The sequence below is a fragment of the Aquila chrysaetos genome, chromosome 3, assembly GCF_900496995.4.
Source record: "Aquila chrysaetos chrysaetos chromosome 3, bAquChr1.4, whole genome shotgun sequence".
Taxonomy (NCBI): domain Eukaryota; kingdom Metazoa; phylum Chordata; class Aves; order Accipitriformes; family Accipitridae; genus Aquila; species Aquila chrysaetos.
Window position 1 is genome coordinate 74626542 of NC_044006.1, and position 72089 is coordinate 74698630.

General features: G+C 40.9%; 1 protein-coding gene and 1 long non-coding RNA gene across 2 annotated transcripts; one reads left to right on the forward strand and one right to left on the reverse strand.

Annotated features, from left to right (window-relative positions):
• Positions 1-20216: 20216 nt before the first annotated feature.
• On the reverse strand, positions 20217-23898 carry LOC115339713. Its single transcript, XR_003922810.1, has 4 exons — positions 23653-23898; positions 23410-23535; positions 22253-22312; positions 20217-20366 (listed from the first exon to the last, which is right to left on the reverse strand). It is a non-coding gene; the product is annotated as an uncharacterized LOC115339713 (long non-coding RNA).
• Positions 23899-23994: 96 nt separating this feature from the next.
• AQP1 (aquaporin 1 (Colton blood group)) lies at positions 23995-44354 on the forward strand. Its single transcript, XM_030010081.2, has 4 exons — positions 23995-24523; positions 40297-40461; positions 40875-40955; positions 42473-44354. The coding sequence occupies exons 1-4, from the start codon at positions 24134-24136 to the stop codon at positions 42650-42652; spliced, it is 816 nt and encodes a 271-aa protein (XP_029865941.1). The 5' UTR covers positions 23995-24133; the 3' UTR covers positions 42653-44354.
• Positions 44355-72089: the final 27735 nt, after the last annotated feature.

Below are 72089 nucleotides of genomic sequence, written 5' to 3' on the forward strand. Positions count from 1 at the left end.
CATGGGCTGAGTTCATGTTTGCAGATTAGAGAGGGGCATACAGAGAAAGTTTTAAAATAATGTGAATGATTCAAGTAAGTTCCTTGTTGTGGTTTTTTAACACATCATTAAGTGGTATGATACCCCAAAACCCTGCATACCCTACAGCTTGGATAAACAATTGACCCTTATAAATCCCTTATTAAAATTCATTAATTTCTCCAGCTTGTTTCTAGTAAGTCACCACAGCTCCATGGCTACAGTAATAACCAGGTCTGGGAAGACCTAAATTCAGTTTCTTGTTCTGCCATATTCTTTCCATCAGACTCTGACTATTCATCTTCAGTTCTCTTCGTTCTTTGTCAGTGCAAATGTTTTGGATGCTTTGCTTTTCCCTAGCTGTCTCGGCTTTATCAAGATTGAATCTCACTGTGTTATTGTCCTGTCTGGTTTGTTGTCCCTGTTTAGAGTAGGCCCTTCTTGAATTTACTTTTTTGTGTTCGTAGCCTTTCCCAGATTAGTCTCCCCCATACCTACAACTGCATTTAAAGGCTCCCATTTGGTTTTGCCTCTCTGACTTTCCGGACTGAACTTTTTGCTCAGCAAACATTGACGGTTCTGGCCAACAAGTGCTCCCCTAGAGAGGAGAAAACTTGTCTTTATTTGTAGCGTGGTTTTGGTACAGGAAAAAAACCCACTCCCTTGTTCCCGATCTGATTCATCCAGTGGTTTCAAAGAAAATAACAGCAGATGGTTTGAAAGGAATGGTGGCAATTTCTGCCTGGTGTGCTTGAGAAATTTTGCAGTACCTTTCCTTTACTTTTGATGAAAACTCTGAAGGTTTCTGTGTGGGGAGAGATTGGCAGGTTGTTTTTGTTGTTATGCTGAGATAGCAATGTGTGGGTGGGAAAAGGTTTTATTTGATACAGTGCTGGGAGATGGGGGGACTTAATCTTGACTCCAATATCCTGCTTCTCTGCTCAGTGGAAAACGCTCCAAGTGAACAGCTAAAAGTCTCTGAGAGCAGCAAATTGCTTGACAGTCTTGGTTAGCATCCAAGGACAATGCCCTTTGCACATGGGCTAGCTGAGATGTTGTGAACGCCGTTCACATCCAAGCAGAGGAAGCACATGGAATGAAAATGTATCTCCCTGTTTTTCTCTAATATTTGTGCTCCGGGGTTGAGATGGCTTAGGAGATTAGGGACAGGATATGGAAGACTTCAGCAGAGGAGAGCTTTCGAAATCAGACTGTAGTTCTCAGCAAGTGAAGAGGCTGTTTTATGTTTGATAAAATTATGTAGTTATCTCAGTCTAATTTATGGGGATGCATAGCTAAGACTATTCCTTCATGGCCCAATTTATTGCATTTCAGCAATATCAGAGCTCTTTTTTCAATCAGCTCATAAGTTTGAAATAGTGGAGTCAAAACTGGAAGCAGGTTATAATTTATCGCATTAGAAAATCACACCACTCATCTCTGTACTAGACACTACTGGCCAGTGCCAAGGACGGTGGCTTTTAAGTCCAATTCAATACAGCTGTTCCTCTTAGGGTCTTTGTTTGGTGTGCCTGAGGGATTTCAAGCTGCATTAGACTTCATTGGCTTTCATGGCCAGAAAAGACCAAAAAAGGATCTTAGACTAGATCCTTTATTCCTATCTCCTGTACTGTACAAACCCTTTGCTGTCATCATGGGAATTTTTCTAGTGTTTGCTGATTATATTTCTACTGTTTACTAGTAGGCTACTACTAGTATACTGCTAATATGGTACTACTGCTATATTAATCCAGTATTTGAGAAAAGTAAAAAGTAGAGAAATTTTGTCTGCGTTTTACAGTGTGGGGAGACTGGTGTTTGTCACTTTTAAACACTGAACACAATAGGGAGATAAAGAATCTGGAAATAATATCTCATGCCCACCCCACCCCCTCTCTACCCATCTCCCTCTAATGCTCCACACTGACGTAGTTAATAAACCTAAGTAAGTGATGAATCAGCCAGGCATCAAGCCACTTGATCTTACTACCTTGTATTCTTGTTACATAAAAATAAACTAAAAAATTCAGAAGCCCTGTGGCCAAGCCAGCTAACGGAAATGGAAAAACACGGCAGCCTACTAGGAAAGATGAGACATTATTATAGTGTAGTATAGCGTAGCTTCTTCCTTAGAGTAGTTAGGAGCAAGCCTTCGGGGCAGGAACCATATAATCTACCCTCAACTGCAGAAGTAACAAGAATCCTCCAAATCAAATGTCTGAAGAGGTTCATCCGTCCTTTCTTTTGCTGCTGATGTCATCTTTGTTTTCTCGCTGTGGCACAAATGCTAGAATGGGGAATATTTCATGTCATCTCAATGCCTGCGCAGATGAACTAAAAGCAGTCCTGCTGAAAGTCCCCAGAGGAGTTCCAGCTACAGATCAGAGCCCGTCATCTCCTATAACAGTACCTTGTGGATCCAGGTGACTGAAATTGCCTGTGTTTGTACTACAAAACCGAATGGGTCCAGGACCTGGGGTACGTCTCCAGCAGACAACCGTTTATATCATTATGTTGCTACCAACATCTCTAGCATGGTGTGGCTGGCTCCCGAGACATTCCGCTGGGAGAGGTAGGCTAACAACTCTTCAGAAATACCTGAACCCACCCAACTTCTTGGCTGAAACACTGAAGCAGAGAACCTCATTGTTGCAGTCCCTGTCCATAGTTGTAAGAATGGGATGCTGGAGTTCACTGGTTTCTCACCTGTGTTGGTGGCAGGCATCTAGCTAAATATCTAATGATATCTTGGTCTTGGTTTCCCCACTGAATGTATAGAGAAGTTGAGCCTACATGGTTGTGTTCACGTATTATTCTCTTGAACAGCACATGCAGTTCAAGTGCTGTAGGCACTTGTATAGGCACTTGATTTGAGTGTGGCCCTTTAGTCTCAAAGTTGCTTTTGAATATGGAGTAGAATGCAGAAAAGTATGGAGCAGAAAGTTAAAAATAAACTTTCTGTCATCATGTGGAGTCATGCTCAGCTGAACACTCACTATTACTGATGTATAGTACAGCCCCAGTAATACAAGTTTCCCAGCAGCACCGATTGAAAATAACAGAAAATAACAATAGATTATCTATCATGTTTTTCTTTTCATGTTGACAATTAGTGTATTAAAAGCTGATCTGTATGATTATTAGCATGCGTCAGTGCACGCCATCTGTCCCTTGGCACTGATAACTCAACTAAGAGCGATATCTGCATCATCTACCTTCATGTCCTTTTGTTTTTTTTAAATTACTTTGAGTGATTATTTTTTTAAGAACAATTTTCAGGCTTTAATTCTCTATACTGAATAAATGTATTTATAAATCCTAGAAAACAGCATTTGAATTCTTATTCATTTGAGCACATCTGTCTTGTGCATTTGTTACTTAGCATGCTCAAAATGTAAACACAATTTCTGAATGCTTTTACAGAAAAAAGTGGGTGTGCAGAGCAGCGAACACGGAGGCCCTGGCTATTGGATCAGCAGGAAACGCTCTGAGAGCTCTGCGACCCCTACGTCCTTTACGTCCCCAGACTTGCTTTTACAAGAAATCCTTGACACCAGACAAAGACTGGTGCACTCCAACATCCCATCCAGATGAGAGTTAGGAATGTGGCTCTGCCTGCCCCCCCCCCGCTGCCCTTCTTTTCCTTGGCTACACAAATTCCCAGTGGTTTGTCAAGCCATTTGTATTTTATTTTAAAGCACAAGGCTCAATCAGTCAGTGACCACTGGAAGTCTTCCAAATACCAGTTAAACCCCAGCCTGAAATATGCTATTTTTTCTTTCTTTGAAACCTTCAAAACAATGCAAGAAATCTGCTTTCACTCTATATCCTCAACAAGGCCATGCATCACTGATTAATTTCTGTTTCTCATTTTCTAGGACTCTTTTTTGCCTCTTTTCTCATATTCTATTTCCATGCATTGTCATCACAGAAATTGCTATTGAGACTATTTTGCTGTAACTTAACTTTTTATGAGTACTTCGTGAGAAGTGCAGCAAAATCAAAGAATGTTTTTCAACCTGTGTCGGTCGTTATAGTAATAATTTAAAAAAAATATGGTGTGGCCCCTGAAAATCAAAGGTTGTCTTCCTACGCCTGTTTTCTTGTGACCCTACACAAGAGCAGTTCAGCTCTGCTAGAAGACATAAAGCGGAGGGTGGGCTTGCCACATAGCAAGGAAAGCCTTAGTATACTATTTGCATGGTGTGGTGTTGCCCTAAAGAAAGCTTGTACGTTATTTAATCTCTCTGAATATAGGCTTTGCTGTAGACCATGGCCTGCTGCGGTCAGTGGCAGACTAATTAACCGTGAATCTGCAATTTGTAGCGTATGGGAGAATTGCACTGGGAAGGAGCATCTTTGAATAGTACTTGTAGGTTTGAATCAAAGGCCCAGGGCCAACATATTCACACTGCAGGCAGGGTGAAGCTGACAATCACTTGGAAAAGAACCAGGCCGTGGAGTAACTTGCTGTATAATAGCCCATTCATTAATGCTCTGGTTTTTAGGGAATTGATTACAGCATCAGAAATACATTGCAAGAAGGGGAGCCTTACAACTCCAGCTGCTTTCTCCAACAACAATGCTTTTTCTCTGTTATTCTTTCACAGTACACCACCATAGATAGCTTCATTGTTTTCTTCTCTTGGATCATTTCCATTTATTGTACTGGGAAAATCTGTGCTGGCAAATAATATCACCTAGGGCTCCCAACTTACTATTCTTACATTCTATATGTTCTCAGTTTCAACAAAGTTACTGCTTATTTACATTTGGGTAAACAGGTTCAAAATTGGACCCAGGGCAGTTAGCTTCACAGTTTCAGGTGGTAAAGGAAAACTGCAGCTGGAAACTGTAAGTTCACCGAGTTTATATCTAGCCGATTATTTTATTCTAATTTTAACCTGCGGTAAGAAAAAAAAAAAAAAAATAGACTGGATATTTTGAGTTCACTTTGTTTTTGTTCTTACGAATAACTGGCATATTACTTTGCCAAATGGCACTGCAAATCCATGATGGAAAACGTTATGCAGAACCTCTCATTTCTCTTCAGAATAGATACAGCTCTTTGTGGAAGAGAACATTTGATTCAAAACTGATGCAACACAGAACTTAGGCACTTAGACTTATCACATTTGTCAAACAATGAAAGATGCTAAGTGTGCAGGAAATAGCAACATCATAATCCTAAAATACAGACAGAAAATCCACAGAAAGATTTTTTTTAATACTTAATACTTACATATGACATATTGTGGCTGGAAAAACTGTTGTGAACTACATTATTCTAAATGTAAAACATCTAGATGGGGACGCACTGGAATGAATTCAGAGAAACAGCAAAGGCTATGAAAAGGCTAAGATTTATGAAAAAAAAAAGTTTTATAAATAACCTAATCCAACAATGGTTGACAGGCTTAAGAGCAATTTTAAAGTAATGAGAAGGATAAGCGCAACAGAGAAAAAGGGACTCGGTGCTATTAATGCAGTGAAATATAACCAGGAGGATGGAACAAAATGGAAGAAAAAGAGTAATTTAAATGTAATGCAATAAACAGCTTTATAACAGTGACATCTGTCAGGTCCTGGAACAGTTTTCCAAGGGTAGTAAATAACTTTTCACAATTAAGAGATCTAAGTTCAGGTTGGATAGAGGAGTATAAAAATACTGTAGCAAGCAAGCGTACAGTTGATACATAAACATTACAATTAAAAGAGGCTCATAATGGTCTGAAGTGAATGCATTTACTTTCTCAATGTTTGCATCCTGGTATTATTTTTGAGAAGTTTCTTGGAACAAAAAATAAACTGACCCTTTCAATATGACTCTTTCAGTTTCATATATAATTGGAATTGTCCGTAATATTTGGCTGTTGTACAAAACCTAATATATACTGATTACACTTTTCTTGGAAGGTCTCCAAACCTTCTGTTTCCAGAAAAAAAAAAAAAAAAAAAAAAAAGCTCTCCAAAAGAATATGTGACAAATATTTGGTATTTTTCTTCTACATGTGTTTTTTCCAGCTGTTACTTGAAACTGTGTCTTCTCAAGAAATATCATGGGACGCTGGAATGCAGAGAGCATGCTATCAAGCAGGTTGTCTAGGAAAATGGACTGGGTTTCACCTCAGAGATTAGATGTTTACATCTAGATGTCTACATGGAACTGTGTCCCATTGCAATCTGTGGATTTCCAATCAATATAATTAGTGGAATCTAGAGAATAATTCAACTGGTCAAATGGATGCATTTTCTACAACATAAGCTTCAGAAGTCCTTAGGCTCCACTGGTTTTGCTCATTGATTCAGTTGCCTAAAGACAGGGTCTAGTGCCATTTGGGATGAAGCTACATGGAAATGGCTGCCATTACTGAGGGTCTACAAATTTATGGACTAGCAACTGGTTAGCAGATGGGAAAAGGAATCTCAAATGCCCTTGACACAAAAATATGCCACTTTGATGCCTATATTAAGGTAACTGAATTAAATCCCAGATCTCAACTAAATATAAGGGGATCATAGGCACCTAGTTTACAAGTAGATAGGAACACTGAGATTTCTGATTTTTTTAGCTGAATGCCATGAGAAACCACCATTAATAAAAAAATAAAGGTAAAAAAAAAATGGTGTTCCTAACAAGTGAATCGATTTTGACATAGGTAATCTGTTTTTCAACATATAGGTTTGTTTCTTTTGGCAGACATTTTGGTGCGTTCAGTTTAAGATGTGAATGTCTCATGATTTCTTAGCTGGTCTTGGAAGAGAGATTATAGTGCTACCAATAACAGAACAATGTATTCCTAGAGGAAAAAAAAGAGAATCCATGGAGACATAGTTCAATCACAATACCGCACTGTTAGGTCTTTCCCCCAAATCCTAGCTTGTGTGGTATCTGAAGGGTATATCACATGAAATGAGATTGTGAAGATCATATTACCTGGGCTTCTGGCAGTTGCTGACCCTTTGAAATGCATAGCCAAATAAAATACCGAGACACATGTTGCTGATGTTACTATTACAGAGATTTGAACCATTCCCCAGAGATTTGAACCATCATTTCTCATGGAGCAGGCTATAGCTGTGAAAAGGACAAGGTGGTTTCTCTCTTACAGAGCTACACTGGATGGCCGTCTCACAACTCAGCACAAGCTGTCTGTTCTATGCTCTTTGCAGGCTTCACAGTGAAAACTGGTTTCAAAGAGAGAGGTTGTGGACCTCCTTAGAGATATTAAAAAACTATCTAGACATGGTCTTGGGCAACTGTCTTTAGGTGGCCCTGCTTGAGCAGGAGGGTTGGACCAGAGGTTCCTTCCAACCTCAGCCATTCTGAGATTCTGTGGAGAGGGGAGTAAAGAACAACAGAAATGTTTTGAACACGCATACAAATAATATTTTGGTGTGTTAAACATAACCTGGAAAAAAGTCTAAGATGAGACTATGTGAAAATGAAAGAAATAGATAAAGAGGTTTGTCCTCACTGCTTGCTTAGAGGTTTGTATGAGCTTGTTAATACTGAAAGAAAAGAAGATAAATATCCTCCATCCAAGGCTCTGAGACTGAAAACAAGCAGTTTCTTTTATGCGATAGAAAAGGAGTAAGGCGAGGGATCAGAGGAGAAAGATGACAGATCAGTAACTCCCAGTTAAGGAAAGGTGGAGGAAAATTCAGGATGTGCAGTAGCAAGGTAAGGTTACATAAATTAAGATCTGAGACAAAAGATACAAGGTGATAAGAATCCAAGTGAGATCTGCCCTTCTGTGGATGGACAGAAAAAGTCATTTCCAACAATATATTACCTGGAGTAAGGTGGGACAATGACAAGATAGTCTTTCCCAATAACACGGAAACTTTGAAAACTATGAAACTTTGCAGCTTATCTCTAGTTCCTCAAAGGGAGGTGAAGAGAAGAAGCCACACTGAGCAGGATGAGAATTCAGAGCGGACAGGTCTGCATGCCACCTGCACAGGGGTGGCAGCTGGAAAATGAGACTATGCAGAATTAAGATGTAGAAGGGGAAACATGAGGTAAGTGGTGATGTGAGTCATTCTGTCACACCATTAATTATGTTTCCAACCCTGGAATGAGATTGTGTCAGTCCTGTATGTTTGTCAAGGTGGAAAGTGCTAGCACAAGCCTGTGTGTATGTCAGAGAGGCTTCCAAAGGGAATTAGGTGAGGCTGAAGTAATTCCTTATGGCTGAGTTACATTTCATCCTCTGCCGGTAAGAGAAACAGTATTGGACAAATGTTCACTGAGCGTGATGTAAAGCTTGGGATCCACCTCACCTTCAGCCATCTGAAAATGAAGGAGCAGGGTCCTCTCTAGTGGGAAGCAGGTACTTCCAGGGAATGGTTTGCATCACCTGTTTTGGACACTGTACTGGGACAGGGTGCATTAGCATCTGACTGTGTCCATCTTTATTTATTGTCAGTAAAGGGGCCCACACAACTTTCGTACACCTGGGCATTGCTTTTTAAATTCCCACACATCATTAGTTAGCCATTTAAGCTAGGGAACTCTTTACCATTGGGTAGCTGAGATATCCACTTAAGGCTGGCAGATATGACAGAGCGACAGCACAAGGAGACCCCGTGTTTCTGGCATAGCTGCTGCAGGCCAGGCAAGGGACTGCAATGCATAAAATGGTGCCAGATACTTATGTTTAGGCAGAAGAATTGCACCATGTACTGCTTTGCTGGCTGATTCCCCTGAGTCCACTGACTGTGCTGTCTAAATTCATTGGGCAATATGAAGTTTCCGTGCAGTGTGTTCCTGATATAAACCTGCTAATTCACCAGCATTTTTCTACTCCCACGTCCACTTAAGCTGGGATTACCTCACAGTGACTAATGTAGAGGGGTTCTTTGTTTTATTTTATAATAATATTGCAATGATAATTGTGTTTAATATTTTGCTTCACTCCTAACCTACAGAATTATCTAATTATCAGAGATCACAAGTGTGGGAAGTGGTCCTAAAGCATCAAAAGCCTTGCATAGGCTTCATGTCTTTTAACACATACACAATGGTAAAGAAGCATGATGCAGATCAGAAAGTTTTCAAACCAGAATCAAAGTCAGTGTTAGAAATTTTTTGGTTTTCTCCTTTTCACCTCTGTAAACTGGATATACTGTGCTCTTGGGTAAGACTTCCCTGTCTGCTACTGATGGGAAACATATGTGCAGAAAATACACTGGAGAAACAGTTCAAGAACATGTTATTCTAGGAGAAACATTATTGATGTGATCCTGCCAAAGATATCAAGACTTTTGGTAATTGCCAGTGTATGTGCTCTCTGAGCAATTCAGTACCCACCACTGTGCAAGCAAAAATTCCTACAAGCGTGAAAGATCTTTATCATTTAGGACTCTGCGTTAGGCACTACTCTCCCCTTCTTTCATAGATTTTGTGGTTAAAGTGAGCCACTCTGAGCATTTGTCCTGGAAGAGTCAATGCAAATGAATGTTTAGAAGATCAACAGTTTCAGCTGGGCCTCAACTACGTTGTGAGACCCTGAGCCCCCGCGTCTCTAGTGCCCCGATTCCTGTCCTCACCATAAGTGAAATCCATAACACTGCAATTAATGGAGAGTTTTGGAGTATTGCTGAGCACGCGGAAGGATGGGAGTGTGAGCCTTGAACCCCAGCCATTCCTCACCCACTCTCCAGACCGTGTGGACACAGTGCAGTGAGCCAGAGAAGTAATTTCACCAGTTGCTTGTTTTGCAAGTCTGATTTGTAATGATAGCTTTTGGCATAAAGATTCATAAAGAAACTTTTGATGTGGAGTTTTTTTGATTTTCCCAATACTGCTGCAGATTGCACATGAGTGCAAAAGAGTCAAGGGGTAAGGAGACACTATGGAACATACAAACATTAGGAACTTGAGAGTTGGGGGAAAAAAGTGTATCTTCAAAACCCGAACCAATAAATAAAATATTTGAAGAGAACATTCTGCAAGAACCTGCCACAGGAAGTTACAGATATGGATACAAAGGAGACAACTGAGAAATTGTTTAGCTTAAACTCAGTAGACATCAGACAGAACTAAAAAGGCCTCCAGAACTGGGTAGGAAAGACAGATTATCTTTGCACTAAAATAATAGAGGTTATATATTAAAAGTTGGAAAGACTAGGCAGAATGTTGTTCAATGAGCCAACAGCAGTACAGTTAGCTGTTCCTCTGCTAAGAAAATGAAGGATCTTGCATCAAGAATAAACAAGATCATGTGGTCAGCAGAAGAGACCTTTTTGGAAGGGATTTATCATGTCAACCAATGACTTTACATCATCTAGTTTTCCAGAGATCTTTCAAGTTCTCAGGGCTTCAGGAAAGCACCTAAGAGAGAAAAAGCTAAAGATAATCTTGGTCCAATGCTATCTAATCCTTAGGAACCACCCCATGAGAATATAATATCTTTGTGTGTTCAGTTTTATGGTGTCACAACAAAGGTAGATTAGTAAATAATCAATAGGACAGGAATGACTAAATATTCACAGTCCAATCAAATCTGTTTTAATAAAGTCAAACTGAGGGTAAAATGTTGGGGAGACAAGGCTGCAGATTCTATGTGTGGGAGGGGAGAAATTTATCTGGCAAGTGGCAAATGAAGCATCAATAACTGTCTCAATGTGAACTATTACCAAAAAAAAAGGCCAGTGCAACTTTTGGATATATGTGGAGAAGATTCAGTAGAAGGTGGGAAGTGACCTTGCCTCTATGAACTACACCATCTAAAACTTTTGTTAAATGATGTATCCAGCTCTGGAGTACACATTTCTGAAAAGACATCTAAACAATGGAGAGAGTTCAAAGGAGAATTGCAAACACAATCCAGGGCAGGAAAACAAATCTTTCACCATGTAGCCTAAGAAGTTTAATTTATTCAGCTTGTTGCAAGGAAGGCTAAGGCACGATGCCATCTGATGAAAACAACTCCTGGTTCACAACCTCTAGCTGTCCCAATGGCTCCACCTGGAACTATCGTCCCCATCTCTTTGAGAAGGCTGGAGAAAACCTGTAACAGGCTTCATATGTGGAAGATGAAAATAAACACTAGCATGCTGACACCTTGAAGTATTTGAGTCCAACTCTGTTTTAGGATGGGATGACGCACCAGAAATTTCTATCCAAATCTTACATCTTATTGGATATGTTCAGGCTGTCCAAATGGCAGGAGATATTCTAGAGATAACCATCTACTTTATTACTTTCTGCGTCCACCGTACATCCCTAATATCACTTGCTTTTTAGGAGTAGAAGACATCAAATGTGAACAAAATAATGCAAACTGCCAATCCTTTGGAAAACTTAGCATCTGAAATATTATTGAAGAACATCCATTTAACTGGTGTGAAATTGTTCAATTTGCATATTTACTGCCCATCTCAGTCCCATTTCAGGCTCCTCACATTGCACAGAGAGAGAGGAAGAAAGAGTGAGGGCTACATTTGGTATAACTATTATTTTAAATAACTTGAATCACAGTCTGTGTCAGTCCCAGTCCCTGTCATCATGTGTCAGCTGGGCAAGGGGAAACTGGTCTTTTCAGCCATTGCAATTCTTGTTCCATAAAAGCCAAAATGTTTATAACAATTTGATGACCTCTGCATGATTACAGAATGGTTACAGCCATGGTTGGCCTTATATCTATATGGCACTAAAAGGACTGTAAACTGGAAGGCATGCTTGGTACTCCCAGAGGGGCAGTGTGCTCTGATTTTGGGAGCAGCTATTTAGCAAGACCTGCTGATCTTTGGCTGATGTTTGCATCTCAGACAATTTGTGTAACATTACTGGCCAAACCCACCTGCATATGCAAGCAATAAAGTCCAGCTGTTGCTTTTTTAGTTCCCTTGAGGTTCCCTCTCTCAGATAAACTGACATTTTTCCTTCCACCATATTCAATCCTAGCATAATTCTAATATAAATCATACACAGTTGAACCAAACTTTGCAATGATCATTTGCTTGATTATTAGCTTTCCCTTCCTAGCTCTTCACTTGTCTGGATCTACGGTGGTAGATAACCAAAAGAAAACAGGTTCACACCCTAAGCCAGATCTGCAGCTGCTTTGCTAATAGAAATGCCACTGCCCTGTGGCAGTGGCAACTGGCCCTGACTTTTGAGGAGTCCAGCTGTGCCTTAAGAAGCTTGGGAGGCTTTGAATTCCAGAACAGTCGATATAAGAAGCCCCCATAGCTACTATTTACATTCGTGCTGTTGACCCACTAGTCCAAGCTATGTGCTTACTCAAACCTGCCAAATTCTATTATTTGTACCATCTTTCAGAACACAGAAAATTATCCAGTCTCACACTTCTTTTCCTCCCACCATTGATCCAGTCATTATGAGAAAGTGAATTAATTACTGGGGCAGACTTAATTTATGGAACACTGTTTAGCCTCTGTTGCTCGCCTGTGTTGCAAATAACCAGCTGAGCAGAGACACATCCTTCCAGGACACACATCCTTCTCAGCCCAAATTCTGAAATGCCTGGTCATTATACATATTTCCATACCAGGTGGCTCCTTATTCTACAGGTTGGAGCAGATTAGGGGGCAGGGGGCTAAATGTTTGCCTTGGAAATCCCTTGGGAGCTGAGGGTCAAAACCTGAGTAGTTCTGCTGGGTGCCACCAGACTATGGGACTTCTCCCCTTTATTTCAGGCCAACCGAAGGGATTTGGTAGGAGATTCCCATCTCCCCTTCTGCCCAGCAAAGGCAAAAAGGAGATGCAGAGCCACTACATGCAGTGAAAGTCAACCTCCATCCAATTCCATGATGGTCTGATCCAATTCTCATGCAAGTCAACTGTTCCTTTCTTACATCACTGGGAGATTAATGTTGACACAGAGTTCTCCCTTTTCTTCTTGTCCTGGAGCTAGTAGATACACTATCCCACATTATGGCAGAAATCTGCTATTTGAAATGAACCAGACAGTTGTCTGATTTTTCCTGTTTCTTCCTTGTTCAGAAAGTCTTAGCCACTGAGTGTCATCCTTCCATTTTTCCACCCTCCCTGAAGACACATAAGTCTTCCTGCCATGTAATCCATGTAACAAAGTGGGAATGCAGCATAGGGTGCGTCTCTACAAACTCCTGCAATTCACTCAAAAGCACCTCATTTAAGCCACTCTCCCTATTAACAGGTATTCAGATTTTAAATTTACATGCCTACTGCTGACTTTATTTTACTTAGGTTTTGCCTTACATGCCTTGTTTCTTGGAATCTCTCCTTTAAAGCAATCTTGTGGCATATGGCAATGTTTTTGTTTTTCTTTTTAATTCACTTTCTGGGAATTTAACAGATCAATGCAACACTTACGTGGCTATATGCTGTAATTGGCTAAACAGTAATGAGCACATACAAAGATAGCGTTTGAACCACTCGCAGGTATTCTGATAGTCCCACTGGAAGAAAAAGCTTGGAAAACTATGTGATCTAAAACCACACACACACTTTCACAGCAGAATATAAATACTTAGCCTGGAATTACTGAGAGCTCTGCAAACGCTGATGGGGGGTATAATTATCCCAGCCTTCATTGAATGAAGGGAATGAATGCACAAATTAAGGGTGTGACCCAGCTCTCTTTATGCCACATTAGCCATAGTGGGTTCCTCTCCGGCTGTCTTTTACCATCCGTTAAAGGAAAGTTTCTACCCAGCTAGCTGAGACACACCACCACATGATGTGCACATTCGTAATCTATTTCTGTCCAAGCCAAAGGGTTTATTTTAAGTCACTGCTTTGTGAACATGTTTGAGTCTCCTCTGAACACAGACCCTGACCCCAATTTACCTGTGGGATGGAGACTGTCCGGTGCAGGGATGGCACTAGATACAGGCATGTCTTAAACCACTACAGCAAGCTCTAGAAAAGCTCATTTTATGCCAGGATCGCTGTTTTATGTCCTGATGCAGCACCAATAAATCAGCGTGAACACACTCAGTGTCAAACAGTGAGGTGCTAGCATGCCCTTACAGAGTACAAATCTGCACGCACTTAACACTTGAGTCTTATTTCCTTATAACATCAGGAAGAGATGGAAAAATAGGAGGTAATATGATAGGAACCATTCGTTACTGGTGAGATGGGAACAGATTCACATAAACACAAAACTGAAAGATGACTTTGGGAAAGGACCAAACTTTTGATGCTTCCTAGATCTCAGCTTTGCTTCTCTGAAGCAATTATTTAAATTATTTAAAGGTCCATTATTTATGGACCTTTTTTTTTTTTTTCCAGTTGTGCATCTCAGACTACTTCTGCAGCAACTTAACTCATCTGTTTTTTGTCAAACTTGCTACATAGACTCCATGGTTCTGCACATTGATGTTTTTCTGCAAGGAAGGAAAATGGTGGTCCCTATAAATACTCATATCACGAGTGTGAACTTATTTAGGATTACTGCTGCAAGGAATAATTAATCTCTCTCCCAATCTGTTTTTATTTAATTTTATTTCTTACATTCAGATGGGATCCCAGGCTGTAATGATGGTAAGATGTTTACAATGATCATTATCATGTAGGGAGATAGTTGAAGGTTACTTACAATATTTACTTCACTTTTAATTAATTGGCTTCAATGCTGTTGTCTTCTCTGGTGTCCTCGTGTTCTTGTTTAGAGATAAAACAAGCCGTAATGAAGGGCAAATCTTGTATGTGATGCTGGCTTCTAATGAACAGGATTTTCAAACCTGGAAAGAAAGAGAGGATCTGTTTGATAAAAATGAGGAAGAAAGAACAAAAGAACAAAAAGTGAAAGAGAAAGGGAGATGTGCTCGACCAGTGAAATGCCCACATATGGACACATTGCAAGGTGTTGGTGATCCCAAGGAAGACAAATTAAAGTGCTCAGAAAAAGGCTGAACTATGTTTACAGCAAGTTACAGTACCCATAGAGGTTCAGGGATGAAACTGTGCCTTCAAAGGTGTACAAATGCCCATGGTCATTATTCCTGAGTGTTCAGAAATGGAAAGACAGGTGGTACCTTTAATAAAAAGAGAGAGAAGACAGTTGATAGGAGAGCTTTATGACCAAAGGTGCTTTAGGAGACTGTGTGAGTGAACAGAGAGAAGGAGTAGTGTGCGCAGTGCTGTGCGTTGGCAATGCTAGAGACAACCCCATCTCCACTCACTTGAGTATAAAGAAATATGTGAACTTAAGAATATGGACGACTCGAGGCTCTGAGGAAGTTTATCTGTCTGAGATCTTCACTGAGCGTGAGATTAATTTCACCTAGCTTAAGCCATCTGGAAGTTAAGCACTGAGTTTAAGCTGATCATCTGAGTTCTCTCTATAGCTATTAGAAGAAGACAGACACTTTCTGAAAGTGAGTCGCATCATCTGGATGTATGGCAGAGGAGAGGTAGATCTTCTTCATGGTGGAGGTCGTTGCATTTCCTTTAAATCCATCCTCCTAATGAAAAGTAGCACTTAGAGTCTTCAGTCCTTTCATATGCAGATCACAAGGGGATTTGCAGGGTGCCAGATATGTGGCAAATGGCTGTGCCCTCTTCTACCATGGCTGTGCAAGCCCAAATGCTACTGAACACAATCAGTATGAGACTCTGTGTGAAAAACAACAAATCTTAGCTAAAGGCCTTGCAGATATTTTGCCTACCTGTGCCTGTACACCTGGGCCACGTAGGTCTTCGGTCTGTAAAGTAACTGCAGAATGAGGTTCTTGAGCTTCTGTAGATTTACTGGTGTGTGTGCTGGTTAGTCATATGGCTGAATATAGTGTTTCCTGCTGAAATACAACCACCAGGAAGCTGATTCAGTTTGCAAGAGTTCACATCCACAAGACTATTATCCATTCCCAGTTGTAACTTATGTTTTTATTACCAGAGCAGACAATGTTGACAGATCTTTTTACTGCTTCCCCACTGCCAACCTGCTCTATGCTTGTTCCTGGAGAAATATGGTAGGTCTTGCTAAAGATTTGTGTCACAAACAAGGATAGTAGTTTTATGTATCAAAGTTTACTTTGAAGTAAAGATCTGGTCAACATGGCTAATGGTGTCTCTGGTGTCATGCACTGCTAAGGATTTTCTTTTGTTTTAAGGGTTATGCATAGGTGAGTTGCAATAGATATGTTATCTCTAGACCTTAGTCAAACTTTGAGTTTTCTGTTCCTGTAAACAAGGGAGGACAATACCAGCCAGGATTATGAAACTACAGTAAGTGCACAACTGTTGGAAAACTACACCTGAAAGATAGTTAGCAATGGTTCATTGTCAAAATTGAGGATGTTATTGAGATAGTAGCTCTGCTAGGACCTTGTTCTGGCGTGTTATTTTCAATTGTTTTATGTCTTGAGTGATGGAGTAGTGAACAGGTGTTAAAGTTGCAAATGTTACTGAGTTAGAAGGGGCAGCAGTACTCTGGACGTGCAAGATTAGAATTTAAGATGAACCTTGTGAATTGTAAACTGGTCTGAAGTACAAAGGAGGCTGTCCTATAGAGAAAATTCACAATGTTATAATCATACAAACACCAGATAAAGAACTACATGTACAGAAGTCAAGAAGACCAGAAGAGGAAAGTTTGTAAGAAAATGAGTTATTAGTCTAGAAAAAGTAAGACTAATAATCTTTAAAAATCTCACACATTTTTGAGAGGAAGGGGAAAATTGCTTTCCAAGATGCATGTTGTTGGGCTTTATTTGCCACAAGGGAGATTTGGGAAGTTTGGATGTTAGGAAACCTTTCTAAAGGTAAGCACTGGAATTGATCATCTCAATGGGTACAAGAATCACCATCCTTCAGGAAGGTCTTTAAGACAGCCTAGATAAACTGCTGTCAGGAGGATTGTAAGTGTAACTGGAGACTCAGGAAAGACTAAGTAACCTCCCAAGATGATCCATTTACTATGAAGTTCTGGCACAGCATTCTGTAAGGCATACAAGTGCTCTGCCTATGGTTACTTTGTTTTATTGTTTTATTTCTGCAGCCTGTATTAAGACGGTGAGTTATTCTGCGGCTGCAATATGATCTCATAGATTTGACAAGTCCAGCTGACACTTCACAGACTGTGGCTGCGCGATAAACCTGACAAAGTTCACCTCAAGGCTTTTCCTGCTTGGGAAATAGGTCACAAGTTTCACCTCAAGGTCTCCCTTTTATTTTCATATCAGCTCAACATCCAGTGCCCTATAACACTTGGCAGTTAAAATAAATTCACTATTATAAAGAAGTCTCTGATGTTGAATCAGCACCTCGGACTGTGCCAAAGACAAGCTGTGAGCCTGAGCAGTTGAGCCATGGTGAAACAGAGCATACAGCATACGGCAATGATGAAATCTGGGTAACAAAACTAATGAAAATTACATTAAAAAGCCTCCCTCAAAACAAGCAAATAATCAGCATTGCTCCAGTGGAGCTTTGCAGCATATGGCAGTAGAAGATTGGACCGGATTCCTCCTGCACATTAAAAAACCAAGCGAACTGTCATCCATACTGAAAACTTTCCTATAGCAATAACAATGGTTTATTCACCTCCTGTGTTTGTAATGAACTACCAAGGCTTTCATTAGCACAGTCACTGATGTGTCATGCCCAGTATTCCTGGCAGACTTGTTATTTTATGTAACACAATGTCCAGGGCAAAAAAAAAAAGAAGAAGAAAAAAAAAAAAATTGGTCAACCTCCCAGTGATGCACTGGGCACAGGAAACTCAAAAGGACAATTGTTGCTAAATATGTTCACTTAGAAAAAAAATAATGATTGGAATTTAACCCTCAATGTGGTGGCATTTTCTAGGATTGCCGGAGAAACCAACCGTTTCACAAGACAACTGTGCTTCAATAACACATATGTGAGAAGTTTTGTTGGGAGAAAGATGTAAGATTTTCTCCCATTTTGTGGTAAGGGATTCATACTCCCTGTCTCACAAAAATGGCTTGCTCCTAAAGTGTACTGACATTTGTTTGGTTAACATCCATTGCTACTATAAGAGGGACATTATTTGGTATATTAATGCTGCTGAAAGTTGCCTGCTGCTAAGCAGCAGAGCGTGGGGGTTTCTCTCTCCAGCATAAGCTTGGAGAGAAGAATTGCCTATTTTGGATGATGCCTTCAGACAAAAGATGATCCTGATGAAAGCCAACTTTGCTGAACCCTTTCTCTAGCACTACATGCTGTGTGTCAGCAGAGCAGGCAGCGGTAAAGAGTTCATGGTCCGTAATGCTACCTCCTTAGGAGAGATGCTGCTGTCTACTTGGTGGCACAAGAGAATCAGGGTGAGAGAAAAATCTGGTTTGTGATGCAGGCTGATTTAGCAGTTGTCTGGGAAATTCCCATTTGTGTCAGTCATCTTTATTATTTCATGTCCAGAAGTGTCAAAAAAAAAGGGTAGTAACAGTCCTTTCACTGACATGGTTGACAGCTGTACAGCTCTCATGGGCATAGAATTGGGATTTCCAGAGAAAGGTGAGTGCTGACTCTGGAGCTAGGCAGCCTAGGCAGCCTAAATAGTTGTGTAAATGGAGCCGATGGAGTGTAGGTGTCTAAAATCGAGGGCTGTGATCACTTTCTGAAAATGCACACACTATGCATTCACTAAGAGGCAGGCAAAGGACATCACCTCAGTTGGAGCCATTTCCATGGTAGATTCCTACAGTTAGGGGAGACAAATGCCACCCACATAGCTTTGATGTACTTGTGATGAGAAATCGTGCGGTACTAACACATTTATCACTGCGTTATATATGATTTCAGGAAGTGCAGTAGGGTCTTTTACTCTCAGAGGAGAGAACAACTTGAAATGAAATTTGAAGAAAACTCTCCAAGGACATTCATGAGTGATTTTTCTCCTCAGTTATGCCTTCAATACCTCTTTCAAGAGAAAACAATTTTTTAATCATCTTCTCTGTCTATCTGGACTAAATCAATATAAATAGGTTTGCCTCTGCTGATACTGAATTTCATTCATTTAATTGTACCATCACAGATTTTGTCCTGTCATATATTAATTGATAAACTTTTATCTTCTACTGTCTTATTATGGCCTGAAGGGAAAGAGTAAAAGAAAAAGGAAAATGAAGAGAAGAAACATGGAAGTGCTGTAGTAAGGAGGCTTACACACCTGTATGTAGTGAAAATTAAAAAAAAAAAAAAAGAAAATCCCTCAAAAGAGATTTATGATAACTAGGTGAACATGGAGGAATGTACGGGTATTTTTTGTTCCAAAGAAAATGAAAAACTTGATCATTCTTTAGAACCTGCTTTGATTTCACTGAATCGTGAAATACCCAAATGAAAATTAATCATGTGAACTTTATGCCTTTGAATCTTGCTCATTAGAGGGTGACATGCCATCTTGGCTCCCGGCACAGCAGGTGATTCATGTGGTTGATAAATAACTGCTGATCCTCCCAGATGAGTTTCTGAGGATTCAGGTCCAGCTTCACAAAATGATTTAAGTGTCCAGCTCTATAAGAAGATATTACAGGCTCTGAGTTTACCATACAGGGAACAAAGTCAGCCGAGTCGCTAAGGAGGGAATTTTCAGCAGTCGGCATATGGAGCAAGTGGGTGCTTAGACTGGCTGATAGCAAATGCTAAAGAAGGGGATGTGTCTGAAATCTTCCATCTTTCCTGGATTTAGGACCGTTAAGTTAGGGATTCAGTCTAAAATGCCTCCCAGTTCTTGGACACCTTACTCATGCTGTCAGGTGTCAGTTGTGCTCAGGCACCTCTCCTGCAGAGAAATTCCCAAGTGTCTTTGCATTGACTCAACTGCCGCCTCGTACTTTTTACGTTAGCTAAATGGGACAGGTTATCCTTCTAGCCAGAAAGTGAATTGAGCCCAGGAAGCAGCTGCTGAATATTGGTGTAAATCTCTTTAAGTCAGTGGCATTATTCTTATAGGAAACCCCACCTCTGAACTCCAACTTTCTGTATGGACAGCATACCTGGGAATAGAACAGAATACATGGGAACAGAATACATGGGAAAACATTTTCATTCCAGCCGGTAGTGCTGGACTCCTTTCCATTTCTGAGATGTTGGGGCAGGAATACATGGATCCTCTAGCTCTTCCCCGCTTCATGGCTTTGCTCTTCTCCACGGTGGTGAGAGTCAGCGATGCCTCAGAGGGGTGAAAGTCTATGGGAAGAAAGTAGGAATTGCTATTTTCTCTGAAACTGTGAGTAATATAGTTTTCCTAGCAATTGCCACTTGCCTGCTAAAAGACTTGGCTGGCTGGGTCACGGGATAACTAATTCTTCTTGAGAGAAGAGTAATTGTAGTTTGCTGAAGTTCCTCTAGTTCTTCCAGTTATTTGGCCACTGGACTGACACACATTCCCTCTGCCCTTCGAGTTTGACTGTTCCTTCACCTAAGTGGAAAATTCCCAGAGAAGTCGTGTCAGCCAAGACCAAATTTGCAGTCGCTGACATTTGTTTCTTCTTCAAATAGTAGAAAGATCCTAAGCAATTTGACATGAGGGAGCACAGAACAAAGCCTACCACTTAAACAACAAGTACATTTGTTTTCTGACTGAAATGTTAAGTGAGGATTGTGCTACAGTCCTTCAAAACCTGATTTGTTTCAGACAAAAAATGAGTTGGTCCTGCGATCTTGGCAATTAAATAGCCAGTACTGCGAGCTTGATTTTTCACTCAGCTGTCTCTAGTGTAACTAAATTAGAGAGCTGGTGAGAGTACACTGGTTTAAATCATCTGTGAAAAACCACCCCTCATCTAAAAGGCTACTTTCTCCCTCTCGTTCCCATCAGATATGCTCTTCATTGCATGTCCTAAACACTTACATAAGGTTGGCAGTCATCTCTCTCTATTTCTAGATACATAATTCCAGAAAAAAACAAACCCCACCTTCAAGTGTGATTTGGCACATAAGCTAAAACCATGCCTAGAAAAGCTGTCTGCACAAACCCCAGCTCAGCTGATATGCAGGACACTGGATTTTGCCCTTTTTTGCTTCCTCGTGGTTTATGGGGACTGGGTATACAGGCCTCTGATTACTTGGCCAAGTGCTGGGGTCTTTGCCATCAGCCTGAGTAAGATGGGATGGAGCTCATTTTGTGGAAAAGTAACATAATGAGTTGGGCACCAATTAGATCTGCATTGTGGTGGACATTTCTGAAGGGGTCCAACTGACGTATTGCTGCCCTACTCACGTCTTCTCGCTCCTCTTTCCTCATTACGCTTATACTGTTGATTTAATTTGTCCACTCTGCCAATTCCCTCTACTTCTTGTGCAGAATATTTGTTCTTTTGTTGCTGTCTCCTTTTGTTTCCCCACTTGGTGGTTCTTCTACAGACAGGACAAGACTGTCTCTGCTCTCTCTCTTCGCACAGCACTGAAGGCATAGGGGCCTCGGTACCATCACCATGCAAGCAATTAGTAACAACACAGCAGTGATAATCATGATTTTGTTCCCCTCAGAGCATAGACAGGTAAGATTGGCTAATAGCTCCACATATTTCTCTCAGATGTGTATTTTCCCTATTTATATGTAATAGTTTATGTTTTTAATTTATTTCAGATTTTTTTTTCTTTTCTGTCTGAATGACAATTTTATTGAGTTATTGTGGCATCGAGTTCCAAAATATGAAATAAGAAGTGGGTAGTAGTTATGAAGAGACCAATGGAGAGTCCCAGGATGAAAATAGAAGCATATTAACTAACTCTCAAGGGGGGTGACCAGCCTGCTGCTCTCAAGGCACATTTAATTCGTGTTGTTCACATATGCCACTGGTCAGATTAAAGGTCTTGCTTGCCTAGTACCCTGTCTCTGGCACAGGCGTCAGGGATACCTAGACAAGACTGTAGAAGTCAGGGAAGCATTTTGCAATACTCCCCAAGCCTATTTTCCTGGCTTCTAGAAATTTTCCTTTGAGGGATTCCTTCTCACTTTATCAGTACTGGTACAAAGGTTGTTTGGTCATCCAGATCCTAATTGTAGGAAGTGAGTAAAGTGGGAATTTCCTGTGGACACAGCTCAATATCTAGGCAGCTCCATCCCACAGGTGCTAATTTGGGACACATGGAAACTCTTGTAAACTATTCCTAGAGCTCTGCTTTCCCTAGTTCCCTGAGGTGTGTAATATATGCCCTGTGTCTTGGGCATCTGCTTGGTAGGACCAGAGAAGCTGGTCACTTAAGATCTTCAAGTCTCAGAGTCTGTTTGCAGTAAATAAAGTTTCACTGAACAGAATACAACTAGCATCAATTGTATTATACTAAAATTCCACCACTTACCATGTTTGGCTAAATTTGGGTTTTGATTTGTCTGTCACATGGTTCCTCACTGAAGTCCCACTGTAATTAGAAAGGTAAAACCAATAATTAATTTGTTCCCATTTCTTTGCTTTTTCCTTTTTTTCACTGGTGCAGTTCTGTTGTGTAAGTATATTATAAAACAGAAAGAAATAAAATTTGTTATATGGAAAATCAAGAACATCTGATGTCTAGAAAGAATAAGAACTTGGGGATGACAGGCTGCAGACATCTGGATTTTTATTTAAACAGTCTTCAGCTTTGTATCTGAATCATTTTTTTGAAAGCCGAATATATTTTAAAAACCCTTATTGACTGTCTAATAATATCCAGGTGTGTATTTGATTTCATCTTCATACTGACATATTGTCCGAGTGAAAAAGCCTTGAATTAATTTAAGGACAATTTAGAAGTTGACACCAGTGCATTAAAGTAAGAAGAGGGAGAAAAAAGAGGAGACAGAGAAGTAGGCAGATTTTAAATACCCATCTTTCAAGACTTGTGCCTGGGGAGTTAGTTTCTGACTCGGCATCAGATTTTTGTGTAGTTTAAAGTCAGAGCAAACTTCCTGATTTACAGATGAACGTACCACCCACTGTTAAAGCAGGCAGAGATCTGATAACACAGGGGTTAATCTGCGGCTGTGATAAAACCAGAGGCGGTTAGACCTTTTGCTCCAAAAGACACTCTGGCACCGCCGGGAGATTCATTTTGTCTGCAAAATCAAGCATGTAATTTCCCTTCTCCCTTGCTCTCCCCTTCTGTCCGTGTGTCCGGCCAGTCCTGCGGCTCAGCAGCAGCAGCAGCCAGTCTCCCTGGTGACAGCTGACCTTCAGCAGGGTGCTGTGAGATACGCTTTCACTGCAGGACACGGGCTAAGCAGCCCCCAAATTGGCTTTTTTTCCTGCCGGTTGGAAGTAGTGTGGGAGAGCAAGCCTGGGGAAACCCTGAGACACCTCTGTGCTTGAAAGAAAAAACTGAAAAAATTATGTAAAGTAAAAAAAAAATTTAAAAAAACCCCAACCCCCCACAAATCGTCTGCCCCTCAGCATCCAAATTGCATCCATAGAAATCTTCCAGCTTACTTGCAGTGTTATGTCAGATTTACACGGTGTTCAGAGATTAAAACTGATCCCTACCATTCACCAGTTACCACCAGCTTGTGTGAGCCTGGGTAAATACATGTGTTTGCCGGTACAGCCGTCAGGCTTGGCATCAGAAACAAGTCCACGTCGCCACAAAGCCAGCAGAAGAGACATTTCTACCTGTTTTCAAATGAAACAGAGGTACTTAAGTCCCTAGAGTGTGGATTTAGTTGTCAGTTTTATTTACTACTTTCGGATGTTATCTGCCGCCGGTGAAGCTAGGCATGAATAACTTACCAGTCTGCACAGATAACTTTGCTTTTTGTTTCAGTCCAGCTCAAGACAGAAATCCTGTAAAAGCTTTCATTCCAGTCCGTGTGCTGAATGATGATGATACAGGAATTAAAGAAGTGAGGGTAAAATTCCTGAGGCACTCCTAGACTTTTCCAAGAATTTTAAAAAGCCTCTTAAAAACGGCAGCAGAGATCGAACGCTGTTAAGGGAGAGGGGAAAAAAAAAAAAAAAAAAAAAGGAAGAAAAAACTTTGGCAGGCATACAGTGTCTTACATCAATCTAGCAGTCAGCATCTATGTAGACGTTCTTTCCTCCTTTTGTGCAACACCCCTTCCCTCCTACAGACCACCCAAAGCCCTATAAATAATCCAAGGACCGTATTTTTCTCCAGATTTCTCTTCAGACCTCAAAGGAAAAATATCAGGCAAAGGAAGGGAGAGAGGGAGAAGGGAAAGTGAGGAGGGGAGAGAGAAAGAGAGGAAAGATGGCTAGTGAATTCAAAAAGAAAATGTTCTGGAGGGCAGTGGTGGCCGAGTTCCTTGCCATGAGCCTTTTTATTTTTATCAGCATTGGCTCGGCTCTGGGTTTTAGCTTCCCGGTGGTGGGCAACAAAACTTCAACAAGGTCTCAGGACAATGTGAAGGTCTCACTGGCTTTTGGGTTATCCATCGCTACCATGGCACAAAGCGTGGGCCACATCAGCGGTGCCCACCTGAACCCAGCTGTGACCCTGGGCCTCCTGCTGAGCTGCCAGATCAGCATCTTCAAGGCGCTCATGTACATCATTGCCCAGTGCCTGGGGGCAGTGGTGGCCACAGCTATTCTGTCAGGAGTCACCTCCTCTCTCCCAAACAACCTCCTGGGGCTCAACTCGGTAAGTGGAAACTTTTAATTCCTCCTCCTTTTTTTTTTTTTTTTTCAAGTAGAAACGTAACACCTGTAATCTACTAAAGATGGGGGGGAAGGGAGGGATCGTGGTGATGATGGTGGTAGTGATGGTGACCTCAGGCAGCCAATTGCTTATTGTAGCGGGGGATCCAGTCCTGACTGATACCAGGATGGATCTATGTCATAGGGACGGTCCTTCCTCCCCACCCTCACTTCGGAGCTTTAGGACATTATGGACATGATCGGTTTTGCTTATGTTCAGTTTCGTACATCCGAGTTGCTGAAAGGTGCCTTTTGACACCGATTTAACACTGAAATCGCTGGCAGTTGTTGCGTGATCGAGTCGCTTTTGTGGTTCTGAAGGTCTCGGGTAACATGCCGGTTAATGTGCATGTATCGATGTTGTTTTCGCTTCTGTAAATGTGATTCTTTTTCAATACCTGATTAATGATTTGTGTAACCTGATGATGACTGCAATGAAAACCTATGGGAACAGCAAGGGAGATGTGTAGCAAGAGAAACCCTACCACCAAAAGTGTGAGCGTTACCTGTTGCGTTAGGCAGAGTGCTCAGCTTCTGCCTGACACAGGATTCCAGCTGCACTTTCTGTGTGTTTCTCCTTTTGCTGTGCAAAAATGGGAAAACCCCCTGAATTCTCAGGTGTAGACTGGAGAAAGATGTGAGGCAGCTACATTTAACAGGGGTACAGGTTTCAACCCTCTCCCAGCCGGGTGCTCACATCATGCTGCATAAAAACTGCCTGGCCACAACTCCTCCTCCTCAAAATGTTCTCATTTTCCTGTTGTCATTGTATCTTAACAAGAGAAAAAAGGATAGATGCACTTTTAAACTTGAAGTCGTCCCGCTGTCAGAGGCAGTGCTACAGCCACTGCACTACACAGAGTACTGTAAATGGAAATTGCCTTCTACTCACTTCTACTCACTGATTCTGATAAGAACAAGTATTTCGCATCTTTTCTATGGCCCCTTTCTTGCAGAATATTCCTGACTGCAGTTTGAAACTTGAGCTAATTTGAAATCTTATGCCCATTTGAAGTCACAGGGATATTTGAGACATAAAGCTGCAAATACAATAGCTCTTCAGAAATCATTTAGGTAAAAGGGGAAGAAAGGAGCAAATAAATAGATTAACAAATAGTTTAATATGTTTTTGCATGCTGTGGCATTACAGTTAATTCAGAAAATGAGGCAGGTTTTGAAAACATAATAAAATCTGATATTAAGAATGTGATTCCTGAGCAGCTTTGTATTATCCAGCCTCATGTTACTCTGGGGGTTGGCTGCTTACCTCCCTCGAGCCTGGTGCCTGCAGGTATTCCACTGTGCCACCGTTTTGGAAATTTTGATGGGTTAATCCAAAACATTTTGGGGAAGCAGAGTGAATCGTATTATTAACTCCAGAAGGCTCTGGCTGTGTGTGTGTGTTATGTGATCTTTTCCTCTGAAACCACTGGCAGAGGGAATTGCTCAACCGCATGGGACAGGGTATCCGCCCAAGTGGTTTCCTCGAGAGGTCCAACTGCCATTAAACATGGGAGGTCTGGTTTCAGTAGCGCTCGTGTTTGGTCTTCCCCTTATGGTTGCCACAAAATGCTGATGACTGGCTCCTTCCTCTATCCAAAAGCCCCGAAACTGTCCATTTGTAAAGGGGGTGTAGATGAATACCCCAAACTCTTCTTGCTCCTCAGTCAGTAGCTTTCCAAGCTATAAAGATATAATTCAGAGCTCTGCACAAGGATATCTCAGAAGAGAAGGACCTATGGGGACAGATGGAAAGATCAGTGCAGTCACTGATTTTAGTAAGCTTAGGAGACTACTTCATGAATCTCAAAAATTGCATATGAGGACGGAAGCCTTGTTCCCTTCCCCCACCAGGAACACCTCTGGAATACAATCAAATGCATCATTTTCAAGGCCATCAAATACACTGTAGGTAAAACTAGATAGTGTAAGTCTCCATCATGCCAATTTTACAAATCTGGCAACACTTTCTCTGCACGAATTAATGTATGAAATGGTGCCTAAACACTGTGAAAAGCCCTAGTCTCAGTGCTTGTCATCGTCAGATACTCAGAATTTTGATTTTTTTATTTTTTCTTTCACATCCAGTTATAAATGTTCTGGCTAGAGCAGCAGTGGGGAGACTTCCCAGGGGACGGGGAGGGCAGCAGCTGTTCTTCTGCCTTGCAAGAAAGAACTAGAGAGGAAAGCAAACCCATTCATTTCCCACTGACAAGGTTGGACTGTCTGGGGAGGGGAGGGGACGGTTGAGGGGTGCGTTGGGTCTGAGCCCGGCGCCGGGGACAACAGCGGAACGGCTGTCCTTGGGCAGAGCCGATCACAACGGGGCATCTCCCGAAACCACAGTCCAGCACCAAGAGCACGCTGCCTCCTTCGGCAAGTAGACGATAAGGAGAAACCACGGAGATTTGCTTTTATGTCATGCTTTTTAATCTGAGGACAAGGAGGGGAGGGACAGAGCTGGCAGCATCCCTGCCAGCTGCTTTGTCTTCCTGCCCTTCCTGTGGAAAACGAGGTGTAGATTCGCTGTTGAGAAAAAGAACAGAAAGAAAAGGAGAGCTGTTTGTTTGACAGGGTTGGGAAGAGGGCTTGGACGTGCGTGACTGCGTCCTCTGTTCTGACCCTCTAGTGCTCTTGGAGGGCTGGTTTTACAGGAAAAATGTGGTGGGAGCAGTTTAATGTAGTCAGTGGCTATCCAGTGTCCCCAGTGGATACTGGGTGGGATTGCATGCCTGAACTTAGATTTGTCCTATCCAGCTGTAGGCTTTGCACTGAGGGGCCAAGTGAGGAACCCATTTCCACAGGTTCCTCTCTAGTTCACAGGGAAGGAGAGACAAAGAGAAGTACTTCAGCCTTTAGATCCAGCGAGTCGTCCTCCAGAGACAGCCAACTCTTCTTTGGCGTGATGAGGCTTCAGGCTTGGGAGCCTCTGGGAAGTACCCAAAATGAAGTTGGATGAATCTGTGCCTTTCTCATTGCCCAAAGGGAAAAAGGGAAAGACGAGAAAATGAAGCACAAAACCCAGCCATCGAAAGTGCAAGGCTGAAGAGAAGGAAGGGAGAATGAAAAAGCAGGATGCTCCTTTAGCATGTTCAATATTAAGGTCTGTTTTATACTAAGACAAGCAAAACAGTCACATATGAAAAGTTTGATCCAAACTTTACTGAAGTCAATGGATATATTTTTAGTTACTTTGGCTGGTTCCGAATAAGACATTCTGGACAATATTCAGAGAGGTATTTAGAGTACTGAATCCTTTTAAAATACTTAACTTCCCATATATTTTAGTAATGGTGTGGGTGACAAAGTAAAAACTTTAAAAATTGAAAAAGCTGAAAGAGGAGTATGCAGTGTGTTTGTTGTTCTAAAAATTTAAATATTTTTCCTTACATCATCTGGTATCTTTTTTTGGCAATTGGGTTACTACATGTTACAAATTTCCATTAGGTAAAACTGTAAGAATAGAGAATGCCTAATCTTAAATGCACTCATCTGCCAGCATAGCTGACTATTGTCTAGTGAGGAGAGATCTGTAGTTTGGATAATGGAAGAAACTATTCATCACGGGCAGTTAATGTCCAACGAAGAGCTCAAGCAGGAAAGGCGGGTGAGAGGAGACTTCTGTGCTGTAAGGTAACACAATATTTGTGGTTCAGCAATGATTATCTTGAGAACTGTTATCAAGCTTTTAAAAACAGGCTGAGAAAATTTCTTTAGCTCAGTTTTTTTAATTTTTTTTTTTTTTTTGTGAAAATGATCAGAGGTTGTGCAAAAATGCAGACACTGCTTTGAAATTTCATAATTTCTGTATTTTGGTATACTCATTAGAGGGCCAGGAAATGTGCCCCCTAAGTCTTGGGGCTACAATTTGGAAACCATTTGAAAACTCTGCCTTGAAGTTTATGATGAAAGATATTATTTTAAATGTTGTAAGTGGATCAAAATTTGTAGGCAAGGAAAACAGACCTGAAGGTACCATTGCTCAGGGTAGATAAAGAGAAAAGAAAAACAGCAACGAATAACAAATAGAAGGGCTTCGTTTTAAAAAACACTTAGTGGACTGATAAATGTTGTTTGTGTAACTGAAGAACTTTACGGAAAAGCCAGGACAGATCTGTGGTCAGTGTTTTCAGAGGTCTGGAGTGTTTTCTTAAGGCAGGTGAATAGTCATATAGATACCACTCCCAGAGTGTGGAAGGTCACTTGTTGCTGGAACACCCTTTGGATTTCCAGTGTGATTAGCTGTGTCTCTGCCACTACTGCTCAGCAGAGTGTCCCCAAAGTTGGATCAGCTGTGGCATAAGAGTCGGTGCACATAAGGGTGCAATGCCCTTTGGTGATAAACACACAGTGGCCAGCTCCAAGTCCTTTCCCAAAGACAGGGAGAAAGGAGCCCTTTGCTGTCCCCGATTCCTCGTACCAGGGCGGTATCTGCTGCTCAGAGACACCTTCCACCCTCACCAAAGTCACACTACAGAGTGAGTCCTCTTTCCATCAGCAGCCCCACTTAGCTGGATTGTGGTCCAGCAGCAGCAGAGCAGCTCTGAACCCCTGTGCTGGAGATGGTTTTTTTTCTCTGCTGTCTGCGTGTCCTCCAGCTCCAGCCTTATTCTGCTACTTAGGAAAGCTGAAGGACAATCTCTCGTCTCCAGGATATTGGAGCATAGGATGGGGCATACAATATGTGGAGCCTTAGCTTCTGCAGATATATCGTCTTATCTCTAGGACATCAATGCTGGTGATTTTTCCCCCAATAAATTTCCAAGGCGCAGAGACCTCTAGTGCAAACGTAAAATTGCCACTGCACTGGGAGTTCCCTTTCGTAACGTTGAGACCTGCTGCACCTTTTAATGTTGTGTGTGGGTCAGTACTGATGTTTTTATCCTGATACTCCTCACTGAATCTTACCCATCCTTTAGAAAGTTGCCTCAGAGGGGATCACGGACAGGAATCACCAGACTCCCCACGTTTGGTCCAAACCAGTGCACCAGTAGTGGCCCTCTGACCACGGGGAGCGGGACTTGCATGGTTGGCCTTGATGACTCAGTGTTTACCTTGTGATTTCCCTCTCTCTTTGTGCCCGCGCCCTATGAGTCTGTTCTCCTCTAACCTCAAATTAAACAAAGTCGGGTTGAGTTGGAAGAACTTCCAAAATAAACTGAGAGCTTGACAGTGTGACTGGACAACTGAGTAAGTGATGTTGCTTTTCCTCTGAGTCAGTACGGAAAATAGCAGTTCCAGAGGTGCCACTGGATGGACGAGACATGCAGCTGAGTTCCTGACCTCTAGCGCTTGTTAAAAATCCTTGGATGGTTTTTCTCAGTGCAGATCATATACCGAGCCTTTCTCAAGTTTCAGTACAGTGAGCTTCATTCTCCTTGTCACTGCCCTCCGCCCTCCTTATTTTCAATCTAGCGTAGGCTTCTCCTGCCAACCTTGCCTGCCGTGCGTGCTTAAGCACTTCAGCTTCTACAAGGGGTCAGAAGTCACTGCATTTGTAGACTGAGCAAAATGGTTCCTGTACACGAGATTAGTCCAGGATTTTCATTTCTTAACAAAGAGCACCACAACAATAGCTAATTATTCAGTTTCAAACTTGCAGCAGCAGTCTTTTATGGCATGCCAGCATTGTATTGAATCGCAACTGGCCATGGAGGTGGAACACAGGAAAGGCACCTGCTCAAAACTGGCCACAGGCTTGGCCACTTTCGAATGTGTTCACACAGTGACAGCAGAAACATCTGGTCTGAGATGTAAACCTGATGGTTATCAGCCATCCTCTGGAGCATTTGGGGATAACAGGGGTTATAGCTCTAATCTTATCTCAGATCTCAGAAGCTATTTCTTGTTTCCATTTCTACGAAGGTTTGCTTAGTGCTTCTATAATGATATAGCCATACCCTGAGCTTTTGGCAGAAAGCATGCAGGGATGCAGCAGCACGGCCATTTGTGGCACAAGGTGAGGCCCTTAATGATCATCCACCTGCAGGCCAGCCTTTTGGTGCTAGAACAGAGTGGTTCCAAGTGGGGTTTGTACCATGAACAGGGTCCACACCCAGAGGATCCAAGGATGTCTGGTGCATTGTTTGAGAAAATGCTCTGCAAGTCTCAGATTAAAGGTCCTCTTTATTTATTTCTACTTAGAAATAATAGAAATTGATGAAAGGGGTGCACAGAGGGTTGTAAAATAATGAGTTGCAATAGACCTAAAACCATTATTAATTTGGTAGATTGGTTGATATTATAATTCAAAGAGAGTCATGCCGGGATTTTTGGAGAACAATTTTTTTTTGACCAGCTGTCAAACTAAGTAGGATTGAGTAAGCAATATAAGGAAATTCATTTTGCCACCACCCTTCCTGACTGGTGAATAAACAGTTAAAATTGTTTTCCTTTCCTTAGCATTCTATGTATTATGCCATATGTATTTTTATATTTTGTATATATGTGTATACACACCTTCACACTTACTGACACACCAGAGACAGAAAAATCAATAGATAGAAAGATTCTTCAGATGAGGGAACCCCAAATTTCATTTCCTAATTTAAATTAACTAGAATTTTTTAAAAAATATCTATTACTGGGTGTCGATTCTAAATCAAGATCTGACATGGCAAGAACGACAGCCTGAGAACAAATGGAAATTTCCACAGCAAACATGAGAATGAATATTATGGATCCCTTCTGGTTAAATTGATGCAATGGTAAAACCAACATATAAGTCATTGTAGCAGGGCTCATGTACTTCAGCAGATAATGTGAACCTTCAGGTGAGTTGAGAATAGCATTTCTATAATCAGAGAATCCTAAAAAATGTCACTATCTGGGCTGTATATAGCTATCTTTAAGAGAAGCATTTTTAAAGCAAGGATACTAAAGCACATCACAAGTACTAAAGGAAGAAAAAATAGCCCTTGAAAAATTTCCTGTTTGTCTCAAAAGGAAATTGCCTGTTTTCTTTACAGCAGTAGTACATTTTTGCTTATTTGTCCATTCTCTAGCTTAATTGAGAGAATTCAATAACAGACAGATCTTTACCTGGTATCACAACTGAAAATGTCAAAGAAGTCTTCATCTTTAGAAAAATCTCCATTCTGGAGTTAGGGAAAGCAGTCCAAACTATTGTGCTTGTGCTCAACTTCATAGATAGCAAACTGTCTGTATGTTGGGTGTCTGCATTTCGCAGTGTCTGTATTTTCCTGTCTTTAAACTGTTGTCTCTTTATTATAAATATGCAGAGGTAGAGGCACCTTTTCATTGTGGGCTGATGTGGTACCTGGCACAATGAGACATCATGGCCTATGGCTGTGCTCCTCAGTACCTCCAGAATAAAATTAATACCAATCTCATGGAGCGAGTAAATGTCTCCTGGAGGTTTTTCTGGCCTGGCTGCGAGTGGTATGCGGTCCTGTGTTTTATTAGTGTGCAACCTGATGGGAAGGTACTTTCTTTCTGGCATCCAGAGCCAAAGCCAGCGCTGGTGTTTCACTCTGCAACTCCACCGAAATCAATGAGATCTGAGGCTAAGGCACAACATTAACCTGTTAAATCAAATATACAGAGCCTGACAGGCATCCTGGAGGAAACTCTATAAACAGCAGGAGGGAAAAAAATGTGTGCTGAAATCTCTGCAAGGGGTTTCTCTTTTGGCATTTGTGGACGAGAAAGGAGCAAAGAAATCTGTGCACTTTCTTTGTAGAGCCCCATGCATTGCCTCTCCTTGAACCGCTAAAAGGTATCACAGAAAACCAAACTTTTCCAGGTTTTTGACACTAATTCTGTGCCAAGTGAAGTCAATGAACTCTTTCAAAGAAAAACTGTGGCACGTGTTTCCTTACACATATACACGCAACTTCTCCTGAAGTTAATGATGACTGTGTTTGGACTGAGGAATGAATAAAGTCAGGTTTGGCCCCTTTGCTTTCCCTTGATAAGAATTCTTGCTTGAGGAACAAGGTGGAGAAATGAAGGAGCTGGAATTGTTCCCCTAATTCCTGAAATCCATTGCACATATACAGAGCTGGTTTTAACTCCATGGAAATGCCAAATCTTCAGTGCTCTGCACAAGACTAATTGTATGAACTGCCTCAGTCTTGGAAACTCTGAAAACTTCACAGGTTTGCTGGACTGTTTGTCTAGAAGTATAAAACGAATATTGCTTTGGTGCAGTTGCCAACAACTGTACTGTGAGGTTTGTGCAAATCCAGCTAGTTATTCCAGTAACAACATAGAAAGGAAGATTCTATTAGGTTCAAAATTCAGATATGCCCAAAATTCCACACTGAAAGACCATCCTCTTCTGGGCTGACAATACGGGAGATCATAAATAGCTCCATGGTATAAATGAGTGCTTCAAAAGTGTTATGGAAAGTGAACTATTTGCTTGGTTTTTGCTTGGTAACAAAAAAAATCAACTCACCATTCCTCATCCTCTGAATAGAAGTTGTTTATTTCTCAGCAGCAAGATTAAAAAAAAAAAAAAAATGTTTCCCCAGAGCAACTTTCCCAGAGGCACATCAAAAAGTAAAAGTGTAAATGAGACAAATGGTCTATCTCTAACTAGCTGTGCTAAATGAAGTCCTCTAGAGGAATTAACTTTTACTGACCGTCACTGGCCTTACATGTAAACTTTTTGTACTCTGGTTTAACATAAATGAAATCATCACTCTTCTCTTTAAGGCACACCAAGCTGCTGCAACACACAGCCCTGGCTAGTTTCTCATCAGCTTGAAGATAGGGTGGGAGGAGGGAGGTTAGTCTTGTTCCTGGATGGTGTCTGCTGTCCAAAGAATGGAAAATATGATTTCTGCTTTGGGAATTGAATGAGTCCCCTTTAGAGCTCTTAAGGCTGTATTTATAGGAAGGATAATCTAGCAGAGGACAATATGTTTTGTCCCTAGGTTCTGCTTCTATTGTTGATCTAGGAAACGATCCAAAGCTAATTCTTTGCTTCATAAGCAGCTTCTTCTGAGTGCTCCTGTCGTATAATTTTAAGTGAAACTCTTTAGATCTTTGCTTGTCTCTACTTACCAAAGAAATGAGACTGCTGTACTCTCTGAATCCTTAACACTCAAATAATGTGCATAGAAGCGTCCATTTCAGAGTAATACTGTTAAATAGCAAGGAGAGAAGAGAATAACTGTAGTTAAATAGCTGGGGATAAAGTCTCTGAATACATTTTGACTGTAAGTTAAAGGAAGGTTTACAGCTATGGAGATCTGGGACAGACTTTCAACAGAAGAAATGTATGTTATCAAGACAGAAGTTATCAAGCTCTTTTCATGACAGAGTTGGAGCTGAAAGAATGAGAAGAGTCAGACAAAATGACAGGCCAGATAGTGGAAGATGGTTTTGAGGGTAGTAGGGAGATTAATTTCTGAGATTACATTTAAGGAACATTGCATTAAAGAACTCTGCCCAGCTAAACACTTAAATGATAGTTGGTATAAAGCAGCATAATTAGTACTTCCAGCGTGGGGATGAAGAAGAGAGCATGAACCATTTAAACTAATGTGAAGAGTTTTCCTTATTAAGAAAAAGAAGGAAAATCAAAGAAGGGAAAGTTTAAGCTACAGGAAGAAATCATGGTAAAACAGTGAGAATTTGCTTGAATAAAATGCTAAAAGTTTTCCTTTAAGAAAACAGTCTGCCATGGCAGAGATAAGCTAATAATTTAGAATGCTGAAAACAGCAGGCCTGGTGCAAGTTGTTAGATGTTTATTTGAATTCAACACACAAGTAAAGAGGTCTGTCTGATATAAAGATATTATTTATTGCAGCACAGCTCCTTAAAATTCTCGATTTTGTCTGGACAGGAGAACATAGTTCTTCTCCCAACATGAATATTAAGAACACTTTAACAAAAGGTAATGCGTTTTTAGTCAGTCCACAACATGCTGCTTCTTATGTGCCAGCCATGCTATTGTTGGGGTTCTGCAAAAGCTGCCTTAGCTAGGGGATGGCTGGGATCTGCAAAGAAGAGAAGCCCCGGCCATCAGTGATATTATATGTGTCACTGAATTGCTGTGGTTTAACTTTTCTCTCTCTAAAAAACATCAGCCAGCATGGCTTGCAGTGAAGTATTTCATAAGAATGGAGAAAGTTGACATTCCCCTACTGAAAATAGACTGCTACATTTCCAGAGGCCTATCATTTTTCAGGAACAATGAGAAACTAATCTCTGTTATATGAAAGTAAGCTGGACCCTAGAAGATACAATCCATGGCTAAAGGTTCGTTGGATGAGATGGAGCATAGCACCACATGATGAAACCACCTTGCATAACAAACTGTCTTATCCATATAACGGGAAACAGGTTTGAACTTGACATACTTTTACTCCTAATGAGAAAAATATGAAACCTCTAGAGAAGTACACAATTGGGTTTACCTTGGGCCAGTTTAATTTCCTGTCCCCATTCCTCTTCTGAAGGCAGACAAGTAATAAATATCCTGGTCTAAAAAAAAAAAAACCAAAAGGAAAGAAAACATACCATTAATTTGCCCAAATTATTGCTTGAAGCTGTGGAAATCAGGCAGCTAAACATGGCAGTTAGGGGCACTTCTGAGAAACAAGCTTCTGTAGTTCTCATCTCCTGTCTGATGTGGAGAAATGGAAGCAATGTGAACGCTACCCATTTCCTAAGGCGAAAAAACAGGTGTTTGTCTCAACTAGTAACTCTCACGGTCATGACTAGATAATGATTTTCCATTAATTTTGCCCTCAGGTTTAACGGTCCTTATTTGATTACATTACATGTCTCTTGGTGTAGTTGCCAATATGGATTACATCTATGCAGAGCCTTCGCAGTGATTGACCCACCAAGTGTGGCTCCACTGTCTGCATATGTCACCAGCTGTTTCTAGGCATTAACTCAGCTGAGCCAGAGCCGCACTGAGGCAATTCTGTCCCCAACCTTCCCACAGAAAGAACTTTTCCAAAGAACCAAGGTCTCTTACATGATAATTCAGCTTGGAAGGGACCTCAGGAGGTCGCTAGTCCAATCTCTTGCTTAAAGCAGAGTCAGCTTCAAACCGGGTTGCTCAGGAGCAGCAGTAGCATTACCAGATAAAGCTAATCTTTGAATGGGGAACCGGTATTGTACCTCATCCCATGTCCAGTTATGCAAAGCAGAGAGTTTCAGCATGCCTAGAGTGCTTCCTTACGTTCCAACCAGTTGCAGTTCAGGAGCTTTCTGAATGAGTTGTGATTTCTATAAATTTACTGAATTCCGGTGGATTTTTCTTCCATGAACTTGTTCAGATTCACAGTGAACTCAAGTGAAAAAATTAATGGTGGAATTCAGCTCACAGAAGGATATACCTCACTTGGGGTGTCTACATGTAGGCTTCTGCTTATCATCTGGGTGCTATTACAGTCAAGGGAGAATTTCTCAGTGCAAGCTAATGCAGCCAAGATTGATTCATCTCATCAGATATATGTGTCTATATATAACTATCAGAGCTTGCCAATGATGTAATCCATTTCTTGGATGTGTTTCTGGTGCTTCTTCTGTCAAAATAGTGACTTAGAAATGAATTTTAGTGGAACAATTCATGTGAACAGAAAAGGAGAAGTCTGGATTGACTCCTATGATGTAGGAAACTGTGTTGGAGATGAATGTGGGCTTGTGTATTTCATTTTAATCCCTTAGAGCATATTTGATCCCTTAAAGCACTGAATCCACTCTTCAAGCCTCACAAGTCTGAGGCATGAAAAGCTCAGGGAGTTACTGCGCTGTTCCCTGCTTTCTGACATTTCTTCTGTTGCCTTAATGAGCATCACCTAAAATGCAGAGCATGTGAGAGTTACTGGACTGAGATGAGAAGAGGTCAGAGATTTCCCAGCTGATAGATCAAGGGCAAATGCAGTGTCAGCCCACACACCTTGCTGTGACTACTGGTAAGCAACCTACCAACGCAGGGAAGAAAATCATTGCAGTGTGGGTACAGGTCACTGGAAAGGGACCCTTTCACCCCAGCACTACAGTAGAGGTGACTATGTCTTATATTTCAAGACATTATTCTATCTATTTAAGAACCAGAGATATGGTCACCTTACATTCTGGATATTCTCAGCAGCAGAATGCTAGATGTTAAGACCAGCGGTTGATTTTTGCTTCTCTTTTGTTAGCCTCAGGTAGTCAGGTCTCTGTAACGTACAGTACTACTCCCTGCTAGAGGCAGATTAAGCTTTAGACAACCCTGAAGCTTCTAGAGTCAGGTATCCTACAAAAATTCAAGCTTTCCTTAAAAAACCTGAATAACGTATGGAAAATACAATGAAAGGGTAACAAACTTACGTTGGTTATGCCTACCTGCTTCTGTCAAGAGCTTAAAACAACAGATTCAAAAGGTGCAAAATGTTTCATATTACATTGTTAGCTGGCTAACATTTGCAAATCCACTGTGACCAAGGATTATATAAATATAAATACACACACACACACACACACATATATGTACATTTTAACTTGATATTAGGAAATTCACCTTCCTACTCCCCATGTTATGCTTTGGCTGGGATGTGGTGAGGGTGGTGAAGACTTTTGCTGTTCCATGTGTTGCTATACCCTGGATGGTTCAGGCTGCTGCTGTAGTGACATTATAACTCTGACGAGTAAGCAAATATTGAATGTCTGTGATACTACTCTTACATACTGCAGATCCACAGCCCACAGCAAAGCAGAACATCCAAGGTTTGCCTCAGCCTGCCTCGTTTTGGAACATGGCCCAGAGTCCTTGCTCTCACAGTACGACCTTACATCCCTGGCAGGCTGCGTAAAATTACATGCTAGAGGAAAGCAAAAGGTTTCCTATGATATTTCCAGGTTTTCTTTCATTCCACACAGCCCATCAATAAGTGTTGATTAGCAGGGAGAATGACCTCAATTCACGTCAGCTATAGGATGTGTTTTCCTGGAGGGAAAGGAAGAATATGATTTCCGCCTCTCAAAGATAAGGATTATCACAGGTTTTAAAAGCATGATTTTGCTCTTATTGTCTCTTTTCTTTTATAGAAGCCCTTCAAACGAAGGGAAGACTAATGGTAGGTCAGTGTTTAACGGTTTGAAATGACAAGGCTTTGTCAAATAGTAACATCGATGTATCACACCTCAGATCTAGATTCTCTGGAATTTAACAGTTGCTTTATGATAGAAAAGAATTCAGTTTTTTTATCCACTTTTGGGCATCTGCAGATCACTCACTTATTTGTCAATACACCTGCCTTTTAAGTTTGATCATTTGGCCTTCCAAGTGTGAGACAGAGTTTTCCAGAGAGTCTGTAGTCCAGGTTCTTAAAGTGATACTATTTCTTTTGATATCAATGGGATGTATTTGAAGCCTAATTTATTGAGATCCACAAATTCCACTGTTTCTGCAGAAAAAAAAAAAAAAAATTTTAAAAGGGGATGACAAAAGTAATAGGATATTAATATAGTGGTATATCAGGTATTCAGCGTGAATTTCTGGATCATGTCATTTTCACTGCTTGCTTATCTGGGTATATTTATGTCAGACTTGTATTTCTCACATGTAAGTCCTATTAATGCTGGAGGTTTCATTAACCGATTTCACTTTCTACTGTATGGATGCCAAAAGAATCACAATGCCCACCATTTCAACCAGAATTCCCTTCAATCTGTGAATAAACTGCTTCTAACTCAAAGGATATCAGTCCTGCATATTAAAGAATGATATAATAATATATTATTAATGCTTCAGATTGACAGGTCTTAGAAATCAATATATTTTCACAGTTTTGTTTTTAAAGTAGCTAATCAGATTTATGCTGGCTGAGGACAGATGATTTTTTGTCAGTGGTTAGGAAATTGATATTATGCTGCTTTGTTACAGAGAAGAAACAAGAAAAGTGAATAGCAAAGGCAGAAAGTGAAAGAGTTCAGCTAAACATCTTTAAGTTTTAAGGTTATTCAAATATTAGTTTGGGGGAAATCAGGGCGTAAAACCACAAAAACAAATTTAAAGCATGATTTCCCATAGTTTCATTGTTCTGGACAGGTCACAATAACATTTAATTATGTTTTTGCCGTGTATGACCTAGCAATTTTTAATGCAGAGGCTTTGACAGATGGGATAACCTACTGATAGCACTACTCTTGAGCATAAGTTTTGCAGAGTTTGCTTCCTACTCTGAGTCACTCACATTCTCATTTTCTCTGGCTTCCGTCCAAGCTCATGTTTCATCCTATCCGTGTAACGTAGTTATTTCTGCTTAACACTAAGTTATTCAGCTCAGATACAGGCTTGTCTTGTCTTAACTAAGATACCACTGAATATAGCAATTAGAAGCAGAATTCAAAACTTGTTATAGCATTGAATGGTTTAGCTCCATGTTTTCTTGGTAAGCACAAGTTTCTAACAGTACTCCTGAAATATGACAGCATTTCTACTGTGTAATGTTCTTTTATGTGAATTACTGTGGTTTCAATATGTTCTACAGCATTTATATTAATAAGAAACTCTACTGATTTCATGATTAATAATACAGTTGGAATACCTACATCTGCCAGTGTGAGTTTTTCTAGAGAATCTACTTTACTTCAGTAGGAAATTGAAATACGTCCCCCATCACCCCCTTAGGATTCCTGAATTGTGGATGTTTTTTTATGGCTCCCAAAGAAGTCGAGTGAGATTCAGTCTGAGTCTAAGACACCTAAAATTCATCTACATGTGAGTTAAGAGTCTAAGCTCTTGTAGTCAAATGAGATCTAGTGAATACAAAAGAAAGAAGAGCTATTCAGTTGACTCTCAAATGATTACCTACATTTCATCAGCTGAACGGACCTCATCTCCATTGACTATGTTCATTACCTATCCAAGTTAGAGATACATTGCCTAAACATTGACATCCAGAGATATTTTAGATACCTTTGGTCTTCTGTAGGACTTATGTCACATCTACCAGTCTTACATGAAGACTGCGGATATCTCAGGTGGCATTAGAGGCCTATTTTCAGGCAATTGAATCACAGTATAGGTGCCTTAACATTAATGTGGAAATCTGCCCATGGAGCCAGCATTTTGCAGGACATTGCCCACATGAAGTCCTTGTTTTGAAGAGTTCATACTGAATTACAGAAAATAAGTAGTGGTGGGAGAAGAGAAGATTAATGTGACTTGTCAATAGCAGAGATAGGTACTTTCAAGCTACCCAGAGCTACGCACTTTTCTTACTATTTGTCCTTTCCTCCTCCTACCCCTGTTTGCTTAGTAATTGTTGCTGTAGGCAAGCTGAGCATTGTTTAACATGACCACGGGCTCCTCATTCTCAGAAGCAATGAATAAATGTCTCAAGGCACCACAATTCACTTCTATGGGTAAACTCTACTGAAGGCCAATCTCTGGCTCATTTGTTTCTCACGCATAGATCAGTTATGTTCTCATTGTGTCTAGAGGTTGAGCATTCACTTTGGCTGGATGCAGCAACCATGCAATCATGTTGAATCACCAACAAAAGCTGGTTACACCTAGGCTTGAGTACAGCAGCGAATGTTTCAAAACTAATTTCTGTTCACTTTTTTCTTTTTTTTTTTTTTTTTTTTTTCCTGTTAAGCAAAAGCAACCCAAGGAGAGAAATGGCTGTGCAGGTCTGCATGTTCCTATTGAGAAAGTAGATCCTGCAAAACTTTGTCGTACTGGTTGAAGTCAGGTAGGAACGTCAAGTGACATTTTCCTTCTTGTCTCCATGCAGCTTTCAGAGGGAATCAATGCGGGCCAAGGACTAGGTATCGAAATCATTGCTACCTTCCAGCTGGTGTTGTGTGTCCTTGCCACCACAGACCGGAGAAGGAATGATGTCTCAGGATCAGCACCTTTGGCCATTGGTCTCTCCGTTGCCTTGGGACATCTTCTTGCTGTAAGTTTTAGCTCTCGCAGTTGATATGTGCAATGTCCCACCTCAGGATGGGCCACTGAAGGCAGGAAGAAGATGGGCAGATGATAGTTTCTTCCTTCTCCTTCCACTTCAGAGACTGACCTTGTTTCTGCAGCATGCATGGCCCTTCTTTCTTGGGCCATGTGGCTGTGGCAATAAGTGATGAGGTTGCACATCTGGGAGATGTTGCTGCAGTAGGACCCGTTTGCCTGGTGGGACAGGACAAGCACATGGCAAACAGGTTTTCCCCCCTTTTTCTGAGGAAGAGCAGGTGGGATGAGTGAAGCTGTTGTGAGCATCCGAACCATGCTGCAGGCTGCCACTTGGCCTCCTGTGTAATGAAGATGCCACACGTGCATCAGTGCCTCACCACTGGTTCTCTTTCCACCTCCTAGATTGATTACACCGGTTGTGGAATTAACCCAGCCAGATCTTTTGGCTCAGCGCTGATTGCCAACAACTTTGAAAATCACTGGGTAAGTTGAATAAATTTGTTTAGTTTACAAGAGGCTCTGCATGTGCATAATCTACAAGATCAGAAACATTTAAACACGTATCGTTAGCACCAACTCAGTGAGTTGCCGTTTCTATTTCATTTAACAAAGAATAATCTTTTGCTCCTGACCAGCCTCAGGAGATCACAAAGTCCTCAAGCTGAGTGTATATGTTCAAAGTATTACAGTAGATTTTCTTTAAGTTTATTTATTTCAAATATTTTAAACATTAAAGACTCATTACACAGAATTCTGTATTGAGTGTTTATTGTTTAAACTGAGTTTGTAAAGTGCTACTGCTTAATCTGGTAAAACCTAGTTTAGGAAGGTTTTTAAGCAGGTTTACAAACTGGAATGAATCATCCAATGATCCATCCATATATGGAAGCTAATAAAGTGTTCATCTTCTTACAGTTAAGTGTCTGCTTAAGTGCTTTCATGGAAAAATGCTCTGGAAACACTATAAATTTTAGATTATTCCCTGTGGTTAAATGTGGTTAAAATAAGGAACTTCACAAAAATTTACTTCTTTCACTAAGCTCAATAAAGAAGGCTGATATGAAAGCCCTAAATGAGCATGTGTTCTTGAATATTTAAAATGCAGCTTGTTCCAAGTCTCCTACTGATGATTGTGGCAGCCAGTTGCATAGGCAACCATGGAAATTTAGTGGTAGTACAATGGCTTGTGAAAATTTTGGATATGGATGCCATTTTAATCTAAAGAGTAAAACACCAAAGGAGGACACTGGGGAAATTTTGCCATTATTTCCCACTTAAACACTTCTATTGGGATAGTGATGTAATGTAACTAAGCCAGTAGCTAGTATTTTCAGATTTCATAGAAAAATTATTTTCATTTGTACAGAGAGAAGGAGATAGAGATAATAATTCATATTAAACCACTAATATTGCTGAATAAAAGAAAACCTGTTTTCAGACTCAGGCATTCTTTGGCCATGTAAATCCCTCAAAATCATCTGTTAATTCTAATAAAATCAACCTGTCTACTAGAATACTTTTACTACCTCTCCCTCCAAACTTTACTTGCCTTAAATGATTAGACCAGTACAATTACAGCGATATCACTAGCTAAATAGCAGCTAGTAGCAAATTAAGCCCCTAATTAGGTCCTCACTCAGTATTACTTTCTAATTCACCTATCACTGAAAGTTAATGGGAGAATGGACTAATGTCCTTGTTGCTTTTGGAAATTGTGCCCCCCTGCCAAATTTCTCTGGAGTTACTGAGAGGCTTTACCAGTAGATACCTGATTTTAAATATCAAAACTCGACAACATAGTCACAGTTATTAATCTCTGGGTCTATTGCCAATTCATGGTGAGAAATTTCTTGCCATGCAGTTAATATTCAGGTGATAGACTGTTATGTTAATGTTTTCACTGTAAATTTCGTAGTGAAAATCCTCAGAGGAGATTTTTCAGAACAGCTTCAAATGCAGTGGTATCTGATGTATTAACTGGATTTGGAACTGTGTTTCAGATCTTCTGGGTTGGCCCAATCATTGGAGGAGCAAGTGCTGCCCTGATTTATGACTTCATCCTGGCTCCCAGAAGCAGCGACCTGACTGACCGCATGAAGGTGTGGACCAGCGGCCAAGTAGAAGAGTATGATCTGGAAGGAGATGATATGAACTCCCGGGTTGAAATGAAGCCAAAATAAAGAAGGACAAGGAAAAAAAAAAGTACAGTGGTTTCCGAAGATTTTATCAGTGTTATAGACTCTTTGTAAACCAGCAAGCAGTACTTTGTTTTTTAATTCAATATGGGTTTCCATTTTTTTACCACCAATCTTAATAGCATTTTTATATCTGGGGTTTTCAATTACAAAGTCTTCAGGCCAAGAAGTCATTAGACACTTTTACGTGAGCTAAATAAATTGGGCTGAAATTTAACCCCTCCCTCACCACCACCAAATTTTCTGGTGTATTCAGTGTGGGTGGTTCTCCCAGCACATCTCTCAGTAATGATAAGTAATTCAAATGACCAGTCTGTTTGCTGAAAGAATAGATACCAAGGACAGAGAACCATCTGTACCAATAACAGGGGACTTCTTATATGGGAAAAAGTATTTATACAAATATGCAAGGCTGGTATCTAATGCCAGCAATGCATCTGAAAAACTATCTCAAATCATTGCCCAAAAGCACCTTTTGGAAGGAAAGGCCACTGAAAATTACTTGTTATGTAGAATTAACCACCATTTTCTAAATGATTGATAATCTCTGAGAAAGAGGACCAGAAAAGTTAAGCAGGACAAGAATCTCCAGAGTCCCAGGATCCATTTAGATTTTCGAAGTGTTTCATTCTCCCTGAACGTGCATCCAGCTCACTGGGAGGGAAGAGAATATATGACAAAAAATGTACAGATATATTAATTCCTGGGAAGTAATAACTAGAAGTCAAATTAGACAGTAGTAATAACAATGGCAACAAGAACAACATGGTGCCAATATGTAAACAGGATTGTATTGTGCCTGTGACTACTCTGCTTTTGTTCATCTTAGGTAATTTAACTGTATGTTATAAAACAAACCAGGAAAAAAAAAAAAAGCCCCTTTCTTCTTGACGCTATTCTAATAGCCAGTGCTGTGACATTCAGGGACAATGAATAGATATACACACAGTATATTTTCTAATGAGGGACAAATACATACCTGTGTGTAAGTCCATTTTGGGGGTCGTTGCTTTGTTTTTTTATATATATATATATATATAAATGTTTATATATATGTTTTATACAGAAAGCCTAGTATACTGTTTTGTAAGAAAATAAGAGCATAAGACAAGTGGAAAGAATTGCAGCAGTGCTTAGCAAAATAAATGACACTGGAAACGTAAAGAAAATTAACACTCTAAACGATGTGGAACACTATTTTCTGTTTTCGTTTTTGTGTGTGTGCTACTTATGTTTTCCTGAGTAACCCAAAGCATTAGCTGGTCTTACCTACTAACTATAGGATATAGTTAAAGCAGATACATGCTGATATACTTGTTCTGCACTAAACAGTTTTACCTAAGAAATGAGGCCCAGAGGAACCTACATAAAAAGCTGCACACTTTACCATTCAGACAAACACCCCAGAGGTAGTATGATGGATGTCTCCTGTTAGAGAGGCAGTGTGGACATGGGAACTGAGAGAGGGTTGACATGGAAATCCATACAGCTTGGATCATTTCATCAAGCTGAGCAGATGTACAATGAAAAAAAAAAAAAAAAAAGAAAATTGCCAGCAAATTAAAACAATACATTTTATCTTTCTTGTCTACAGTTGGTGTGTTATCTCGTGTATTGTCTATGTACATACAGCATGATTGGATTTTGGGGTGGTTTAAAAATAAACAAAATCAATTGTGCTAACACATGAAATGTTCATGATTCTTGATTTTTAATTTGCCTTGCAACACAATGCAATTTCATTCTCTATACCGTTCTTCAGGTGCCAACCTGTAAGACTGAGACAATTTCTGCTTTTCCACTCTTGACTGCTCCTTTGATTTGGTGCTAGCTTTTGGGAAAAGGAAGCTTCTGTCTTTGTACGGCAGGCAAAGCAGGCCCTTACCTGGAAGTAAGCGCTGTCTTTCCAGAATCTTTATTTGCTGGTATCCTAGTGCATCCGTTGACCTCAAATTAACTCTTTTTTGCCTATGAGCCAGAACAGTTGCAGAAGTCACCCACAGTAAATAGGTTGTTTTGACAAGCTTGAGGTAACTTAACGCATACAGTGATGGAGAAAATGTGAGCTTCACAATTTGTTCCTCAGCCTACACCTTGAGAAGAGCAATATCTTGGCCTATTTTCTATGTTTCAAAGTCCAAAACTTTGAAGACAAGAAAAACTGCCTTTCTGTTTGGTGTGTAGTAGGACTACGTCATGTTAGCTGCTCTAGCTGCTGCTTATGATCACGACAATAATAAATAAAATAGATGAAAGATGTACAATAACTGTTTCACTAGTGAAGAAACAAAAAACAGGTCAAAGTAAATGAAGTGTGATTTGTTGGTGTATTTATTCACAGTGATAATGTTTAAACAATTTACAGTAAAGCTCTAGGAAATTAAGCAAAAACATGTTTCAGCAGAATTCCAGGCTTAAACCCCTCCCTTCATCTTAAAGGAGGAAAAGCTTAATAGTACATTTCAAGTGCTTTTGTAGTACTTAGATCCTGAACTGAAAACAGCAGTCTCTAAACAATGCAAGGCCATAGCTGCTAATGGTCTCTCCACTCCTGGCACAAATGGTTTTGCTTTGCGCTAGACAAGCAGACTTAAAAGTTGTCATCATCTCATTAAAATATTTGGAAAATACCCAGCAAAGGAATTAAAAGCATGAAGCAGCAAGTATCGAAACCCACTAACAAATGTCAAGTGGGCAAATGTATTTACATGTGATCAACCAGAAACTCAACAAAATCTCCCTGACATCAAAAAGAAGTCTGGAACACAGTTATTTAAAAGAGTTCCCATGATGTATGCACTAATAGTTGCTGACCTATGGACAGATAGACCATGTCTGTGCCCTGGTAATTCCTGGGGACAAACCTCTGTATTTATCACACATTCTAACAGGAAAAGATGATAAAGGGTAGATTGGTTAGGGACCACCTGCCATGGTCTCAGTAGCCACCCTGTCTTGTAGCCCACAACATACCAGATAACCACAGAGAGTGGCTCTACAAATCCTGGTAAATGAAAAAGCACAAGGGAATATTCCCAAGCACAGGAACACAGTTGTCAGTGCCTGCGTCATCCCAACTAATATTCTCCCAAATTTTTCCAAGGCAAAGTTGAGCAATGCCAAGATGATCCACTTTGTTTTGTCTGATGGTCAGTTGTCATCCCAGGGATAGACACCAGCATGCAGATGTACTCACTCGGTGGTTTAGGCAGCTGACAAAGTACCATCCGTTTTTCGCAAGCACCACACAAGACAACTTAGAAGAAGCCTGAGCAAGGTGCTTTGAATTCATCCCCGGAGAAACTGCTGCTCCATTGATTCTATACACAATCTAAGGAGATATGGGTGCTAACTTTAGTCATCTATCTTTAGAAGTAAATACATGCTCTGCCTCCCCATTGTAACTGTGGCAATTTAATTTTAGATTTCATGTTGCTCAACTCTACATAGACTTTTAACACGTGCAAGGAAAGAAAGGCGATTGAAACATAACATAATGACAGCCAATAAGCCAGGAAACTTCCATTGTCTTCCCATATCCACCAGCTGCACCAGTCACAATTCACAGCTTAATGTTTTTAAAAATTAAAATAACACAATAATACTAATAAAGATTTTCTCATAGTATTTCAATGTTTTCCCTCCTTTTACCCAGCTGAAGTTTGGATGTGCCAGGAGTCACACAATAAAATTATATTAAGAATAATGCTGTTATGATTCAGTTGAAGCCTGGGCTGTAGTAAACATCTGTGTCAAGAATGGTTCTGGGTTTCATTTTACTCAAGCCTGATGTCCTTGAAAGGACCATATTTTTTGTGTAGAAGTTGTCCAATATTACAGAAATTACTTAGCCCAGAATTCCTTCTGGGGACAAATGCATCATTTTATAGACTTCCCAAAGCTGAACTGTGAAATCAAACCTCTGTTTAAATAGGTTCATTGATAATTAGACATTAGCCATCTATGAGATCACATCGCTTTAGGTGCTTGAAATCATATGCCCCATTTTCCTGAGAAAGCACAATTCCTGTTGACTTCAAGATTCCTTTGTGCTGTTGGACAAATCTAATATGTTCAGATCTACAAAGGGAGTTAACGCACTAAATTCTGATTTGACAGGAGTGGGACTTTGCTTAAACCCTCTCAGTGAAATCCTATTCTTGCTGAAGCCACAGTCATTGTCACTTGGGAAAGCAAAATTTGTCCCCAACTATTTACCACCAGGTAAAAACCCAATTTACCACCAAATCAGTTATCTGTTGCTGTGTGTCTTTGCTTCTGAGTAAAACTTTCTAGGGACCTGTGCTCCTGACCACTTCCATGTAACCATGGATGCCTGCCCATGGCCATTCCTGTTCTTCCACACCCTGTCTAATCCTGCAGGGAGAGATGGGCAGGTAATAATGATTGGGAGAATCAGCCAACTACCTCAGCTCTAATGGTCTTCAGATGTGGATGTCAGCCCTATTGCCTGTAATACTGTGATAAATTACTGTATACTTCAGAATTTGGTAAAGAGGCTGAGCACAAAATGAACACAGAAACGAAGAATGGATGAAGGGAAGTGACACACTGCATAAAAGGCAACTGATTTGTGGATTTTATTAGCATTCAAAAGGATTCATTCTCCTTTCACCTTGGTTGAACTATATACCCTGCTGTCCTTGAGCCATACCTATTTGAACCAAAGGTCTTCAACTTTTTCAATCATTTTGTTATCAGATTTATAGATGTTGATAAAAAAGAACCGCAGAAACTCAATACACTCCCCTTTTCATGATCTCCTGAACTTCCTGATCTGTTATACTCTAAAATTTGCCAAGAATTGCCCACATTGTGCCATTTCCTCTGTTTTGTTTCTATTCTTGTCTTAGAGCAGGAATTAAGAAGCCTGTGGAAAATGATCAGCATAGTGATGCTATTTGCTCATTTTTGTAGCATTTCTAGAGATTTCTTTCCCCTTTCCCTTTTTTTCCTTTACACTTCATTTTCAAGTTCCTGAGAAGGACTACTGACAGTTAAAGGTGATCCTTCCATTTAATGTCTTCTCCCTTTAGCTTGTGGTGAGTTCCTTTTAGTAAAGGGTGTATCCTTACTCTATTAATTCTTTTTTTTTTTTTTTTTTTTTTTTTTTGCCATTGAAAACAAACAAAACAATGTTCCCTGGAAGCATGGGAGCCAAACAGCAACTCTTGGCAAAAAGTGGCTGTGAAATGCAATTGCTGGAAACAGGCATACTTTTTTCTTTTTTTTTTTCTTTTTTTTTTCCTGAAAAGTAAATGGAACACTTGCAGGTAGTAATCTATCCAAAAGACGGATGTGACTATAAAAACGACAAGCTGCAGCATACACTTGGTTTCCCTTGGGGATCTCCAACTTCTTGTTTCACCATTTCACATAATTACTTAATCAAGAAGAACCTGGCATGAATTAAAGGGGAGAGGGGGAAACGATGGGCCTGCCCAATTTTATATCCTATCAGTGCTGTGTGGGAAGAGAGGTCACTTGTACTGTGACTGTATTTTCTGTCTTGGAGCCAGATCTGATTTACTCAAAAATGTTTTAGCATTGTTCAAGGAGTGAGAGAAGAGCTACATAATATTCCCATCTGGCTTTACAGTGTTTTGTGTTGTCATGGTAGTGTAAAATGTTTTTTGTGATACTGGGGAGTGGACACTAGCACTTTGATGTCTGCTGTAAGAGATCCGATTTCAACTCTGGTTGGTCATTAGCCAGGCATGGGAGTGAATCTCAAACACTTATTTCAGTCTCTGAGAGCCAGAAAGATCTACGACGTGCCAATCTGACACACTACCGTTGTGTCCAAGCAGCACTAACCTGCCTGCTGCTGGCGGAGAAGCCTGGAAAGTCCTGCTCAAAGTGTGCATTATGCAGTGAGATTGGTTTTTGTACGTCTTATTCCTTGCTGATCCATGTCAGTCCATTTCTGTTAATCTTCAAAGTGTACTTCAATGAGTCTTTCTCTGTGTAAGTTATTGATGAAGGAGACGGGAACTGACTGACTGAGATTTATTTGCCACAGGTGGGTATTTTGGCTCTAGGGTAAATTTTGTTTTCATTCTTGTCATTGCTGAGGCTGACAGATTTACATCTTTTTGCATTAGCCTTTGCCTGATGAATGGAGAGAAAATGCTTTATGAATCTAGGTTCACATTTCCATTTACATGTCTTGTAGGTAAAACACTGAAAGGAATGTAAAAGTTGTACTTCACTACTGAAAAAAATTAAGAAAACACCTGCTCTTGTGATTGTCAAGAAAAATCTTACCATATGCTGCTGGGGGTGTTAGCCAAAGACGACCACAGTGCATTGTACTCGGAAGAAAAACTTTTTATCACCTAAGCTGTTCCTTAAACCAAACCAAAACAAAAAAACCCCAAATCATACTACTCCAGATGCAGCACTCAGAGCCCTGAATTAGATCCTTCTCTTCTCCTTCACCAGCCTGAGGGGATGTGCCAGAACTCAGGCTGGAACCATCTGCATCACAAGCAGCTTTCCAGATGGAGACGCTGCCCATCACCAGCTCATTCTTACCCAACTCGGGACGGCCCCAGGTGCTCCCTTCCTCCTGGAGGTCTACACCTCTTCTTTTAGACTACATCTACACTAAAAAAAGACCAATGCATGCTTCCTAGCATTTTTCTGCTACTGCCCAGACTCTTAATTGCTCGCAGGCACAACTTGGCTCTGTTCCAGACAGTGCAGGTCAGCGGGTAGGATGTGCCTGGGTTGTCCCAAATGTGCAGTTTGGATGAAGCCACCTTGCACTGGGAGGAGGAGAGTTTAGCTGTATTGTTGCAAATCATATCATACTACTTGCTTTTGGGCTTAGGAGACAGGCACTGGACAATTTTATTTACTAATGCAAACATATCCTGAAATAACTGAATATGTCTTGGTGACGTTTTTAGGATGGAATTACTTACTCTCAGTTTTCACGTATCTCTGTCCAGTGGGTACACAGAAATGAGATTTTAGAAAACTAAAATCAAACAAGGAGAATGACACCTTTGGTAAGAGACTGGGTCCTCTTGTTATGGATCAAGTGCTATCTGGGAACGCCTATTTTCGGAAAACTTAGAAAAATTACTGATTTCTGACTCCTGGCTGAGCTTTGGCAGGAGTGAAGCTGTGGATCTGTTCAGAACTTGAACTTTAGGTTTTGAGGGAACTTGAAGACAACCTAGGCTCTGTGTAGACATTTAAGTGATTTAGACACTTCAGATTTATATATTTGAGTTCTGTTTATGTTCTCTTTCAAGTGCTTTGGCTTGTCACATGAGGACTTTTCACATGACTTTTCAAGCACTTTGTGCTTCTATTGCATCTCATCTTTTGTCAAAACATTCAGTGTGGTTAATTATTATGCTAAGATTTTCGCTGTGTGAACAATAACCTCTTTCTTTCCTTAAAGGATTGTTTGTCCAATTAGTCAGTTTTGTCCAATATTGTTAAGAAGCCTTGACTTTGGTTTCTTGATAAATAATAGCTGTTTCCTGAGCCCATTCAAACATTTAAATCTTTGTTAAATTTTAATAATGGCCTCAGAAAAACTGTAGGGTTTCACCAGTACACATTTATTCCAAATATAAAGCAGCGTAAATACTTTAAATTGTGCCCAGTCCTATGAGCTTAGCTTAGTAGATCCACTTGAATGTTTTGCATGCGTAAAGAAAATGGAATAGAAATGGAAGAGCTGCAAAGGCTGCAGATATAATTAATTGGCAATGTATGGGATACAGTGATAGCTGAGGTATGGAAAACAGTGGGATCACACACCCTGTTGTGGTAGGTGCACTGTGCCAAGCTAGATTCTCAGACTAGTGTACGACTTCCATGTGACTCAGTAAAAAGTCTGTATGTGTAGGTGTATAAACTTTTATGCATGTAGTCTTACATATGGAAAAGCATGTATGTGGGCCAGAGTTATATAAAATTACTAATGAGTCTGTGTGGAATGCACTTTTCCAACTCCTGTTATCCCAGCGAAGATGTAACACAGTTCTTGGGTGAGTTTTGATGAAGACTCAGATTGCAGTTGATATTGTATTCATAGGCATGATTTGGATGGATCTGTTTTAATGTTTTGTTTTGGGTTTGGTTTTGGTTTTTTCATTCTTGTGCTAGGGGAGGGAAACATTATCTTTTCATACTGTATTCTGCAAATGTTTTGGGTCAGATTATTATTTTTAATAATATTGAGATGCAGTGTAATGCTGTTATTCCAGAGAAGGTGTGTTTGGACTCACAAGCCAAGCCACCTAAATTTAGGTGTTGGCAAGGTAGGAGTCCACATGTGAGGTAATTTTCTAAGTGCCCATTAAAGTCACTGCAAGTCTACTGAATTCAGTTAGTGAAACATGAAGAGCTATTCAGATGATAAAATTAGGGTTAGCTGAATAACTGGAAACTTCCCCGACTATTGCTGAGGCCTTGATCGACTCTAATAGAGACCCGTCTCCCTTGTATGTACTTGTACATATATATACAAACAGAACACCAAGACAGGACCTGTAGTTTTAAATAAAATATAAAAAACCCCATCAAATTTTCATCAAGAATAAAAGCATTTGCAATACTTGATGTTGATCTTTACACTCCAGTTTTGAACTCATAGCTCAGTTTGGCATCTAGAGGGCAAATGTATAAATTATCAAAAATGAAATATAATTCCTTGCCAGCATGAATGCGAAGCACCAGAGAAGACATTTGATGTAGTCTTGTCAAGAGCGTCTGTCTGGTGAGTAAGAAGGATTTCATCTTCAAATGTGTCAACTGCCTCCCAATCACATCTAGATTTAGACAGAATTTTTTTGCCTATACTGTAATAGAAATCCAGAAGAACACTAACACTTTAGTACATAGTTGCCTGATTAATCTGTCCCTTAGGATAGTGGAAGAAGTTTGACTGTTCTGTAACAATTTTCAAGATCTCAGGCTTTTATGAGACATGGGACAGGACAGCCAAGGCAAACTTGAGGCGTTCCCTGGGAATGCTTGGAGCCAAAACCTGCTTTAATGGAGTTGTAAGTAGGGAGGGCAGCCTGTAGGCTGCTAGGCTATAAGAGAAACCTTGAACTTGGGTATATAAAGTAATGTTTCTAACAGGAGGGCAAGTGAACTTTCTGAATAAACAGCTTTCTCTGTCCACGTCTATGATCTTCAACACCCACCTAAAGCCAAGAAATCTTTCTCTGAAGGTGACACAAAAGTTTCATTTTTCCCACATCTTCCTTACCCAGATTCAGCTGGTAGTTCGCTCAGTTGGCCTAACTGCTGCCTGGTGGCTACATATTGAAGCATGAAGCGTTCCAGCCCCTTTGGAGTCGAGATTTCACAGGAATGCCTCCTTTTCTGCTGCATTTCAAACCCTCAGGATCCCAGGGATGCTAACAGGGGGTCCTGCTGCTTTGCGCAGTTCTGTTTAAGGCAATCCCCAGAGGAGCGGTAGCTAAAGAAAACTGTCTGCAACCTGGGGTTTTAAACATAGAAGCAGATGGCTGGAACGCTGCAACCAGCTGGGCTGCAGTTAGCAAAAGCTCGTGAAAGATTTGAAGGTCAGCCCTGCACTGTGGGAACAAACAGGCCGTGGTGTGTTTGAACTGGAGACTGAAAAATGAGCCACAGCGGGAACTGTTCTCTGATTCTTTTCAGACACTTTCAGAAAGGTTGTTCTGCTTTTTTCCTTTCAGCCAAGCAGACTGGAGATGGCACTGAGTTTGCTGCACTACGAAGAACATCCCTTGTCAAAATGCTGCAACCCTTTTGCATCTCTTCTTTTTCCCACACCTCATAATATTTCCATCCTTTTCCATTTCAGATCTAGTTTGTTAACATTTACCCCAATGTGATTTGCCTCTCCTCTGCTTCATACTGGAATATGTCATTAGACCAGTCCCATTTTTGCTTAGTACCTGGCCCTGATGATGATGTATTTCACACCTTTATCACTGCCTTAATAGGAATTTGTTTTCCCAGCTCTGCAGCATCTTTTCTCATTGACTTTCAGAGCAGGTGTTCTTCATCCGTCAGCACACCATACAAACAGGAGCTCACAAGCCAAGCCATCAGCTTCCCACCCTTCTCACAGGGCTTCTGGCACCACCTGTATTTCAGGACATAGTATCTCCCTTGCACACTCTGTACGCTCTGGACTTACTGCATCCTGCATCAAATACCTTTCTGAAATGGAAGCATCTTCTCCCTCTTGCTCCCTTTTTTGACCCCAGTCAAGATAAAAAATCAAATCTCAGATCATCACTGAAACTGGTAATTCCAGCATACTCCTACTTAGCAAAGGACTTGAGCATAAAGTTGGATTTAAACCTGGACTGCTGAAAGGAGACATGTGGGAGTAGGGAAAATTAGGAGTCAAACATTGGGGTAGAAACCAAAAGGAAGGATAAGGATGATGAACACTTCAAGAGACTTGGCCTGAAATACAGCCAGCCTCCATGGGGCAGCCTGGTTAACATAATAATTTCTAGGCAGTTGGTGAACAACCTGACTTTGAGAGACACACACAGTTTTTTTGCCCTTCTCCCAAGCTCGTTCTTCTAATGTTTTGTCATTTGCTGGATATAATGCACCTCCAGGTTCCCGACTCCAAGTTCTCACTAATCACCTCCAGAAGCGATACAAGAAATAATATCAGGGCCTGAGGAGTCATAGGGAATGAAAGGTTGGACTCAGCAGGGGAGACAAGCAGCAGATGGAAAAGGCAGAGTCTACATTTGGATTCTGTTGAGGTGTGAAAGAGCAGCATCTGGGACTAACTGGGGTGTAAGGCCGCAAATAGTTGTCTGGAATCCAGTCTGGACCTGTTAGGCTAATTTATGCTTTGATACAAATAACATATGCTGTCCTTTGAGGAACACCAGTTATTACCATATAAATGGCAGATGCTTTCACCCTATATTTTCCCTTGCTGATTTATTAGGACCATGGTATAACTGTGTGCTATAATATGGATATTTCAGTATGAAAAATTCCCCCTACTCCCTTCCTCCTGGGAAAAAAAAAAAAAAAGGGCTTATAATTGCTATCTAATTCCTAAACATACAAGATGCAAGGGAGACGGGGGAAGATATGACTAAGAGGAGGAAAGTAGACAGACAACCCACTTTGGAGGCAGGAGGCAAGTAACTGAAAGCTTAAATTTATGACGTTCATCTGTTGGTTCCTAAGTGTTCCAGAGAACACACAACACATGTGAATACAAGTAACTGCTGTCTGGGTTCTGCTTTGTTGTAGGCATTTTTTGATGGTGTTATACATTTATTTATTCTGGATCAGCCTTCTCTCTCTTTTTCTCTCCTAAAAAAATCCAGTAGCATTCCCAGATGTACCACTTTATTTGGGACCATAAATGATGGAGGGTTTTTTTTGTTTCTATTATGCTCTTTATCTTGATTTTCTTTTGCCACAGAAGAAAGCAATTTTCCTTGAATATATCAGTTTTGAAAAAGATGCCCTAAAGCATTTTATATACCTGGTTTTCCTTCTTAATTTTTATCTAGGGCTTTTCCATAGCACACTGTAGAAGTTACTAGCTGCCTCACAGCTGGCAGAAAATATGTGGATATCCTGCTTCATTTCTTGCTTTTACCCAGCCATGTCATTAGAAATTGAAGTGCCTATGAAAATTAGGCTGATAAACAAATGAGGACATAGCACAAGCTTAACTACCTGAAGGCAAAGGTCAGTGTGTGACAAACATTCAATAAAATTGCCGTGGTGAAGGATGTGCAAGTGATCCTTTCGATGATGGAGTTATGCAGAACATGTGTGTTGAACAGGCGCAAAGAGAAAAAAACCCACATCCCCGATCTGTCAGGGCAGGACTCGAAGCCTTTGAGCCTTTTGCAGACTGTTACCAATGCAATCTGTGAGCAGCAGAAAGGCACACGGTACGGTGGATACACTACTCAGTCTGCTGCTTGCTGGCATTCTGTCACCGGGGAACACACCGCCACATCTGAGCTAAAAGAGGGGCTGGAAATCTAAACCCAGTATTTACTCCAGCAAATGTAATCTGCACACATTTTCTCCTTGAATTAAGTCCTTTCAAGGCCTTGTGAACCTGATACAGCTTTGTCAGATAGCTTAAAAGCAGTCTTTGTCTGAAATGGGGCCAAAAGAAATGACAGCTGCTAGACTGGGTTGCAGTTGGGCCTCAAAGTGGTTGAGGTGGGAGAGGGAGGCTGGAAGAATGAGACCGGCACGGAAATATTGCTGCCCACGCAGATAAGTCATTTGATGGAAAAGCTTTGCCAAGCAAAAGCTTACTGTAGTGGAAAGTGCATTGTATTCAGACTTTGCAGGTGCTGTGTGTCAGAGCCCTGTGGGACAATTCCTCTCCGGCATCGCTGGGATTTATTACATTTAGTTCCTTTGGGTGCTTCTTGCAAAGCACCCTTTTTACTGTCTGGGAAAGAGGGATGAACAAAACATACTGTGATTCAGCAGAGGAGAAATGCCCTTTGAAGACAATCAAAGAGCAGCCTGAAGATACGGGGAGGGGATAAGATCAGTAGGGCTTGCCAAGGTAAATTGCCATGATGTTGGCCCAAGTGTGTTGGACACAGTGAGGTTTCTCCCAGGAGTCGTCCCTCCCCTCCCTGACTTTTACCAAGGGCAAAGGCTAATTTTTAATCTCCCAGTGTGACAGAGACAGTCTTGGGATGGAGATTTCCCTCCTCCCTCTCCCAAGGCTGGCTCCGACGAGGTGCAGAGACCCTTTGACGACTTGACAAATCGCTTTCAGCACCATCCAAGTGCATTTCTCCATTAGGCCCTTCTCCCTCTGAGCGGGGAGGACAGCCAATCTACTCCTTTACAAAGCGGCTCTGTGTTGTCCCTTTGGCATCCGGAGACACAGCTTGTTACCAACCAGCTTGAAGGGCTCTGTTCTTTAAAAAAAAAAAAAAAGGTCCTGCAAACAAGCAGAATAAGGAGCCAGTGAGACCCAAGTGACTTGCCAGGATATTCAGATGGGTGGGATGCTCAACGTGTTTTCTCCATGCCTACTCGCAAAGAGCTGGAAAGTGGGGCTGTCTGCCTTTAATAAATTTAGCCAGCAAAGAAAGGAGCTGGGGAAAGAAGGGGTACCACCGGGGTTGTGGTCAAATAAAAGGGAAAATAATGATTTTTAAAAATTTATTTAAAGATCTGGAGTGCCTCTCTAATATGGACTCACTTAATGCTGGTCTCCGAAAGGCTTCAGTTGCCTCAAAGCCACCCAGAGTGGGGACTGGTGTTTCAAACTGGATCAAGGTGGTTTTTACATCTCAAATAAATTTGCGGCTTCTATATGTCTTCTGGAGATTTTCTAGCGTCCTCTGTCACCGTCACATCTTAGTGCTGGAAATAGCGCGTGGATGTGTGGATGTAAGGGTGTGTGTGCATGTGTGTATAGGAGTGTTTGCATGTGTACATATCTACAGATATAATTTCCTAGCCAAGGTCTAGGGTGCAGAGTGCCAGCTTGGTGTTAAGCCAATATTGTTGTGTTCTGGGAAAACACACAACGAGAACTTGTATTTGGGTTATGATAAGAGTTCCATTTAATCACAACAGAAGCCAAGTCATCCTAAATTAAAGCTTAATGCAGACTGTGATAGCGGTGAAGTTGCAGCATGTAGTTTTCAAAGAACATGAGCTAATGTCTAGAAAATGGGGGCAGAGGAAGAGCCCTGGATTTTGCTTCTGGCCCAGCCACCAATTCCATTTCTGGTCTCGGACAAATCACGTTAGGCAATATTTGCTATTCTGAAGAAAAAAGAAGCAATGGCCAAGTAAGAGCGGGTACAAAAAAAACCAGAGGATGTTTGCAGAACTTTGGAGTACTCTAGTGTCACACTGTAACATGCACCTAAACATGATGTAGAAGACCACACCCAAGTTTGATTTTTCTTCCTGAGGTGAGATTTTCAAAGACATTGGACTGAATTAGCAACTCAAATCTCAGCATTATTTTCTGGAGACTTCTGCTCTTAATTCAGTCATGTTTCTGAAAACCTTGCCCGTGATATGTCATTGCCTCAGTTTCCCTCCCTCTGACTTGGACAGAACTTCTACGCCATAACAGAGGGATGTGTGTGGAAATTAATTGTCTATATTTATACAGCAATTACGACACTAGCAGCAACCTTTCTCTGAATATTTTAATATTAAACCTGCAAAAGTAACTTTTTATTACCTCACAAAGGTGTTGTGAAGTTTAATTACCGACTTGCAAATACTCAGGTATAGTTTTCAGATCATGTTTATCATCATTATTTTATTGACATATTTACACAGGATGAAGTTATAGCCAGTATTTCTAGCTTAATATTAATCTCTTTGGTTTTGAGAGTTTAAATATCATCCTTCTTGCGCTGTAGTTCTGAGGGTTTTTTTAATATTATAAAAAGGTATGGCAAAGATCAGGGCAATGCCTTAGCAAGATCTACATCATGCAATATGGTGTGTAACTCATTAAAAGGATACTCTGGTGTCCCACTTGATCTGAGATTTCTTCTTTCCTCTTCACATTGTGCAGAACTCATTTTTTAAAAAAATTCAGATATCCCATCTATAATTTTTTCTTTTTCATTACTCAAAAAGTGTTCTGTGTAGTGGCTGTAGACAAAGACCACAACATGTTACTTGCTGAATAGTGTATCAACTCTTCTCTTGAGAGCTATTATCAAGGAAGAAAAAAGAACAATAAAAAGTTGCTTTGAAGAAGTATGTAGCTGCATTACTCTAATTCCCTGGTCCAAGCTGGAAGGATAGAAAAGAAATAAACACCAATAAACATCATATATTTGAGTATTTAAGATTCCTGACTTTCTCCGAGAGCGCTGTGATCAGGTACTTCCACCCTCTTTGAGCCTTTTGAAGATTTTATTAATAACTCTTTCACTTTCATAATGTTACAAGTGCTTCAGAGCAGATGAAGATACTACTTATGTTGTTTTTTTCTTTTTAAACACAGTTTTCAACTCACTTGTGCCCTTTTACAACCATGCTGGCACAGCTCTGATCTCACCAATGGTTTACAATAAACCACGTTGTATAAACAGCCCGGTCTCTTCCTCCACAGCTGTTCCTCTTCACCCTTTTGAGAATTATTGCTCAGACTCCCATCTTCCATCACAAGTCTGCCTTTTTGCCTGAGTCAAGTGTAATGAACTTCTCACCTTTTCAAATGCCTAGAAGATAGATCCGGTAGTAAGGGACTTATGCAGAAACAGACATCTTCTTTGGAAACTGGCAGGGCTGCACATTTGTGACCCAACCATTAGTAATTGCCCATGTATGTATCTGAATAAGATGAACACATCGAGGGGTGAGTTAAGTCACACTCACAGCTGGGGACAACACATCTACCAGACCGGATCTTGCACAAAAGTCAGTGAACACAAGAACTTTTCACCCCTTGGTATGACAACAGAAGTTTGAGAACCTTTTCTGCTTGAAAACCACTGGACTCCAGCTGATTAGTGAGAAATCACAAAACACTATGACTGGGGTATTCTGAGATATTCTCACTCAAAGGGTAAGAAATGCCTTAAGATAGAGCTGAGGGTCAGTGATATGGCCTAAGAGTAAATTTCCACCCTTTTCTATCAATGAAGTGATGTGAAAGCAAGAAGTGTAGTTTATCAGGGCAGCAGCTGAAAGTTCAACCCTTGCTTCCTTTTTGGGCAAACGATATTCCAAAAGAGAAAAAAAAAAAGGCAAAAAAAAAAAAAAATGTTTATTCTACAGCAAGTGGAATATAGACTTGAAAAAAAAAATCAATATTAGTCACATAGTCTTTGGAAAAAAGGTTTATAAAGGTGTATGGCCAATGAGTATTATGGTAACACCCAAGGGGAAAAAAAAAATATTTCCTTAAAATAACCACAAAACCAAAAACCACCCCCCCACTTCCCCAGAGTTAAAACTGATTATATGTGTATCGTGATGGGGAAGCAACCCAACACCAAAATCAAACCCCAAATCCTTCATCTAGAAGGTTCTCAAAATTTATATTGCCCATTTTACCATCTGGAGACAACTGCTTTCTCTGCTGATACTCGCTCAGAATTTCAGTAACACCGTGTGAATGTGTGTGATCAGAGGCAAGCAGCAATCTAATAACCATGGTGAGATGCCTGCTGTCAACACCGAAGTCTACAGTTCTGGAGACACTCGTTCCAGTTGAGACATTCAAGCACCCTGTGTCACACAGATCAAGCTGTCCCTGACACTTTGCCCTCTTACCCTCATCCAAACTTCAGATCATGTAGTCACTTTGGTGTGAAAATGAGACATAGTTCTTGTGTAGGGGCAAGGTGTCAAGAATGATTTCGCTACTTGGAACTTCCCAGGAAATGAGATACGCACAGTGTCGTTAACAGAAATGGTGAATCAGTCTGGAGGGCAGATTTCTGCTTTTTCCTTACTGTTCACATAAGGGGGAAATGTGTGTTTCTTTGCACTCATCAGGGCAAAGTAATACCTCTCACTGTAACTGCCAGCCATTCAAAATGTTGTTTATCTTTATTACGCAATGAATGCTGAATTTTAAATTACTGTGTGTTAATGCTGATTACTACACCTCATTGCTATGTGTTGTGCAAGACACAGAGAAATAAGGAAATTTTTGAGCCTCCTTGCTCATCCTCCAAGGACATGCCAGAGGAGAATCGCTGTTGCCACAAGTTCTGCCATCTCTATATCCTATACCACCAACTTCCCAGAAGTGGACTAGATTAATAAATGGTTTCCTGCTTCTGACAAGACTTCTTTGATAAGTTTACAACTCTGCTTTGTTTGCAGTTTATTTCTTCCTGTACAAGTCTCTGCCCTCACCCTGGTATGGAAGGGGTGTTTTGTTAGTATGTGGGTATCCTGACATAGCAAGAAGGGAATGAGAGAGGGAAATTACTACACTTCCCCCTTTCTGATCAGAGAACAAACGGGAAGTTTGATGACCTCTGTTATTTCAGAGGTCAGTTGGTCATACTGTCCATTCCCAGTGCTATGGTTCAGTCATTCTCTACCCTCTTCTTTTGTCCTTACGAGAAACAAAGCTCGGAAAACCACAAAATCAAGATAATGCCCGCAGTTTAACTTCCTGCAGGCTTTTGATCAGATAGGAGAAAATAATGGTAGAGTCTCTTTCTTTACAACAAAAATGTCAAATCTTTCTAGACAACTCATTGATCTGGAAATCCTGTAGTTCTACAAAAACTGGTCATTGCAGTCAGCAGGAGGGCCCAGGGAGCTGCAGAAAAACAGCAGGCTCAAGTCAGCTGATGGCCATGATGCTACGGGTATGGCCAACTGACCTGCAGATCTGTTGGCTGTAAACCCCAGATGTGTTAGGGAATGAAATAAGAGAAATTCTTGTAGGTGGAGGATAGAAGCTGATCGATTCTTCCCAGGCAGGGTCTCTTCATCCACGTCTTGCCTGGAGGAGTTAAACTACATCCCAAGTCCCTGCTGGCATAGCTACTGCAGAGAACATGACATTAAAAGAAATATAAATACAGGCTGGCTCTCACTTCCTCTTTTCCGAGCATATGTTTCTCTGTCAGGTTTTGAGACATCTCAGCTACTACAGATTCAAGTTCAGGGACTCTGCATAAGCGAAGGCACTGATGTGCAGTACACCTCGAATCCTTGCATGAACTGCTCTGTGTCTGTTGGGCAGAGCTGTAGCTGCAGTTTGCATTCTGAAATAACGTGTAAAATTCTCCAAGTTGTTTCTTACTCTCTTTAGGGCCTCTTTGGATGAAGTGTCATGGCCCTTTTGGTCACATTTAGGTCTTAATGGAAGAGAAGACTTTGACATAGCATTGGCTTTTACGTGGCATTCAAAAGAACTTTTAAAATTCTGTTATGTTTTCTTTTTGTCACAATATGCTTATAAACACTGCAAGTTTGCTATTAAATGAGACAGAGGGACCAGAAGGAGCTCAGAGAAAGCTGCTAGAATGAAGAAACTGGGCAGGTATGGTCTTAGAGAGAAACCTTAAAGAACTGGGTGTGTGATTCCAGAGAGAAAGGGAGATTGGTGATTAACTGAGGATGGCTAAAAAAGATGTTACATAAGAGACAAGCATCAGTTATTCCTTCTCATCATTATGGGCAGAAGAAATGGGTTTACAAGACAGCAGGGAGGAATTAGATCAAATATTAGGAAAAACTTCACAACTACAAGAAAAACTAGGCTGTGGATTTGGTTGCCAAGGGAGAATGTGAATCACTATCAGTGCAGATCTTCGTGGTTAAACAGCCATCTGTCATAGAATTAAATCCTCATTGCTGTAGTGTTAGATTAGGGTTAAAATACCTCAGTTATTGTAGCTAGAGTGAGTCTTGCATAACTGGTATTCGTAGTTATGGATAATCCAAGAGAAACCTACTTTTTTTTGTTTGTTTGGGATTTTAGTTTGTTGGGGTGGTTTTTTGTTATGCCCTGTTTCTATGACGGACTGTGTAATAAAACTACTGGTACTTTTTATTTTGCCTCCTATTTATCCATCATTGAAAGCCATTAAAATATGGCAAATATAATGGGGTAGGCTGAGAATATATCTTGTGGCAATTTCAGTAAAGCTCCAAAATCTGTTTGTTCGCCAGTAAGCTGATACTCCCTTGTAAGGAAAAGAGGTGCAGATATGCCTTGTCAGTCTAAATGACAGTGGAAAGAAATGTCATGGTGAGGCGTCCCTTCTCTGTTTATCAGTGGTTACCCTCCAGTATTGTCCAAATGGTCACAGTTTGGCACTATTTTAAGAGACGAGATATATGTGTTAGATGATAAAAAATTAGGATCTGTAAGGCTGATATAGCAATGCGCTAAGAGCTATTTCAAAGAGATTCATCAGGTGTGGGACAACTTCTTTTTGAGGAGATTCTCTTAGATGTGATGGTTCAATTTTGTGGGAAAAACACAAGGCTCAAAACTTGTCCATGGGTAAATTTCTTGAGCTAGTTTCACAAGTATCACTATTTTGACAGATGCCTCTTCCTTTCTTCTCTGTTGCAAGTATGGATATTTTTTTTTCCTTAGTCAGGGCTTTAGTCCAGGAAGATACATACTTCTGGAAGGTACCAGAACCTTTCTGGAGTAAGCAAAAAACCAATGTTGACCAATTCTGATTTTTAAAGATACTGCTAGAGAGTGGGAAAATAGAGAATTTTTAGAAAAAAAAAGAATTTCTCACAGAGAAAACCCTTGAGTCTGTGTAGAGTCCTGGTTAAATGATGGAGGTAGTCAGGGGTCAGACTCAGTATAACAATTGGATCATAGATACCCTGAACTCTCTGAAGAGGCTGGAATGGCTAAACAGAAGTTTTGTTTATTGGGTTAATCTCATCTCTGGTCTTTTTACTGAGCCCTGAATATGGTTCCAGGATTCTATGTAGTCTTCAAAATTAAAATAAAATGCTGAGCTTTCTAGAAAGGCAGTTCAAACCTGTACATGAAAAGACATTGAATCTGATGGCTAGTTGGAAAACAGTCAGTCAGAATTTATTCTCCAAAAAAACTTGAAAATGTATCATAATCATCATAGTTTAGCCCATTTACACAGTCATGTATACTTTCATATGTATATATTTCTTGTTGTTTTCCTTCAAAAGTTATTATGCCAGTACTTCCCTAAGTTGAACAAATTGTCTGAGCTGAGAACTATTTCTATAGTACTTAGGTTTGTAAGGAGAGATTACTTCCATGTTATTATGTCATTTCCTCAAATAAGGGTCTATGTTGCAAGATAGAGTAGTTAATTATGGTTCCCTTTTCTCTTTAGTCATTCCTGAATTACCACGTTGTGTAATGACTCAGTTACTACTGTGTAATCAAAATAATAATATGTTTCTTAATTTTCTCATTACTACTGTAACCAATGCAACCAGAACCACTATTTTTTTGGCCCAGCATTTTACAGTGTTAAACCATCGGCAGAATAACCACAGGCACAGGCTTATCTATGGTCTGTGGGCCACCAAGGGTGAACACTTGACTTTTAACTCAGCTTGTGCTACTGCTAACGCTGCATAGTCAACCCCATGACCACCACTTGGGTATCACTGACTTAACTATTTGACTGTGCTCAGGGATAACTCTTCTTCCAGTTTGAGCTTCCATTCTGCTAGGCACTGTATAAATATGACTAATAATTTCTAAGCCTCTAGAGATTAAGATCTCAGAGTAAGCAGAACAGGTCATTGAACTCACCCCAAATTTGACCCTTCTTCTGGAGGTGAATTGCTTTCCATTTATTCTAGAAGCAGCATATCATAAATAGACTTTTAAGTTCGTGTGGTAGGTTGACCCTGGCTGGATGCCAGGTGCCCACTAAAGCCGCTCTATCACTCCCTCTCCTCAGCTGGACAGGGGAGAGAAAATATAATCAAAGGCTCACGGGTTGAGATAAGGACTGGGAGAGATCACTCGCCAATTACCGTCACGGGCAAAACAGACTCAACTTGGGGAAAATTAACTCAATTTATTGCCAAACAAATCAGAGTAGGATAATGAGAAATAAAACCAAATGTTAAAAACACCTTCCCTCCACTCCTCCCTCCTTCCCAGCTCAACTCCACTCCTGATTTTCTCTACCTCCTCCCCACCAGCAGTGCAGGGGAACAGGGAATGGGGGTTGTGGTCAGTTCATCACACGTTGTCTCTGCCGCTCCTTCCTCCTCAGGGGCAGGACTCCTCACTCTTCCCCTGCTCCAGCGTGGGGTCCCTCCCATGGAGACAGTCCTCCAGAAACTTCTCTAACATGGGTCCTTCCCACGGGCTGCAGTTCTTCACAAACTGCTCCAGCGTGGGTCCCTTCCCCGGGCTGCAGTCCTTCAGGCACAGACTGCTCCAGCGTGGGTCCCCCATGGGGTCACAAGTCCTGCCAGAAAACCTGCTCCACCATGGACCTCCCTGGGCTGCAGGGGGACAGCCTGCCTCACCGTGGTCTTCCCCATGGGCTGCAGGGGAATCTCTGCTCCGGCGCCTGGAGCATCTCCTCCTGCTCCTTCTGCACTGACCTGGGGGTCTGCAGGGCTGGTGCTCTCACATGTTCTCACTCCTCTCTCCAGCTGCAGTTTCTGTCATGCAGCAACTTTTTCCCCCCTTCTTAAATCTGTTCTCCAAGTGGCACTACCACAGTCGCTGATGAGCCCAGCTTTGGCCAGGAGCGGGTCCGTCTTGGAGCCGGCTGGCATTGGCTCTGTGGGACATGGTGGAAGCTTCTAGCAGCTTCTCACAGAAGCCACCCCTGTAGCCCTCCACTACCAAAACCTTGCCATGCAAACCCAATACATTCCATCCCTCACCTCTGTGAATCATATATTTAAGAATTATCATTAAAATCCACATTCATGACACAATCTTCACAAACTTCACTCACACAAACAAAAAAGAATTCCCCACATCAAAATCAAAATAACGTCATCACAACACCGAATGAAAGTGAACAGTTTACACGCCTTGTCCCTTCAGAATTACAGCAGAAATTCCCTGAAATCATTCCACTTTTTACTCTCTAGCTGTGTTCAGTCCATGTTTTGCCTGTCACCTCTCCCAATTACTATCCTTATCTTGAATTCCTGATGCCCCACGTTGGGTGCCAAAAAGGACTGTGGTGAGTTGACCTTGGCTGGACTCCAGGTGCCCACCAAGCCACTCTATCACTCCCCTCCTCAGCAGGACAGAGCAGGGAGAAAGTAAGAGGGAAAAAACTCGTGAGTCAAGATAGAGTTTAATGAAGCAAAAGCAAAAGCAAAAGCAAAGGCTGCATGCAGAAGTAAAGGAAAACAAAAGATTTATTCTCTACTTCGCATCAGCTGGCTATGTGCAGACACTTCCCGGGAAGTAGGGCTTCAGTACATGCAGTGATTACTCTGGAACACAAATGTAATAACAAATTCCCCCCCTCCCCTTCTCTTCCTTTAGCTTTTATTGCTGAGCAGATGTCATATGGTGTGGAATATCCCTTTGGTCAGTTTGGGTCAGCTGTCCTGCCTATGTCCCCTCCCAAGATCTTGCCAACCCCCAGCCTACTGGTGAGGGGGGAATGCTGGAGAGACAGCCTTGATGCTGTGCGAGCACTGGTCAGCATTGGCCAAACCACTGGTGTGTTATCAACACCTTTCTAGCTACTGATACGGAGCACAGCACTAGGAGGGCTGCCATGGGGAAAATTAACTTCATCTCAGCCAGACCCAATAGAGTTAGGGACAAGATCCAGACTGAAATTTGGACACCTTATTTTCAGTATCTAAATATAAGTATGCAGGGGAAGAAATTTGTGGCCTAGGTGCTTAATTTACTTGTCCTAACGTGATGTCTATTGATATTCGAGAAACCTCAGGTACTGAAGACACCCATGTTGATGGATCTAGGGAACACCTATACTATTCCTGACCAGGTGGAAGTTAAATAGGATGAACCAAAACATCTCGGCTATCAATAGCCACATATGTTCAGGTAACTGAATCCTGTTCCAGATGTCTGAACTCATTAAAGTCCATGGAGACCTTTTCAATGTGTCAGGAGGCAATTTTCCATCAGGAAGGGAAAAAAAAAGTCACTGCCAAGAGAAAGATATTCATCCATCCCTAATAGGCAGAGTCCGATCACACTGCTGTTCACTCCAGATCATGAGACAGCAGTACTCTGTGTGCTTGCAATAAAAAGAATAAGATTTATTAATGGGCAGAAAGAGGACAACCATGGAGTCCTGCCTTTCCCAGCAGCCATGGTTAACTAAATCCCTTTTTTTGCATGTATAGTACTCAGGTTCTGCCATTTGTCAGGGGGAAAAAAAAAAAAAAAAAGGCAAAAAAAATGAGCGTCCCAGGTGTTGGTCACTGGTCCACATTTTCTCAACTTCTCCCATGATTAGGATGATCAAGGATTTACTTCTTATCTTAATCTTTGGCCAATGATACAATCAAAAGAACAGTCAATAACCTTCCCAAGGTAAAAATAGGCTGTGCAATGACTCGAAAGAAATAAACATAGTTTTATAAAACAATGGGCTATACTTTAGGTTATACTTTTCAATGTAGCTTTAATGGCCAAAACTTCTTCCTGGACAAAAGTAATAACAATATTTAATAGTGATTAGAGTCTGGTAATGAAATAACTATCCACCTGCTTAATTAAAAACAAATGTTCCTTCATCAGTGATTTTTGCTTAGTGTCTGGTCAGGACAGCAGCAGTTTATTACAACATGGTTAGGAAAATAATACTTCACTACTAGCCTATTCAATGAAGTATAAAGGCAGCTAGTAGCTGTTTCTGTGGGGCTGTTTTGTGTATTATGAATATCCTACTGCTATATGTGATTCTCTGTATCGTATGTGACTGTACTAATAAATTGTCCTATTTAGCATTCAATACATAGAACATATTTTGTTGCATGCTCTTCTGCTATTATTTGGCATTAACATTAGTCCAAAAAGCCTAATGTAATTATATTTTTCCCGAATCTGTCTTAAATCTATGGAAAATTGCCTTATTATTTTCCACATTTTCTATTAATAATGTATGTAAAGAATCAATAAGCCACTTATATTAACACAGATATTTCTTCATCATAATGTGACATTGTACATCCTCTACACTTTTCATGTTCACTGTTATTCTCACCATTAAAAGGGAGAACAGAGGCACAGATATTTGTGATAGCTGCCTGAGTCCACTGTGTAAGTGTTTAGGAGCAAGCTCAGTCAGTGTATCGACCTGAGCTTCCACAAGGTCTCTTAGAATGCAGAAAAGTCATGTTGTCATGGCCGAAAAGCAGAATTCCCCCAAGAACTTCACTGTCTTCTGTGTCCATTAGCAATATTGTCCCATTGAACCCTTCCAGCCAAGGTCCCCTTATACACATTCACTACACCAAAGAGATTAGATGAATCCATATGAGAGGAGAACAACTCTGGGAGAGGGAATAGCTAAGGACAGGATGCTGCTCTTCAGCTTAATTGTGTATCAAGCACACATGGGTTTGCTCCTTACTAAGAGCATGACTGACATTCTTGTTCCCCCTGACCAGCACTTTTTTTGCCAGGAACTGTTCCATTCATTTAGAATAGTATCACATTTATACTTTATTCTTATAAATAAGAATCATCTGCACAATAAAGTTCATACTGAAGTTCATCTCGGAGGCATGGGAGGTAGTGGCAGCTTTTAATCTGTTTTCTAGAAAAAAAAAAAAGGAAAAAAAATTGCTCTTTTCTCCCATTAGCTTCTGAACTTCTTAAAAAAAAAAAAAAAAGAAAGAAGAAAGTAAAAGAAATAAATCCATTGTTCTTGCCAGTTTGACCAGAAAATGAATTACTGGTATAGAAAAGAAAATATTACACTTAAACTGGCTGTTTTCTCCCATCAAATTCTCATTTGTTTCAAAGGCCATTTACTTTGCCCACCCCTGAAGACAACTCTGTTGGCAATGCACTTCAAGGATCAATCTCCTGTGACTGCTGGAAGTCCATCAAAGTACAGGGGAACAGGACTTGAAGAGACTTCAAGACACCAACCAATCCACTGTCCAGCCCCAAGGCAGTCTCAGTCATCACTCCCATGGATGTTTGTCTGATCTTTTTCAAAAACCCTCCAAAGATGGAGACTCCACATTTTCTATATTTTGTTTATCAAAGGCTTTACCAATTTTACTGCCAGAAAGGTTTCTCCTGACATCCCATCCACAATCTTCCTCTAGCTGCTTAACTAGTGTATTTTTGTCCTGTTGGACATGGGCAAAATTATTCCTGTCTCCTTTCCAAAGGTGTTTTTATAACACAAGACACATCGTGTATCCCCTTCATCTTCTCTTCTGGCAAAACCATTGCTTTCCTTCTGACTCTTCCCCTTACGCTGCAGTTTCCTGGCCTCTCCTTAAACCCTCTGCTTGCCTCTCGATTATTTCCAGCAGATCCAAAGCTTTCTTGAAAAACACTTCAAAAATAGTCCTCATCATAGACTGGTCAAATTGCTCTGGCAATTTGACTGCTTACCATCATGAAGTATTGCTTCATGTAGGAAATAAGTAATACCCTCATTTATACACCCAATAATTTTGTCTTTCTCCAGTGCTGTAACATCACTGACATCATTTACTCACCTCATTTAGCCACCTTGACCCTCAGATGCTTTCCTGGAGGCCTGCTCTGTAAACAGCAGCTTCATAGATTGTGTTTGTGTGCTTGACTTTTTCCAGCCCAGGATTCCTTTTTGCAGCTGTTTCTGTTATACTATATCCTGAAATTATTAATGTAAAAAGTGGATTACTTTCCTTCTCTGATGTAAGGCACTGGTGGACTGTGACCAGCAGATAATGATGGGTGATGAATGTAAGAACCATTTTTAGATCTTGCAAGGAGTTAATGAGCAACTGATTAAAAGAGAACCAAGAGAGAGCTATTTTGGACCACACAGTAATCATGTTTCTGGAAAAAGTAATCGATCTACTTTGTGTTAGAAACAAATGTTCTGTTTGGCTGAGACAATGTTTCACTTAAAAAGGAAATAAAATTTCCTCAACTGAAAAATTTCAGAGCCTTTTATACTGATTCCAGATGACAACTAGCTTTGGAAATGAGTGTTTATTGCATTCATCTATTCATGGCAAGCCCAAATAACAGAAATCAAGAGAAACCAGAAAACAATTCAAGACATAAGATATCTCATGGACTATACCAGATATTTGAAAATTATCTTCTGTAGAACTCATAAGATACATGGAGATGCTTCAAAGAACATTTTTATTGACTTTTTTCAATAAAAATATTTTTTATTAAAATTTAAAATAAACTTTTTGGCAATTTTTATGGTATGATGGACAAGCAATGGTGAACATTAGACAATAGTCAATCAATGGACAAGTCAATCAAATGATCATTCAAAACTGTTTCAGAGGAGAATGGTGTTCCCACCTCAAAATCCAAAACGAGCCTATTAAAGCTGAACAATATGCTAATTTTTCTTACTTACCATTAGAAGAAAACCTGAAGTTTTTGGTTTATGTTTATGTTCAGGGATTTTACTATTTAAAAAAAAAAAAATTTCATTTTATGTTCAACTTGTTTTTTGTTTGGTTTGGTTTGGTTTTTTTTTCAGTTTGGTTTAGTTTTTTCTTTGTTTGCTTTGGGTTTTTTTCTTTCCCTTTTGCTTTTTCTCTGAAATAGAAAGCTACCATCCTCTAATATTTCTATTGGCCCTATTAAAAAATATAGCTCTGGGTGATTGTAGAAACATCTGATACATAAATTTTATGAAATGTGCTTGTATAAATGAGGACTTTTGTGGACTACTTGACAGAATAAAAAAGTTCTTGTTACGTAACTGTATGTAGACTAACAGCCCTACCATTGAATCGCAGCCTCAACTATTCATAACAAGCAGATGGAAGGGAAATGTTTTTACCTGTAAATAAGGAAATCAAGTCAAATATCACCGATTAAACCTTTGACCATACTAAAGATGAAGGCAGTAAACGTGCATGAGAATCCACTTCGAACTATAGTTTTTCAGTAACAGGCTGCCATTGAAAAAAGCAAGCTAAGCAGCCTATTTTGATAATTCGTACAGATCATGTGCATGAGTTTATGTTTTCCTATTTCTGCATGCGAAAACGTTTCATTTTTTTCCCCCTTAAGAGAAGTTTTAAATACAGCACTCAAATGACAAGACACGTGTCTGAAAACATCACCTGATGTTCCCTAGGTAGCCGCAAGACATGGTTTCAGGTTTGTTTCAGCGGCGCCTGCCCTCTCCTAAAACTGGCCCCGGCTCTTCTACCAGGGGCTGCCTTCTCCATTACACTGACAGCATTTACGAGACATGGTGAGGTGGACTGGGGAACCGATTCTCCTGGGGGAAAAAAAATGTTTATTTCTAGTCTGGATCAGCTCTCCGCTCCAGTTCCCTGCTATGCCCACAAATAGCTCTGGCAGGGAGTAAGCAGCCCAAAGAAAGTTGTAGGGGGAAAGGAAAGAAGTGCTGAAGCTAGCACTGTGGTCAAGTAACTGTGCCATAGCCTTACTGCCAAGCTAGAAAATTCATCCCAGTGGAAAAAAAATGAGTCAAGCACACTGGTGCAAACCCCTAGTATACGAGTACTTAAACAGATTTAACTTAATTTAATGTGATCAAGAGTTAATGCTCTACATTTTGCACTATGTTTAAACAGCTTTAATTAAAATCCATCTGCTCATTTCATACATGGTGCGAGCAAAATGATCACCCTTTTACTCTGTGTGCAAAAAAAAATTAATTCCACTGCATACTTATGACTGCATATTTTTGATCTTCAGTATTTAAATGATAATTCAAGGCCTCATTTATAAAACTTTTTGAAGCTCTGGAGTGTCGAAAGTTGCCCTGTTTCAAACATTCCCTTTTTCTTCAGAAACTAAACATTTATCTGTCACGTCTGCACAACAGAATTGCCTATTCTTGGAGCTGTGGTTAAACGACTTAGACCCAGCCTTCCTCCCCCCTCCCCTCCCACACCTTTCCTCTAAATTTCAATAGTTTTAAAGAATTGTCATGGCAATAAGGGCTCTGAGAGACAATGGTAGAGACTGAAATTTCCCTTTATTCCACAGTAAATTTGCCTTCAGTATTACAAACTTCATCATGACAGTGTCTGCCCGTGGGTCTGACCTTGGTAGACTACAGAAGCAGTCCTGACTCCATTTTCCCTTTTGACCCTGCCGACTGGATTAACAAGTTCAAGACAAAATGCTAACTGTAGCCCTTTTCTCAATGCTGAATTCTAATACCTTATTCTGATCATGATCCTTAGGAAATATGAATCTGTAGCAATGTTATCTCGGAAGCCTTGACTATTTAAGTCAAATTGCTTACTTTTAACTTTGGAATTTCCCTGGGTTTTTTATGTCAATAAAATAGGTTGTTGTTACTGTCTTTTTTAGGTAAATGGTAGGACTGTGAAATATTCATTTATAGTATTAAGGTTTTGTGGAGGGTTACCCCTGGCTGGAGGCCAGGTGCCCACCAAAGCTGTTCTATCTCTCTACCTCCTCAGCTGGACAGGGGAGAGAAAATATAACAAAGAGCTTGTGGGTCGAGATAAGGACAGGAGAGATCACTCACCAATTACCGTGACAGGCAAAACAGACTCAGCTTGGGGAAAATTAACTCAATTTATTACCAATGAACCAGAGTAGGGTAATGAGAAATAAACCCAAATCTCAGAACACCTTCCTTCCACCCCTCCCTTCTTCCCGGGCACAACTTCACTCCCGGATTCTCTACCAACCCTCCCCAGCGGCACAGGGGGACGGGGAATGGGGTTTACGGTCAGTTCATCACACGTTATTTTCTGCTGCTTCATCCTCCTCAGGGCAGGACTCCTCACTCTTCCCCTGCTCCAGCGTGGGGTCCCTCCCACGGGAGACAGTCCTCCATGAACTTCTCCAACGTGGGTCCTTCCCATGGGCTGCAGTTCTTCACGAACTGCTCCAGCGTGGGTCCCTTCCCCGGGCTGCAGTCCTTCAGGCACAGACTGCTCCAGTGCGGGTCCCCCGTGGGGTCACAAGTCCTGCCAGAAAACCTGCTCCGTGGGCTCCTCTCTCCACAGATCCACAGGTCCTGCCAGGACCCTGCTCCAGCGTGGGCTTCCCACGGGGTCACAGCCTCCTTCGGGCATCCCCCTGCTCCGGCGTGGGGTCCTCCCCGGGCTGCAGGTGGAGATCTGCTCCCCCGTGGACCTCCCTGGGCTGCAGGGGGACAGCCTGCCTCACCATGGTCTTCCCCACGGGCTGCAGGGGAATCTCTGCTCCGGCGCCTGGAGCATCTCCTCCCCCTTCTTCTGCACTGACCTGGGGGTCTGGGGGGCTGGTTCTCTCACGTGTTCTCAGTCCTCTCTCCGGCTGCTGTTTCCGTCCCAGCTACTTTTTTTCCTTCTTAAAAAATGTTATCACAGAGGCGTTACCACTATCGCTGATGGGCTCGGCCTTGGCCGGCGGCGGGTCCGTCTCAGAGCTGGCATCGGCTCTCTCGGACACAGGGGAAGCTTCCAGCAGCTTCTTACAGAAGCCACCCCTGTAACCCCCCCCGCCACCAAAACCTTGCCACACAAACCCAATGCAGGTTTCCTCCAGCTTTCCATCACCACAAGACGACTAGATATTACTAATTGCTGTGGAAATGTTCTTCATAAATTTTGAACTATATTGTGCTGGTTAATGTTTCCTACTATGGGTGAAATTTAGTCCTACCACCACCACCCAACACCTTGTGCTCTAGGAGCCAGACAGTGTCCAGCCATGCGTGTTGGAGGAAGAGACAATTTACTCTCATCTGTTTACACGTAATGGCAGTAACATAGTGGTTAATGTAAAAGGAGATATGAACCTGAGTCTTGCTTAAGGCAA

Coding starts and splice junctions, on each gene's coding strand:
- AQP1 (XM_030010081.2), top strand. CDS start 24,134: ATGGCTAGTGAATTCAAAAAGAAAATGTTCTGGAGGGCAGTGGTGGCC. Junction 24,524..40,296: donor ACCTCCTGGGGCTCAACTCG/GTAAGTGGAAAC, acceptor GTCTCCATGCAG/CTTTCAGAGGGAATCAATGC. Junction 40,956..42,472: donor ACAACTTTGAAAATCACTGG/GTAAGTTGAATA, acceptor ACTGTGTTTCAG/ATCTTCTGGGTTGGCCCAAT.